We start from the raw sequence: 72,089 nt of genomic DNA on the forward strand, positions 1-72,089 counted from the left end.
GTTTTTAAAGCTGCCTTGTTACCTGCTTTTGTTGTATATTTTGCCCATAATTTTGCTATTCAGATGCTCTATTTCTTTTTATGTCAGGACTTCAAGGGATGAAGATACTAGATGGTTGCTGCTACCAATGCCTTCCCAAATCTCCCCCATAGCAGGGATCTGTGATGCATAACAAGTTAGCACAAAGGTAGTGGCTTCAAAGAACACCTGTGCATTATCCCACAGGTCTGTGGTTGAAAGACCAGATGTGCTCCCCTGGGTTCTTTGAACTGGGGTTTTATAAAATCGAAATCAAGCTGTGGCCTGGGCTGGGGTCTTACCTGGAGCCCTAGAGGAACAGTCCCCTTACGAGCCAGGTCAGGTTGTTGGCAAAACTGAGTTTCTTATGCTTGTAGGGTCATTGCAGTGCTTTCTTGCTGGCTGTCAGCCAGAGGTCTCTTTGAGTCCCAGGGTCATCTCTCTGGTCCTCGCTTTACTTCCTCCATCAGAGTATGGCTACAGTTGAATACTCCTCAGCCTTAAAAAGAAGAAAATCTTGTCCTTTGTAATATGGATGAACCTGGAAGCTATTATACTAAATTAAATAAGTCAGCCATGGGACAAATGCAGCGCAATTGCATTTCTCTAAGGTATTTAAGGAGTCAAACTGATGGAAGCAGAGGTTATAATGGAGGGTGACAGAGCCTGGGTGGTGGGAGAGTGACGAGTTGTTATTTATCAGATAGAAAGTTCCACAGCTACTGGATGAGGAGGTTCTGGAGATCTGCTGTCCAACACTGGGCCTGGAGTTCACAGCACAGTATTGTGCTCTTCAAAATTGGTTAAGGAGGTGGATCTCATGTTAAGTGTTCTTTCAAAAAGAAAAAAAGCTGATGGAGCCCAGGAAGCTCTAGGAGGTATTGGATATGTCTATTATTGACAATTGATTGTGGCGGTGGACTTGTGGGTGTTTGCTTGTGTCCAAATGTATCACATTGTACACATTAATTTGTATAGTTCTTTGTAAATCAATTATACCTCAGTGAATTTTTTTTTTCAAGTCCATAAGGGTGTTTTGAAACCTCCTTGTGATTTTCAACACTCAGACTTCCCATTCCGTTCTCAGTCATGGAAAACTCTCTGCATTTAAAGGGCCCATGTGATTAGGTGAGGCTCCCTTTTTATCTTAAGATTGACTGGTTATTAGTCTTATGGCGTCTGCAAAGTCCTTTTGTCACATAACTCGGTATTATCACAGGAGTCACACCAGGTGATAAGGTCATGGAGGCTTAAAATTCTACCTACTATCTCCTCACTTGCTTATTTTTAACCCTAATAGCTTATTGAGCTCCTACTATGTTCTAGCCTTTGGTATACAGAAATGAACAAGACAAGCATGACCCTGGCCCCATGAGGAGAAAATTAATACCTAGTGTGTAATGAATGGGTGGGTGGATAGATAGATGTGCAAAGGTCTAAATGCACATTCAGAGAAAAGCAACAGAAGACTGAGACTCAATATTATTGAGTACGTTTTAAAGGTCCATGTATCATCTTGAATGGAAATGTTGCTCAACTTCTGATGAGGAGACTAATACATCAATATCTCTGTTATCACTGACTGATGACCTCGCATAATAAAAGATCTTGACTTGCGTGTATGTTAACAATTAATGGGATGTGTAATGCTTCTCACGGAGTATATGGAAGGTAATAAAGAGGTGTAAATGAGAATTACACAGGTTAGTTGGTGTCATTAATGGTTCCTTTGTTCTGCTAGAGCAGCAGTATCTTATTCAGGAGACAGGGTTGCCGTTATGGTTGCCAAAATGACTTAAACATGCCAATTCAGCTATGATGGGCAGTCTAAGGGCTTACCGTTGCAAAGACCCCTCACTCAGGTGTGTTGACCACAGTTTCCACTTCTGACCTCCCCCTTTCCTTGACCCTTCCAGGGCTTTAGGCAAGTGTCCATTGTCAAAATATGGTTTCACTCCTATAATTTATGTGTATGCTTTTGTGATGGTTCTTTATTTCCCAGAAGGTTACTAATCCTGTATCCTGCCCCTAATGAAATAGAATCACTGTGATCAGTTTCACAATAGACGCTACTACACATGGGACCCTATTTATTTATTCCAAAATATCTGTCATAATGATTGAATGAGAAGCTAATGTTCCGAGCTGGGAAAAGCAATACTGTATATTAGGAAGAATCAGCATTTGTTAGCATAAGTAAGACTCTGAGTCTTGATTGTAAGTGTCAGTGTGTTAAAAAACATTGACTAAACCCAGTGTGAAATCGCACGTTGTAATGCAAATATATTTGGGGAGATGCAAACACATTTATCTATGCATTGATTCATTCACTCAAGGGCAATTTGTTGGGTGCCTGGCACCTGTCAAGAGCTTTTCTGGGTGCAGGGGATACCGGGGTGGGGTGGAGGAGAATATGTGGAAAAACACATTGCCCTCCAAGAGCTTATATTCTAGTAGAGGGAATTAGAAAATGTACAAAATAAATAAAGATGTCATTCCATTATCATTTACTGATAGACAGTAATGACTTTAATGTTAACAAAGAAGTTTGGCTGGAACAAACTTGGAGAGCTGGTAATAGAAATAGAAAGAAATTTGTAGTGTTGGCAGATATTTCTGTTTGTTCTTGTCGAGTTTGATACGAAGTGTTCTGTCTGGTTGGCTCGCACACTTTTCAAGTCCACTTAAGACACAGAGCCCTTAGGGGTACCTGGGTGGCTCAGTGGGTTAAGCCTCTGCCTTCGGCTCAGGTCATGATCTCAGGGTCTTGGGATTGAGCCCTGCATCAGGCTCTCTGCTCGGCAGGGAGCCTGCTCCCACACCCCGCACCTGCCCCCCTGCCCACTTGTGATCTCTGTCTGTCAAATAAATAAATAAATAATGTTAAAAAAAAAAAAGACACAGAGCCCTTAGTTGTCTAAATGTATTCACACTGGTGCTTAGTAAATGCTTAGTGAAAGCATAAATATCACTGAGTTTAATTTTAATTCCAAATAACAGAGTTGAGTTTTATAAGTATTTGGAAATTCTGTACTTATAATTCTACCCTGCATTTAGTGAATAATAGTGTCAGCAGTATTAATCATTACTGCTGCCATTTAATCTTTAGGTCTTGGCTTAATTTCACCTATTGGGAAAGGTTTCCTTGACCATTCATTCTATCACAAGTATATGAACTCTTACCTAATAGTATATCCTTTTGGTTGCCTTGATACTTATTTTCTCTGCATGCATACACTGAGATTTTTATGCATGATTGTTATTTTATTTCTTTTTCCTGTAAACTCTGGGTGTGGGCGAAGAGTTAAGGATACTCTATCAACATAGAACCTTCCATGATGACTAGCGCATAGCAGTCCTTCAAGAATGTTTATTGAATGAATGAAATCTCCTCCCTTCCTTTCCTCTCCTGCGCTCTCCCTCCTTTGTTCCCTCCCTTCCTTGCTTGTATTTTCTTCTAGCCCATTACTAAGTATTTTATTGAGATACAAAATTTCTAAAACTAACAGTAATGACACTTAGTTTATTTATTGAGAGTTTTTGGTGTACCAGACACCATAGAAGCCAAATAATGGTAGCAGTAAAACATGAAGAAAATTAATTTTTATTGAGTGCCTACTCCTATCAGACCCCTTGTCAGGTTCTTTCCAAACACGATTCTCCAATTCTTGCAACATCTTTGCACAATAAACATTTTTCTCTCCATTTAATGGGAAGACTCAGATTTTGACAGGGCAGATAGGGTACCCAAGATCATACAGGGGAAGACCGGTAAAGATAGAACTATGGTGGGGAAAAGCCTGTCCAAATCAGCCTGTGTTCTTCAACTGTGCTTTGCTGTCTCAAAGTAAACCAGCAAAGGACTGGGGTTGTGAGCGTTGGCTGACACTTGCATAGTCAGGAACGTTGAGGTATATATCGACATTGCTCCTGTGAGTAATGTCTTAAAAATAAGAACATCATTTAAAACCACAGGAATCCCCCAGTCTTCAGATTTAGAGAACCAAATGTGCCCAGGAGAGTTAGAGAACGGCACTTTGGGCTCCCACTATACACAAGAGTTAGGATAACTACCTCCCTCTTTAGGTCATTGGAGACTACATCTTTACTCTCTATGTCTCCTTCCCTTTTCTCTAGGCAACAGCTGGGTTTGCATTTGGGGAGACTCTCCTTTTTGGTGCAAACTATTCCCTCACTCCAGAGGCAGAGCATATGCACTGGGCCTAAGCTGACTGTGACACTGCATCCTACTAGCCATGAGGATGAGTTCAAGTTCAGGGTGAACTGAGCTGGCTCAATCACAGTAAATCCTGAGATCCTCGTGGGTACCACCAGGAAAGAGACTCTTTACCCTTCTATATTTTTCCATGAGGACCTAGGATCTGAAGGTGCTGCAGTCTTATTTGGTCCCTGGGGAGAACCTATGGCTTCCAAATGTCCCCAGGGCACCCCAACAGCAGGACCAAGAGCTGGAGAAAATGTGGTTTCTATTTTACATTGTCTAAGCTCTGGATCAGGTGTGCCTGATTTTGTTTTCTTGGCTCAAGCCATTTCGAGTTAGGCTTTCCATTGCCTGCATCTGGGACTCTAATCGATTAGCCAGAATGTGATGATAGGTACCTCAAGGTGTTGCTCACCAGCACTAAGGTGACAAATAACCTTGAAAATTCAATGGCTTAATAACAAAAAGTTGTCTTTCTCACGTTGCTGTCTGTTGGGAGGTTGAGTGAGTCACCTAAACAGCTCTTCCCTGAATATTGTCCCAAGGTTCGGGCTGCTTCTGTGTTTGAGCTATGCACCTAGAACATACATCCTCTGAGGGCACCATTGCAAAGAAGGAGCCGGAGAGGGTGGATCATTCGTTTTAGAGTGCCAGACCTCAGTGCAGGTCATGCCCTTTGCAAGAGGATCCACTGGCCTTAGCGCAATCCCACGGCCAAGTGCAGATGAGACTAGGGAATGTCAAGGATCACACCGGCATCTGGTGAGCAAGCTCTGCCTCCACTCCAGCCACTTTCTCAAGAACTTCAGTGGCTTCTGGGTTTCATCATCTCTAGTCAGAATAAAGGCTATGTCCAAAAAAACTCACAAACCCACCCAGAGATGCTCCTGTGAGGAAAATCTGGGGATCTCCTTTCTTCTCTGATGGTCAGGAGGCTCTATGACATCACCCAGAGGGTGTCCCTTCTGCTGCAGAAGGTCAGTCACCTGCTTATGACTCATTGCCCTGTCTCTGCCACACACAGAACTGCTATCCGGGTCTCCTACAGGAGGATGAATGTAGCCCTGCACACGATTACTTCTTCTTCTTTTTTTTTTTTTTTAATTTTTATTATTTTTTAAATTTTTTATTTTTTATAAACATATATTTTTATCCCCAGGGGTACAGGTCTGTGAATCATCAGGTTTACACACTTCACAGCACTCACCAAAGCACATACCCTACCCAATGTCCATAATCCCGCCCCCTTCTCCCAAACCCCCTCCCTCCAGCAACCCTCAGTTTGTTTTGTGAGATTAAGAGTCACTTATGGTTTGTCTCCCTCCCAATCCCATCTTGTTTCATTGATACTTCTCCTACCCACTTAAGCCCCCATGTTGCATCACCACTTCCTCATATCAGGGAGATCATATGATAGTTGTCTTTCTCTGCTTGGCTTATTTCACTAAGCATGATACACTCTAGTTCCATCCATGTTGTCGCAAATGGCAAGATTTCATTTCTTTTGATGGCTGCATAGTATTCCATTGTGTATATATACTACATCTTCTTGATCCATTCATCTGTTGATGGACATCTAGGTTCTTTCCATAGTTTGGCTATTGTGGACATTGCTGCTATAAACATTTGGGTGCACGTGCCCCTTTGGATCACTACATTTGTATCTTTACGGTAAATACCCAATAGTGCAATTGCCGGGTCATAGGGCAGTTCTATTTTCAACATTTTGAGGAACCTCCATGCTGTTTTCCAGAGTGGCTGCACCAGCTTGCATTCCCACCAACAGTGTAGGAGGGTTCCCCTTTCTCCACATCCTCGCCAGCATCTGTCATTTCCTGACTTGTTTATTTTAGCCATTCTGACTGGTGTGAGGTGATATCTCATTGTGGTTTTGATTTGTATTTCCCTAATGCCAAGTGATATGGAGCACTTTTTCATGTGTCTGTTGGCCATCTGGATGTCTTCTTTGCAGAAATGTCTGTTCATGTCCTCTGCCCATTTCTTGATTGGATTATTTGTTCTTTGGGTGTTGAGTTTGCTAAGTTCTTTATAGATTCTGGACACTAGTCCTTTATCTGATATGTCATTTGCAAATATCTTCTCCCATTCTGTCAGTTGTCTTTTGATTTTGTTAACTGTTTCCTTTGCTGTGCAAAAGCTTTTGATCTTGATGAAATCCCAATAGTTCATTTTTGCCCTTGCTTCCCTTGCCTTTGGCATTGTTCCTAGGAAGATGTTGCTGCGGCTGAGGTCGAAGAGGTTGCTGCCTGTGTTCTCCTCAAGGATTTTGATGGATTCCTTTCTCACATTGAGGTCCTTCATCCATTTTGAGTCTATTTTTGTGTGTGGTGTAAGGAAATGGTCCAATTTTATTTTTCTGCATGTGGCTGTCCAATTTTCCCAGCACCATTTATTGAAGAGGCTGTCTTTTTTCCATTGGACATTCTTTCCTGCTTTGTCGAAGATTAGTTGACTGTAGAGTTGAGGGTCTATTTCTGGGCTCTCTATTCTGTTCCATTGATCCATGTGTCTGTTTTTGTGCCAGTACCATGCTGTCTTGATGACAGCTTTGTAATAGAGCTTGAAGTCCGGAATTGTGATGCCACCAACTTTGGCTTTCTTTTTCAATATCCCTTTGGCTATTCGAGGCCTTTTCTGGTTCCATATAAATTTTAGAATTATTTGTTCCATTTCTTTGAAAAAGATGGATGGTACTTTGATAGGAATTGCATTAAATGTGTAGATTGCTTTAGGTAGCAGAGACATTTTCACTATATTTATTCTTCCAATCCAGGAGCATGGAACATTTTTCCATTTCTTTGTGTCTTCCTCAATTTCTTTCATGAGCACTTTATAGTTTTCTGAGTATAGATTCTGTGCCTCTTTGGTTAGGTTTATTCCTAGGTATCTTATGGTTTTGGGTGCAATTGTAAATGGGAATGACTCCTTAATTTCTCTTTCTTCTGTCTTGCTGTTGGTGTAGAGAAATGCAACTGATTTCTGTGCATTGATTTTATATCCTGACACTTTACTGAATTCCTGTATAAGTTCTAGCAGTTTTGGAGTGGAGTCTTTTGGGTTTTCCACGTATGGTATCATATCATCTGCGAAGAGTGATAATTTGACTTCTTCTTTGCCGATTTGGATGCCTTTAATTTCCTTTTGTTTGATTGCTGAGGCTAGGACCTCTAGTACTATGTTGAATAGCAGTGGTGATAGTGGACATCCCTGCCTTGTTCCTGACCTTAGCGGAAAAGCTTTCAGTTTTTCTCCATTGAGAATGATATTTGCGGTGGGTTTTTCATAGATGGCTTTGATGATATTGAGGTATGTGCCCTCTATCCCTACACTTTGCAGAGTTTTGATCAGGAAGGGATGCTGTACTTTGTCAAATGCTTTTTCAGCATCTATTGAGAGTATCATCTGGTTCTTGTTCTTTCTTTTATTGATGTGTTGTATCACATTGACTGATTTGCGGATGTTGAACCAAACTTGCAGCCCTGGACTAAATCCCACTTGGTCGTGATGAATAATCCTTTTAATGTACTGTTGAATCCTATTGGCTAGTATTTTGTTGAGTATTTTCGCATCTGTGTTCATCAAGGATATTGGTCTATAGCTCTCTTTTTTGATGGGATCCTTGTCTGGTTTTGGGATCAAGGTGATGCTGGCCTCATAAAATGAATTTGGAATTTTGCCCTCCATTTCTACTTTTTGGAACAGTTTCAGGAGAATAGGAATTAGTTCTTCTTTAAATGTTTGGTAGAATTCCCCCGGGAAGCCGTCTGGCCCTGGGCTTTTGTTTGTTTGGAGATTTTTAATGACTGTTTCAATCTCCTTACTGGTTATTGGTCTGTTCAGGCTTTCTATTTCTTCCTGGTTCAGATGTGGTAGTTTATATGTTTCTAGGAATGCATCCATTTCTTCCAGATTGTCAAATTTATTGGCGTAGAGTTGCTCATAGTATGTTCTTATAATAGTTTGTATTTCTTTGGTGTTAGTTGTGATCTCTCCTCTTTCATTCATGATTTTATTTATTTGGGTCCTTTCTCTTTTCTTTTTGATAAGTCTGGCCAGGGGTTTATCCATTTTATTAATTCTTTCAAAGAACCAGCTCCTAGTTTCGTTGATTTGTTCTATTGTTTTTTTGGTTTCTATTTCATTGATTTCTGCTCTGATCTTCATGATTTCTCTTCTCCTGCTGGGTTTAGGGTTTCTTTCTTGTTCTTCCTCCAGCTCCTTTAGGTGTAGGGTTAGGTTGTGTACCTGAAACCTTTCTTGTTTCTTGAGAAAGGCTTGTATCGCTATATATTTTCCTCTCAGGACTGCCTTTGTTGTGTCCCACAGATTTTGAACCGTTGTATTTTCATTATCATTTGTTTCCATGATTTTTTTCAATTCTTTTTTAATTTCCCGGTTGACCCATTCATTCTTTAGAAGGATGCTATTTAGTCTCCATGTATTTGGGTTCTTTTCAAACTTCCTTTTGTGGTTGAATTCTAGCTTTAGAGCATTGTGGTCTGAAAATATGCAGGAAATGATTCCAACATTTTGATACCGGTTGAGTCCTGATTTAGGACCGAGGATGTGATCTATTCTGGAGAATGTTCCATGTGCACTAGAGAATAATGTGTATTCTGTTGCTTTGGGATGAAATGTTCTGAATATATCTGTGATGTCCATCTGGTCAAGTGTGTCGTTTAAGGCCTTTATTTCCTTGCTGATCTTTTGCTTGGATGATCTGTCCATTTCAGTGAGGGGAGTGTTAAAGTCCCCTACTATTATTGTATTATTGTTGATGTGTTTCTTTGATTTTGTTATTAATTGGTTTATATAGTTGGCTGCTCCCACGATGGGGGCATAGATATTTAAAATTGTTAAATCTTCTTGTTGGACAGACCCTTTGAGTATGATATAGTGTCCTTCCTCATCTCTTATTATAGTCTTTGGCTTAAAATCTAATTGATCTGATATAAGGATTGCCACTCCTGCTTTCTTCTGATGTCCATTAGCATGGTAAATTCTTTTCCATCCCCTCACTTTAAATCTGGAGGTGTCTTCGGGCTTAAAATGAGTTTCTTGGAGGCAACATATAGATGGGTTTTGGTTTTTTATCCATTCTGATACCCTGTGTCTTTTGACAGGGGCATTTAGCCCATTAACATTCAGGGTAACTATTGAGAGATATGAATTTAGTGCCATTGTATTGCCTGTAAGGTGACTGTTACTGTATATGGTCTCTGTTCCTTTCTGATCTACCACTTGTAGGCTCTCTTTTTGCTTAGAGGACCCCTTTCAATATTTCCTGTAGAGCTGGTTTGGTGTTTGCAAATTCTTTCAGTTTGTCCTGGAAGCTTTTAATCTCTCCTTCTATTTTCAATGATAGCCTAGCTGGATATAGTATTCTTGGCTGCATGTTTTTCTCGTTTAGTGCTCTGAAAATATCATGCCAGCTCTTTCTGGCCTGCCAGGTCTCTGTGGATAAGTCAGCTGCCAATCTAATATTTTTACCATTGTATGTTACAGACTTCTTTTCCCAGGCTGCTTTCAGGATTTTCTCTTTGTCACTGAGACTTGTAAATTTTACTATTAGGTGATGGGGTGTGGACCTATTCTTATTGATTTTGAGGGGCGTTTTCTGATCTCCTGAATTTTGGTGCTCGTTCCCTTTGCCATATTGGGGAAATTCTCCCCAATAATTCTCTCCAGTATACCTTCTGCTCCCCTCTCTCTTTCTTCTTCTGGAATCCCAATTATTCTAATCTTGTTTCGTCTTATGGTGTCATTTATCTCTCGAATTCTCCCCTCATGGTCCAGTAGCTGTTTGTCCCTCTTTTGCTCAGCTTCTTTATTCTCTGTCATTTGGTCTTCTATATTGCTAATTCTTTCTTCTGCCTCATTTATCCTAGCAGTTAGAGCCTCCATTTTTGATTGCACCTCATTAATAGCTTTTTTGATTTCAACTTGGTTAGATTTTAGTTCTTTTATTTCTCCAGAAAGGGCTTTTATATCTCTCGAGAGGGTTTCTCTAATATCTTCCATGCCTTTTTCGAGCCCGGCTAGAACCTTGAGAATTGTCATTCTGAACTCTAGATCTGACATATTACCAATGTCTGTATTGATTAGGTCCCTAGCCTTCGGTACTGCCTCTTGTTCTTTTTTTGTGTTGAATCTTTCTGTCTTGTCATTTTATCCAGATAAGAGTATATGAAGGATCAAGTAAAATAGTAAAAGGGTGGCAACAACCCCAGGAAAATATGCTTTAACCAACTCAGAAGAGATCCCAAATCGTGAGGGGGGAGAAAGGGGATAAAAAGAGGTTCAAAAAGAAAGAATGGAAAAAAAAGAAAAAAGAAAAGAAAAGAATTAAAATAAAGAAAACAAATAAGAAAAAATATAAAAAAGAAAAAAAATATATATTGGATAAACTAGTTAAAAAACGTTAAAAAAGAAAAAGGTAAAAGTTAAAAAAAAAAATTTACCAGAAGGTGAAAAAAAAAAATGAAAAAGAAAAAAATTAAATTAACTGTAAGACTAAAAAAAATCACAGGGTAAAAGCCATGAGTTCCCTGCTTTGCTTTCTCCTCCTCTGGAATTCTGCTGCTCTCCTTGGTATTGAAACCTCACTCCTTGGTAGGTGAACTTGGTCTCGGCTGGATTTCTTGTTGATCTTCTGGGGGAGGGGCCTGGTGTAGTGATTCTCAAGTGTCTTTGCCCCAGGCGGAATCGCACTGCCCTTACCAGGGGCCGGGGTGAGTAATCCGCTCGGGTTTGCCTTCAGGAGCTTTTGTTCCCTGAGCGCTTTCCGTAGAGTTCTGGAGGTCGGGAATACAAATGGCGGCCTCCTGGTCTCCAACCGGGAGGAGCCGAGAGCCCAGGGCCGCACTCCTCAGTGCGCCCTCAGAGAACCGCGCTCAGTCACTCCCGTCTGCCTGACCTCCGGCCGCGCTCCGAGCTCACCGAGCCTGCGACCGGTTCAAGGTCACCCCGAGCTGCGAGCTTACTGTCGGCTCTGTCTCTGTAGCCGGCTTTCCTGTTCCAATACCCGCAAGCTCTGCAACACTCAGACACCCCCGATCCTTCTGTGACCCTGCGGGACCTGAGGCCACGCTGACCCCGCATGGGCTTCGCCCCGGTTTAGCCTCTGGAGCGATGTCCCTCAGCGGAACAGACTTTTAAAAGTCCTGATTTTGTGCTCCATTGCTCCGCTGCTTGCCGGGAGCCGGCCCCTCCCCCGCGGTCTATCTTCCCATTGCTTTGGATTCACTTCTCCGCCGGTCCTACCTTTCAGAAAGTGGTTGTTTTTCTGTTTCCAGAATTGCTGTTCTTCTTCTCTTCGATTTGCCGATGGATTTTCAGGTGTTTGCAATCTTTAGATAAGCTGTCTAGCTGATCTCCAGCTAGCTGAAGTAGTCTCAGCCTGCTACTTCTCCGCCTTCTTGACTCCTCCCCACACGATTATTTCTTCTCACATGCAGAGTCATGGAGAGTTCCCAGGATTCTTCCATATTAATTAGGTACAATTTTTCTCTATTATATGTTCTGATTTCGTGGTCTCTGCTTTCTTTCCTCCCTCCTTTCCTGGTTTCTTCTTTCCTTTCCTTTCCATCTCCTTCCTCCATCCCTTCCTTCCTTTCTTCCCTTTTCTTCCTCTTTCTTTTTTTTCCTTCCTTCCTTCCTTCCTTATTTCCTTCCTTCCTTTCCATGTGCTGTTTTATTTTTATTTTTCTTCCATGTGCTGTTTTAAACTGTCAACTCTTTCAATGTGTATAGTTAATTTCAAGACAATGACATTTTTTTTCCATTCTTGACCTCCTAGTCTCTTGACCTGTACCATAACTCTACATATATTGGGGCTATGAACTGAATTCCAAGCCTGGATCCCAGGGATAAATCGCAGATTCCCTCCTGGGCCCCAGCTCTTTGCCCACAACACCTTCTCAAAGTCCTTCCCTCTGACTTCCTGTTTGAGCTGGGTGCCTGCAACCCTATAATTCTCCTTGTCTCCTCCCTGCATTCTATTTAGAGATATCTAACAGCAATTGACTGGGGTTTTATTAGTTCTTTGGGTACATTTTCCATTTCTCAAGGATCTCTCATCAGGGGTTCTTTGCCAGTAATTACCGCCGTACTGAAGACTTGAAGGAGCTTCCTCTCAGCGTTGAGTGATGGGATTTCTTAATACGACTGCTTTTTATTTTTGGAGGGGAAAAATTAAATTAAATGTGCTGTTCCATACTAGACTTATTTAGTCTGCAAAGGCATTGGAATAATTCTGTTAAAATGAGCAGCCTTCTTGATCATTCTGTCCAGTCATATGAAAATGAAAAGGCTGCTATGTATTTATCATTTCCCTATGGGTATTTGCACAAAAAGGGTCACAAATGCACTGAAAGGACAGATAAAACAATAAAGACCAGTGATACTGAGGATAAGCCATTCACTGGAGTTTTACCTTGATGAGGAGTCCACAGAGTAAGGCCTTTGGGTCAAAGGCAGCCTGCTGTCCCTTTTTATAAATAAAGTCTTATTGGAACACAACCAAACTTACATATTTTAATATATGTTTTTGTATATAATTGTTTACATATTTTTTAATATCTGCTTTTGTGCTGCAACAGCAGAATTCTGCAGTTGCCACAGAGACTGTGAGCCCACAGCCTCTGAAGTCTTTATTCTCTGACCCATTACAGAACGAGTCTGCTAGTCTCAGTGAGCAACCTCGATGAAATGCCTATTTTTTTTGGTAAGCATAGTAGCATTTCCATATATCTAACAGTTTTCCATGGAAACACTGTTTACCTGAACCATTTTGACATCTATATTCCAGCTTAACTCCAAGGTTCACATACAAGAGAAAGATTTGTTCACAAGTTAGAGATCCATTCATGCTCTTTCATTCCCTTTTCCTCTCAGTTTAAAAAGAAAGAAAACCACAATCAGTCGTGAAGAACTAAAAAAAAAAAAAATGATTCTTTTCTGTACCCCATCTCATCCCCCATTTCTGATCCTCCATGAGACCACAAATTCTGACGTACAAGTGGGAGATTACCTAGGGCCGACATCAAGGACATGTTTTATTTTAATTTACTTAAAGTGATTTTTCCCTCAACCAAAAGACGCTAGCTAAAGTAATTCTTCAGGCTAAAACCTCTCTAGCCTCTGATATCTGGCACTCAGCAATCAGCCTAACAATCATGCTGAAAACTTACCACTTCACTACTATTTATGTCACAAACATGGGTGCTTTAAGCAAAGATCAGTTTCACAATTAGGTAATTGGTGTGCGTGACATTCATCTACTGTTTCATTTGGAAACTGACTTGAATGAGGAACAAAAAAAGAGGCCTTCCTTTCTTTTCTTCAACTCTCTCTTTCTTCCCTTCTTTTTTTCAAAGAAGGCAAACACTAGCAGGTTTCTTTGATAACAGAGTTACTTGTCCCGCAAGACGAAGACAATTCCGAGTCCTTGAGCAGACCCGCGAGAAACTTCATGGGGAGAGATACATGACTCCGCAATAGCCATCATGAGAAATAATCATGTGAGAAAAAAAATTCCCTTTTCTTTATATCACTGAAAAGAGTTAAAATGACTGTTTGGAGTGTGCAATTACCTGCCTAGACCATGGTCAATAAATAATAGCAACAAGAATAGTTATGGCTGATATTTGCTGAGCCTTTGCTATGGGCCAGACTGTTCTCATGGTTTACATCTCTCATTCATTCAACACTCCCCACAGCTCTTTTATAGTGGCTGGTATTTATTCCCATTTTACAGATGGAGAAATGGCAAATCTGAAACCGAAGTTCATGTCCAGTTGTTGTAGCTCAGGGATTCTTAACTGGAGGTGATTTGTGCCCCCTCCCCTCCAGGACACACCATAGCAACATCTGGAGACATTTTTGGTTGCAGCTGTTTGGGAACATGTTACCAGCATCTAGTGGGTGGAAGCCCCCAATGTCACTAGTGCCAAGACGGAGGGAACCTGCCCTAGAGTTTGCACAGTTAATGGGGTCTTCTAAGTCTCTAGATTTAGAAGGTGTTACGAGGAGTTCTAGCTTCTCCTTAATCCCAAGGAAGCAATTTATGATGCCCTCCATGCATCTTTGCTGAATCACTTCATTTTTTCTCTTAGAAAAAGTCTTGGCGAAGAAGTGGTATCTTCCCAGGAGCCACCAGTTCTGTGTTTTACTTCCAGGTGATTAGAGCTCTCTTCCTCTTCTCCCCTGTGAGTTTCCATTGTCCTGTCCTCGGACTTCCAGGAGGCTAAACACAGGAAACTACCAGGGAACAAAAATACCACTGCTGTGATTCAGTCAGCCTTGCTCCTTTGTCCTTCTGTTATTTCATGTTAAGTGTCTTAACTTCTCTTTAGAATTCTTGCTTCAGTAAGTGGAGACACATGGCAAGAAAGAGAAGCCCAGGGTCAGGTCTCCCCAAACCTAATTCATGGTTCTGGTAGGGTGGCTGGTCTGCCGGGCTGTGCACTCTGGTTCTGTGAATGTTGCTCTTGGACAAGGGCTTACCTTCCTCTGACCTCAGTCCTGTTATCCACAATCCACCCTCAAATCTCACATCGTGTGAGCAGCTAATTTATCCAGGGCCATGCCACGCGTGTAAGCCTTTCCTTAGTGGCCTTCTTTGAGCTGCTCCTTCCGAGGGGCTTAGTTCCAAATCTCTGATCTCAAGCCAGATTAGAATTTCAGAGCTAATGATCAACAGCGCATCAAGCTTCTTTCACGTTCTATATCCGATTCTACTCAAAGCATGGCGGGTTTTGTAGGAAAGAAGCTTCCAGGAAAGAAGCTATTAAAAAAAATAACAGAGCTCTTGTTGTTTTTCTCTCTCCAACTTTCAGCTCCTTTACTTACCTCGTCAGGAGGCAATTTGACGTTTCCCTCCTTTCTGACAAGTGCCTTTGCGCTGCCTCCATGGAGGATCAACACACAGAGCGCCATGCTGTGGAGATGGCACATTGCCAGCCACTGTTGGGGGCGGGGGGAGTCTGCAGAAACATAAGGAAAGTCTTTACCCATGGGGATTTCTCACTGTGATTGGGGAAATGGGACATATGCACACACAGGGAAGATAAAATAACTAAATAAGAGGTAAACGCTAACACGAAGCAATAATCCAAGAGGTGGCAAGAGGTATGTGTACTTTTTTTTAAAAAAAAAAAAAAAAGAGAGATGACCCATTGTTCAGGAAGAAGAAAGTTTGCCATGATCTGGAGTATTCTGAAGTCTTCAGGTAGAAGATGAGATTTGAGGGAGAAAACATATGCTCAGGCAACGGAGAAAAGGAAATGACGGTGTGTGTCAGAAGCTGGAGGGAGGATATGCAGGTGGGTTTGGGGCCCCTCGTGCTAACCCACCATAGTGCAGGGGGCATCAGGGAGTGTACAGACATAGGCTTAATGGGGTAGACAGGGACCAGGACTCAAGGAACTGAAAAGGTCACGTGATAGGAATCGAGCCTTATTCCATAGGCAATGGGGAGTCATGGCAGCTTGCCTCCAAATTAAGATAGCTTCCTAACTACCTTGACTTTTACTTGTGGCCCCCATCCAATCCATGTTCCGAAAGGCAAATGGACTTTTTCTTCTAAAACAAAAATCCGACCTGTTGTTCCTTCCCTTAAAGCCATCAGTTGGTTTCCCGTGACACCAAATAAAACCCACAGTTTATACTTCATCTTCTGTGATCTTGTGGGATCTTGGCCCTCATCTCATTTAAGGCTTCTGTTCTCCTAGGTCACCATGCCCTAGCCACCCTATCCTGCTTGATCCCACAAATCTTATTTCTACCAAGGAACCCTTGGCTTGCTGAGCCTCTGGCTGGGACCTTCCCTCCTCTGGATTTGTCAGGGGCCAGTTCCGTTTCCATATTCCACTTCCTTGAAATGTTGTAGTTTGTTTCTGGTATATTCTTTTCATAGCTAAATTGTCTCGGGGGCACCTGTGTGGCTCAGTCAGTTAAGAGTCCAGCTCTTCATTTCGGCTCAGGTCATGATCTTGGGGTTGTGAAATCGAGCCCCACATCGGGCTCCACATCACTGGGGAGTTGGCTTGAGATTCTGTCTCTCCCTCTGCCTCTACTCCTCCCCACACTGGTACTCTCTTTCTCAAAAGTAAATAAATAAAATCTTTTAAAAATTATCTTACTTATATATATATTTTTCCTTCTCCACTAGGAACTCTGTCTTGTTTGTTCCAAGTTTATCTTGAGTTCATCCTAGTACATAGGGTGGTGCATGGTATAAGTTACAATAAATATTTGTTGAGGGGACAGATGGATGGGGTAGAGATTGACATTCAAAAATGAGTTATGGAACTGTTACAATATTAATTAATTCATCCAATATTTCTTGAGGTCTTCTCTACTAGTGGCTGAGGATAGAGTGCTAAAGGAAATGGATATTCCCTGCCATCATGCTGCCTCCAGATAAGGGGGCCAGCATTTAGCAAATTCCTATTTGGGAGATATTTTCCTATTTGGGAGCCAAGGGGTCTTGCCTTTCTGCCTGGGTTTCCAGTTCCTAGGAAGCAGATGGATAGCTGGGGTCACTGGCAGGGATCTGCACATTCCTGGAAGGAAGGTGAGTTCAAGTTGGGGTATGTTAAATTTAGATGTCTTGAGATACTTGAGTTACCATTTATAGAGATGTCACACTGGACATAATAGTCAAGGAATGACATGATGGCAGTCAATTCCACAGGGTGGTAGCAAGAACAGCAAACAAAAGACACAAGGCTTGTTGACCTCCCCACTATACTTTTAAATAACCTTCTTCTTCCCCGCAAAGGCTTAGCTGCAACCCTAGATATTAAAAACGTGGATCAAATCCCAATCTTGAGTAGGCTACCAGAGGAAAGGACTTTCTGAAAAGAGCCTGATTCCGGGCTCATGTTTGCACCAAATTACTATATTTAAAGAGAGAAAATATGATTTTACAAATTATGAAAAACACCATTAAGTGTCCTTTTAAAACCGTAATAGATTCTCCCCTGCAAAGAACATTTTCACACTGCAGAAATTAGTATAAACGTTGCTCTATTTTATGGCATAGGGAGATGAGGAAATGTGGCTACCAGGTTTTTATTAAACTCTGGACAAATTGGGGAGGATGTTTCCTGCTATTTGGAAGAGATGACTGATCTTGTTTTGATTTGGAAATGGTGAGGGGGTGCGGAAGGAGAGCTGCAGAAATGGCTTAAAACAGCTCTGGGGTGTATTTGGCAGGAAGTGTAGTGTAGGTTTTCTTCATGGGGAAATTAGGGGGAAAGGTGACTTTTACGGCTGAAATTAATTTTACTGCCACACTAACTAACCCTCTTCCTCCTTCCTCCTTGCTATCACACAGAGATAAAAAGGTGACGAGAAATGCCTTTTCAGACACCGTGGCTTCTCCTAGTGCTTGCGGATTCTGGCAGCCAAATGTTAGGTTTGTAAATATAGCCCAGAAAACTGCAAAGCTCCAAACAGATACATAAAGAATGAAGAATCTGATTAAGAAACGAGCATTTATATTTTTACTGGGTTTTACTTTTAACATAAAACATCTTGAAAAAAGTTTTATGATTTAGCATTTATGAATGACTAGATTTTAAGAGAATTGTAATATTTTTTTAGGGTATTTCAGCTCTATGAGTTATTTCTTGTAGATTCAGATAATGACATTATAAATCTTTCTGTGGAGGCAATTACTAAGGCAGAAATAGCCTATTCCCCATTGGCTTTTAGGTTCAGCTTACTGACATATTACAAGCAGGCTTACCGTGGTCATTAAAAACTGATCTGGGATTTATTGTACCTCTTTAAACTCTCAGTACTTTGAAAAGTATTGAACAGAAAGGAATACAAAGTGAAGTTACAAAGAAGGCCAGCAAGGCAATCAGGAGAAAAGCAGATTTAATTCATCCATCCAAAACCACCACAAGTATCGTGAAAATATCTGAAATTGGAGCATGAGGTTTTTAGCAGAGGCAAGGACATGCTGGCTAAGTACGGATTTCTGTCTGAAATAGTTTCAAATGTAGTGTTAGGATTGAGAGTTAAAGAGATATTGGTGTGCCATCTTGCTCGAAGGATCAAGTGGGTTTTTTGACCTTATGGGGAAAGGGCCCACCGTCCAGCATGCAGGAGAAGAAGAATTGTTTCTGGCCAGCAAGGCGTCCCCTCCACTGCAACCAAGGCCACTTACATGTAGGTGGAAATGAATAAGAGCTTTCCCGTAGACCTCTGGATTCCCTCATTATCATATTCACTCGGAGTCATGGGTCTTGACCCTCTGCTTCTCCCCAGATGATATCGGGATACCCTTCCTGGGAAAAGATATGCCCAGCAATGATCTAAACAGATGTGTTCTATCAGCCCAAAGACATGGAAGTGAGAGAAATCACAGGTGGAGACAGGGCCAAGCAAGAAGAAAGACTGTGTGAAGAAATTTGTCGAGGCTCTCCCCTAGACACCCTAGAAAGCAAGGCAAGGCAGTTACTGGGAGTGCACGAAGGAGTTCCATCTTTCCAGAGTTGCTTATCAGACTATGTGGAATGCTCCCCTGCTTTTTAAAAAATTTTATTTATTTTTAAAATTTATTTTCAGTGTTCTGGAATTCATTGTTTATGCACCACACCCAGTGCTCCATGCAATACGCGCCTTCCATAATACCCACCACCCGGCTCACCCAACCTCCCACTGCCCTCCCTTCCAAAACCCTCAGTTTGTTTCTCAGAGTCCACAGTCTCATGGTTCGTCTCCTCCTCCGATTTCCCCCAACCCCCTTCTCCTCTCCATCTCCCCATGTCCTTCGTGTTACTCCTTATGCTCCACAAATAAGCGAAACCATATGATAATTGACTCTCTCTTCCTGACTTATTTCACTCAGTATAATCTCCTCCAGTCCCATCCATGTTGATACAGAAGTTGGGATTCATCCTTTCTGATGGGGGCATCGTACCCCATAGTATATGTGGACCACATCTTCCTTATCCATTTGTCCGTTGAAGGGCACCTTGGTTCTTTCCACTGTTTGGCGAATGCAAATCCAGAGACAACTTGAAAATGCTTTTATCCCCTTGCACAAGGTACAGGTGGGAAGTGTTGGGTTGGTTTATCTTACCATTTGAGGTTTCCTTAATGTTACAGACCAGTAACTTGTTCATCACCTTTAAGACAGTACATCATGAAAACCAAAACCAAACCCCCCACCAAGTCCCCATGCTGTTCTGTTTGTCTCAAACCCTGTCTCCTGTGGTCGGCTTCTTCCCATGATTCCCCTCTTGACTCAGATGCCACTGTCTCCATGAGTCGTTTCCAGAACTCACGTTCCACGCCAGGCACTTGGCATGACACGTTTTTTTGTTTCTTTACAGAGTCAACAAACTTTTCCCATAAAGGGTCACAGAGCAAATATTTTAGGCTTTGTGGAGCACCCAGTGTCCCAACTGCTCACACTCCACTATGGCACAGAAGCAGCCAGAGATGAGGTATACACAGTGTTCTAATAAAACTTTCTTTATAGGAACACTCTGTGAGCTTTTGTTTGGCAAACCCTGCTTTCAGAGAAAGTAATGTCTGAAGTTTTCCTGTGGGTTTATTTTTCCAGATTTTTATATATCCCTGTGTTCGAATTTGAGATTCATGAGGACAGTAATATAATCTGCTGAGATCACCACTACATCCTGAGCACAGAAAAGCTAGTACCTATTAGGTAGCCAATAAATACATGCAGAGTGAATGAGCCAAAAATCTCTTGAGTGGTGGTTGTGCTATTGTATTGTATGGTTTTGAATCACAGTGCAAATCCATAGTGTCTTTGGAAAACAGTATTTAGTAATTTTTTAAAAAATTGAGACCTTTGGTTTGCTTGTAAAACAAAATGTTGGCATTAAAATATCTTGAATTAATTTGGCATTTGCTTTATGGTTTAGTTCAAAGGCTTAATTCAGAGTTCATTCAGACTGGATTGAATCGGACTTAAAATCTTTAATCCATAACACATTGTTTGATAGAGTTCATGCAAATAGTATAGCTCATGGAACTGGGTTGTCACCTAGTATGTAATCTGTGATGCCATCAAAGAGCACTCAGCCCTATAGAATGGTATGAACTCTGGTTCACTCAATCATTTAATAGAGAGTTCTAGTTTACTGTGGTGTATGTGTCCCTGGCCAGCCATGTTCAACCGTGGAGCCTAACATAGCCATTCAGATGGAGTGGTTTTGTTTTCTGACAGTTTGGGATGTTAAAATTTTTCCCATAGTTTCAGGCATATTCTTTATTCCTAATCCTGGTACATCCAGAACTCTTATTGTGTGTTTTTTCCAGTTCGACTTCCCGTGTCTGTGTGGTGGTTATGGAAAACAGGTGGAGTTGTTTGAAGGGGGTATCATTCCAACAGAATTAATTTGCAGAGCTCCTTGGCTGGAAATCTTCATGTAAATGTAGCTATTTGTACTAATCGTGTTATTTCCATTTGTGAGCTGGTCTAGAAACCAACATTTGGCATTTATTTCAGAGCGGGTTTACCAGACTCCTCATCTAGGTGTCACTGAAGAGTTTTGGATTGGCTGTTAGCAGAAATCCCATGAGGTATTGCAAGACCCCTCCCTTTTCTTGGATTCAGTTCACCATTAAGAAGACTAAATTTGCTAGAATGGAAGAGAGAATGTTGCAGCCCTCCAAGACTCACTTATGGATCTGAGCTCTCCTAGACAGCCCTCTGAGCCAGCACCATGCTCACTGATTTGCATCTGACCAATAATAGGATTTTGCTATTGCTGCTCAGTATCATGTTCATTTATTTTTTTATTGACTTCAGACATTTGGAAAGTCACTGATAGGTCATAGAAGATGAAGAAGGAAGGGGTATCATGAGTGTGAGCTCAGTCTGGACATGATGGTAGAGGTCATGTGTTGATTTTTATCTTCCTATCATCCCATTGTAGGCTGGGAGTAGGGTTGACCTCTCTTTTCTCATGCCAGGTATTGTGCTAAGACTTTTAATTATGATTGTCTACTTATGAAATATGACCCAGAACAGGCCTCACATCATAGAACTCTATGTGGGTCACTCTGCTAGGTCCAGACATGCTCCTCACTAGCTCAGCTGTTTAGAGCCTTTTCTGTAATTGCCAAGTAGACATTGAAGACAAGAAGTCTTCTTTCCATGGGGATCTGTGAGCTTCAACAGAAGCTTCTGGGGGACCGGGGGTGTGGGGTCATTTTCTCTAACATGTTGAAGAATGCATCCACACAAAGGTAAGCAAGGCTAAGATGGAGGAAAAGAGGGAATCCAGATGCTATCAGTTGAATTCCGGACCTGCTGTCCCCAAATTTAACCCTGCCCCTGGACTTCCCTACGATATGCGTCAACCAGTCCTCCCCTTTTTAACTTAACCCTTTTAGGTTTTCTGCCATTTGCAACCAAAAGAATCCTGGCTTATAATATGGCTCTTTCTGACTGTTCTGAACTTTAAATTGCTCTGCACGCCAACAGCTCCGTGATATAAATTTTTACTCTAGAAAATACTTTTTAAGCTATTTAAGCTTGAATGAACATTCTGTAATTTTATTCTACATATTCATTTTTGGGGATCTGTACAAAATGTAAAAACCATTTACTTGCCCATGAGAATCTCGTATTTTCATAAAACAGCTTCTTAATTAGAGAGGTACATCAGTCTTCTTGAGATAGGGATTCATTTGATTTATTTGGAGTAGACCAAGTGTGTGCTTAAACAACAGAAATGTCCCAGGTATGCCTGGTTGAAAACCACAACTCTACAGGTTTCATGACTTTTTAAAAAATATTTTATTTATTTGACAGACACACAGCAATAGAGGAAACACAAGCAGGGGGTAGTGGGAGAGGGAGAAGCAGGCTCCCTGCTGAGCAGGGACCCCCCCCCTCCCACGTGGGGCTCTATCCCAGGACCCTGGGATCATGACCTGAGCTGAAGGCAGAGGGTTAACCCACTGAGCCACCCAGGTGCCCCATGACTTATTTTTTTAATAGTATTTATATTAAGTCCTGGATTCAGACCTTACAAATTATTTTGACTCAAGTCTCTTCCTGATAGTCTCAAGGAAAACTCAGCTTGGGTCATGTGCCCATTGAATAAATATTCACTGTGGCCAGAAGAGAAGAAAGCTCTATTTAGTGTGACCTGGGTCACCCATTTTGAACATAAGAAGCCTCACTATCTCCCCCCATCCCTCTGCCCCACCACCCACAAATGAATTGGATAGGATTTGTCTGTAGGATGGAAGAGAGCGGTGCCCAAAGAACAGGATGTTGGAGAAATGAAGTAATACAATTGAGGAGTAGCCAGATGGAAGTGATGGGAAGGGCCAGGTGAGGGAGAAGGGGGCAGTGACACCGGGCCTTCTCCAGGCACTACTCACCCACCCCCACCATCTGCATTTGTTCACCAACCTTCAGTTAGAGGTTTCATGGAGGCTTCATTATGTATGTGTGGTTAAGTCATTGGCCATTCATACTTGAACTCCACCTCAGGCCCCTCTCCTCTCCCCTGCAGATTGGGGTGAGGGGGAGAAAATTTCAACCCTTTAGACAAGGTTAACCTGGTTAACCTGGCAACCAGTGCCCCCATCCTTAAGGGTTTTCTGAAAGTCACCTCATTAACATAAAATCAGATGTCCTTGGAAGGGGTTGGTTATGAATAACAAAAAAGACACTCTTTGGACTTTATGACTACTCATTGCTTATGAAATTCCAAGGGTTTGGGAGCTGGGTGCCAAGAGCAGGGGCAAAGACCAAGTACATATGTCTTATTATAATTCCCAATATCATAGCTTATAATGTTGGCTCAAAACTTAGGCGTGACCAGTCACACTCAGCTCAGACCTTGGAACCCAAAGTGTTGTAAAGAGGAACAATGTAGGTTGCATTAGCCAGTAAGGAAGAGAATCTTATATGAGATAATTTTTGGACTCTCAGGTAAGGCAGACCTGTCTTCTGCTCCTTGAAATAATTCTGGTTTTGCTGTTAGCATAATCGCTGAAGAATTATCCTCCGGATAATTATCCTCCGGAGGCCAGGGGCTCATGGACTCTCTCTTTCAGGAATTATCTGTTGGACGTGAGAAGTCAGGCTACTCTGCTTCTCCGTGAAGTTCCTCCCTTTGATTTTTCCTTCTGGTTTGTCCCTGTGTGGAAATGACAGATACTTTCATGCAAGCTTTCGTTCGGTTTATTTTTTCTTAATTTGGTTTTTGTTTGGTGCTCTTGATTTTGCATATGTATGAATTAATATATATTCTTCCTGAATCATTTTATTTCACCACATGCTTTGGTATTTTGGAAAGAATAAGTCCCATCAAAGTTGCCTAAAATACACTTTTCTGTAAAATGCATCTAATTTCTCATTCATGTGTATTATAGATTTGGAGCATTAGGGGATGGAAGAATGCCACCCGCTCCTCACCCCCAGGGAGATGGCAGAGGTGCACCATCCCATGGGGCTCTGAGAAGCCACGAGAGTGGATGGGGGAAGGAAGCGGTGCATTTGCAGAACGTGTTCTGTTTTCTGTCTCACTTACATCGCCTTCTCTCTTCTCTCTAAGGTGGATATTTCTTCCTTGGACTCACCCTTTTAGCCTTTAGACTTCATCTGTCCTGAGATCCTCCCTTTCGTGCAGTCACAAGCGAGTGGAGAAATACCCCAGTAGGGCTTCTTCAGGACTCCCATCGGTCCCCATCCCCTTCCCTACAATGCGTTCCATTGTACGCATATAGCAGGGCTGCCTTACGACATGGGAAATTCTTCAGTGGAGCAGACACAGCAGTGAGAGTAAATAGATTTGCAACCCAGGTCATGGTCTTTGATTTTAATATGATGCTTGTTGATTGTTCATTGAAGAGGAAAACAAAATGAGAGACTTGGAAGCCACTACGCCAACACTTAGTATGTCAGCATCCTAAGTCCCGTTTTCTGAATTTATGTATTCTTCGTATATTTCACAAATATTCATTCGCAACCCCTTGCCCAGCACACTTCATCTGATGCCACTTTGTGTAAGAATGGCAGCATCCTTGCTCTGGTGACGCTGGTAACCTAGCCGGGGAGGCAGCCAAAACTGAGGAACACAGAGGATTGGTGGAAGGGTTGTAGGTTGTGCTTACTGCTGTGATGGAAGCAGACAGGATGCTGAGAGAACATTGGGGAGGGTAGAGGGTGCGCAGGGAAAGCCTGCCAGGGGATGTGACCTTCCATGGGGTAAGAAAGAGCAAAGGATTGCAGGCAACGGATGCACGTGTGAAAGGCAACCGGCCAAATGACAGCCGGAATAAAGCGAAAATTCCCCAAGCATATTATTCACCAGCAATTGGCATCGTATGCCGCTGATTGGCTCAAAAGAAAGTGGCAAGAGGTCTGGAAACTCAACCTGACAATGCCGTCTCGGTGCCAGGACGCTTGCGTGTGTGTTTGCTCGAGCGGTGCTGTTGTTCCTCTTCCTCGTTTTCCTAATGCCGTGGTGCAGCTGCCTCACCTGATGCCAGTAGCTAAAGGAGGCAGCAGCTCTGGATCCAGGGAAACAAAGGGGAAGGTTGCCATAGTAACAGAGGCCAAGGAGACCGGCTCCTCCTCCTGCTCACCAGAGTCCCTCTCTCCAGGGGAGCCTGTGGAGCTGCCCTGGGCCACCCAGGCCCTCCCAGCTGTGGGGCGGGCAGGCTCTGTTCCCAGCACTCAGTTCCTTTGCTAACCACACCCCTTCTGGCAGCTGGGGAGTGTTACCCAGACCTTAGTTGCTGAGCAGAGAGAAGAGAAACGAAAGCCCATTGGAGGTCTCTAAAGTGGGTCTATTCCTTTGGAATCATTGCACATTTTTTCACAATCGCTGCCCCTTTCTGTCTGCATCATCAGTGTCCGTGCATAGAAATTAGGCATCACCCTGTGTCTGAGACACCGACCGTACCCTGACTCCTTTGGCCGGGCAGAATCCTAGTGTTCCCTGCAGGCCTGGGGTATGAGTAGTTGCCCAAAGTTCTATGACACATGGCTGTTCCCACTGCTGAGAAGAGTGATTTTTTGAAATATTCATCATGTTCTGATCAATTTTAACAGATCATGGTATCTGTAAAAAGATAATACTTGACAGCAAATGAATTGAAGCTGTTTTAATTGGACTGAAGCTCCCTTGTGAGAATTCAATGTTTTTTTAATTGACATTTCCAGGAATCCATCCCAGAGAAGTTGGGATCTCCTGATGAAATGCCACCCTCGCCCATCTTTGCACGCTCAGAAATGACTCCTGTTTCCAAGTGAAATGAAAGTCTTCAAATGGTTTTTCCATTCTAGTCCTTGGTCGTCTTGATTGCTTCTCTTTTAGATACTACTTGGCCCGTCATTGCTTATGTTTTCCGTTGTCCTGGAGATGCAGTAAAGGGACATCCGTTAAGAGCACAGAATTTGGAATCTGGTGGAACTCTGTTCTGAGCGGAGCTCAAGCAGTTACTGTCTGGGGGTAGGTGTTGGCCAGGTTACTTACTTTTTGACAGTTGGACCTCTGTAGAATGGGTATAATAATGGCATTTATTGGGCACCTGGGTGGCTCAGTTGGTTAAGCATCTCCCTTCGGCTCCGGTCATGATCTCAGGGGCCTGGGATTGAGCCCACATTGGGCTCCCTGCACAGAGGACTGTGCTCCCCCCCACCCCCTGGAGGACAGCAGTTAGTCCCTCTTTCTTCAGATAGCTCATGGCAACAATAAAAAATGATTTGTATTTATTATAACAATGTTACTTATTATCTTTATTTATTATTTATTATAACAAATGTTAAAAATTTTTTTAATTAAATTAATTCCATTAGTTAAGGAGTTTATTTCGTCTTCATTCCAATTCACAGTAGGACCTTTTCCCCAGTTTCAACTTTGGTTATGATGGGAATTTTAAGAAAAACAAAATTAAAAAAAAAAAATTTAAGAAAAAAAATTTATTTTGTGGTAGTCCACATTCCAGTGTCCTCATATGCCTCAATTAGCAAAGTGCTTTTTTATTTCCTATTGCCCCCAATACCAGGGCTCCTATTGCTGGAAACGGATGAGAACTCTCCACATGGAGCTTTCTTTGTGAGACTTTCTAAGACTGTTTTGCTCAGCAGTTTAGAATTGCTGATTCCAAAGAGAATATTCTTCAGCATGAGTGAAAATGATGCTAATATATATGTAAGTAATGTATAGGAAATACTCTCGATAGCGTGTCTTATCCTTTGGAAATGCCTCAAATTATTACCTGGTAATCTTACCTGGAGTCTTAAGTACAAAGGAATTCTTCAGAGACATTCTCTTAGCATTGACATTGGTAAGGACTCTCACTGGGAAAGAAGCTGGTCTTGTGGAAGGAGGGCTAGTCCTCATGTAGACACCAGGTAAGACAGATGGTTCAATCCATTACCGTGTTTCCCTGACTGGGTTCAAGGACCCCCAGGGATCTGAGAATCTGTCCTTTGCATTGGCGTATTCCCAGGCTTAAGATACTGCCCTAATAAATCAAATGCTCCTTGTAGGAAGGGAATGGAAATGTGTGTGTAGGCAGTTGAGAGAGTCATCATGGATGCCTTAAATACATTGCTTGACCTTATCTTATAGAATGGAAGAATGATATTTTCTTTGTTATATAATTAAAAACAAAGAAGTATATCATTTATTGGGAAGCAAAGTAATATTAGCTAATGTTTCTCTGAGTATTGTTTCAACTTCTAGGCACTGTTCTGTATTTTACTGAGATACACAGTAGAAGGCCTGGGTCTTCAGTGTGCCGTGCATCGAGAGTGACCAATGTGTCCATTTGTCAACAAATACCCTGTACGGATCAGAATCTGGTAAACTACAATCCCCCGGCTAGATCTAGCTTGTGGAGTGGTTTTGTGTGGCCTATGACTTAAGAATGGATTTTTACATTTTTAAAGGGTTGTTTTTGAAAAGAAGAATGTACGGTAAAGACTGTATGTGGACCTCAAAGGCTAAAATATTTACTCTCTGGTCATTTACAGAAAATATTTTCCAACCCCTACCAAGAACTGCCACCACCTTAAAAAGTTCCCTCATGTTCTGCCCCGTAGAGGCAAAGACAACTCTGATTTCTATCCCCCCTAGGCTGGCTTGGCTGCTTGGGAAGTTCGCAGAAATGGAATCATACAGCATCTCCTCTTCAGGGACTGGATTCTTTCATTGAATATACTGGTTTTGAAATCCACCTGTGATGTTTGGTGTATCTGTCCTTCATTCCTTTTTATTGCTCAGTATTATTCCACTCTATGAACATATAATATGTTCATTCAGTCTTCTGCTGATGGACACTTGAGTTGTTGCCATTCATTTTTTTAAAACATATTCTTTTTTTTAAAAAAAAAAAGGATTTTATTTATTCATTTGAGAGAGAGAGAGCATGAGCAGGGGGAGGGGCAGAGGCGGAGGGAGAAGCATACTCCCCGATGAGCAAGGAGCCTGACTCAGGGCTTGATCCCAGGACCCTGAGATCATGACCTCAGCCAAGGGCAGACTCTTAACCAACTGAGCTACCCAGGTGCTCCGTCTTTTTTTCCTAGTATGAATAAACTGCAGTGAACATTCTTGTAAACATCTTTTTAGAAACCTTAGTTTTCATTTCTTGGGGGTAAAGACCTAGGAGTGGAATTGCTGAATCACAGAGTAGGTGGATTTATGTTATAAGAAAGTGCTAGATGGTTTTTCACAGCGGCGACATGGCATGTGTTGGGGCTCCCATGAGAAACCTCACCAGGCTTTGCTTAGTCCTGTCAGTTTGTCATGTCGGCCATTCTGATGAGTGCCACTGTTTTTGATGCTTTAAACTGAGCTCCCCCACCCCCAACTCCACCGGCTCTGGGAGGTTAGATGTTGTTATTACCCATTTTACAGCTCAGAAAACTGAGGTCACAGGGGTGCAGGAATCATCTCATGTCACACAGCTGATGAGGCACCCAATGAGTCTGACTCTTATGCGTGTATATGGACTCACTGTGTTGTACTCTTTGGGGAGCCCCTGAAGATTCATTTCTGCACCCAAGATTACTTTGGGTCCATTGTAGTTCAGTACCACACAGCCCATGGCATATTGGAGGCAGCAGGTGCTGGGAATTATGAGAGCAACAGCGGGGACTGCATGTGGCTGCCCCATCGGGTGGTGAGCAGGGCTCAGCTCAAGCAGCCCCGGAATGGGACACCTGTTTCTCATTTGCACAAAGCCTCTGAATAGCTACAGGGCACCCTTTAATAAGGGGCTCAGGTCGTGTTAGTTGAGTTAATGCCTTATCTGGAAATGTCTTTCAGTTAACAAGCTTTATGGAAAATGAGAATTTTGTTCTGTGTTCTTGTAGCTGGTCATAAATCCAAAATGGGTCCAAAGGCAGAATAGCAAATCCCATTTTCTTGTTAAGATCAATGATTTTTTTGGTCTGATTATTTATTTGCTTCTTTTCATCAAGGTGACCTTCACATCACATAAAATGAACCATTTTAAAGTGAACAATTTAGCGGCATTTAATACGCTGACAGTGCTGTCTAACCATACCTCTACTCGTGCTAAAACCTTTACATCACCCCGGAAGGAAGCCTGTATCTGTGAGCGGTGATTCCCCTTTCCTCCTGCCCATTCCACACCTCCTTCATGGCTCTTGGCAAAGACTGGTCTGCTGTGTATTTCTACAGGTTTACCTAGGCTGGATGTTTCATAGAAATTATACAATATGTGACCTTTTGAATCTGGCGTAACATCTAACATCGTGTTTCCAGTGCTCAGCCGTGTTATAACAGGCATCACCGCCTCATCTCTTTTAATGGCCAAATAATATTCATTTCTAAGTATAGACTGCAATCTGATTATCTGTTCATCAGTTGATGGCCCCTTTGATTGTTTCTTCCTTTTGTTTATTGTGAATGTGTTGTTGTGGACATAGGTATCCAGGCATCTGTTTGTACAGGTATCTGAATCCCAGTGTTTCGTTCTTCTGGCTATACCCAAGGTCAGTGTTTTTGGGACTGCAGGCTTTGGAGCCAAATGAAGCCACTGGGTACTGGTGGGGGACAGGTCCCAGGAACTCACAGGTGTGAGAACCGCTCTGTGTTTCCTTTATACCAAATGCAACAGTAGAAGGGTCTCCTTGAGGTTAATATGAAGGAAACATCATTTAAAACTTGCTTATCCATGTGGGAAAAAAGTGACCAATAGTTTATTTCAAAGCCCAGTGAAGCCTAGAGTAATCTGCTAGATAAAAATGCTCCACCGGGAAGCCCAGACATGGGAAGTCGGTTTTCCCAAGCTCTGTAAGGCATTTTCTCCTGCCATTTCAAAGAATGCCCTCACTGGGGCCAGCATACCTCCTTTCCACCTTCCTTTCGGTATAGAGGGCCAGATAAAATGCAGGATGCCCTATTCAATTTGAATTTCAGATAGGCAACAAATGACTTTTACTCTAAGTATGTCCAAAATAGTGCAATATCTGTTGTTTATCTAATCTTCAGGCTGAACCAAGCATCCTGTATTTCTCTTTGCTACATCCAGCAGCCCTAAATTTTTGTTGCACTAGAAGAGGGCGTCCGGACTGCAGTGAACTGTGGAAGCTAGTCTATCAGCAGCGATGCTTGGCTCACTCATTTTCCTCTGAGAGAACCATTTCCCTTTTTGTATAAATAATGTAAAAATTTGGAGATAAAGTATGTGGAGCATAAGGAAGGTGAAATGGAGCCTTTACGATGTAAAGTGCTTTCTCTCTGGCCCTAGTTCATTAGCAAAATCTAGTGATTTAAATTACCCAGCTAACCTCTTCCGCCACTGGAGAGTTGTAAATCAAGGAGGTGGCCACTACCTGAAGGAGTTACAGAGTCTTTGCAGGAGGTCCTCATCAAGCCAAGAGGGGCAGAAAATTTCCTATTACTGTGTCATGCGTAAATGATAATGCTTGCACTTCTACCTACAGCATATTATGTCTAGGCAATCCACTTGCTGAAATAAAAGGAACAAAATAGGAACACATCCCCTACTTGGCCTTATGGAGGAATAAAAAAAAAGATGGCGGCCACCTCTGTGTGCACATCTGATGCTGTACGCACTCCCCACGTTGCCAGATAGAGGCAGACTCAGTGGGAAACAGGGAAATATTAAAGGTATTTGTCTGTCTGTCTTTCTTCCTTTATTTCTGTCTGTCTCTGGGCCTTTATTTTGTGTGAAATTTGAGAGATGAATTCTATTTTCTATTAATTTAATGGCTGTCATATTGCATTATATCACGCGGCTTGGATCACAACAATGAGATGTTAAGTTTTAAATTAATAATATTGCAACACATCGCTTGATACAGCAGTGTGCTTAATCCTATCTAGGCTGCTCAGGTAGCCTGACTTTTGCCCAGTGCCTTGAATCTGGAGACTGCAGTGGAATTACCCAAGCTCAATTGCAAACAACCTATCATTGTGAGCTGAATGCTTGAGCTTCATGGTAGAAAACATTCATTTAATATGCTGGTGAGATTCAACAAGTATATGTATGTGTATATATAAAAAAAATTGGGGAGGGTTGAGAACAGGGACTCTGAGTTTTCTGAGTGGCATTTTCAGTTCTGGAAATACATCCAATAAATAACCATCTCATGTAGAGTTGCCTTGCAAGTGGTGTTAGCTAAAGCCACCGGGAAAATGGAAATGGTCGGGGGGGGGTGGATAAGAGAAGATCCTTGGAGAAAACTGGATCTGGTGAGCTGTTCAGAAGTTATATCCATGGATGGCGACCTGAGAATCCCTATGCTACTTCCCCTCCCCCTTCCCCCCTCCCCCCCAAAACAACCACCAAACCAACTGCAGCCTGAAGACAGGACCCAAACCATCCCAGGTTTGGAGGAGAATCAAATCCGGTGCCTAAAGAGGAAACCTCGAGTCTAAGGCACATCAAAAAATATTCCTTACCCCAAGCAGATTGTTCTCCCTGGGTTTTTTTTTTTTTTTTTTCATGTGCAGATGCTTTCACTGTGAAAACAAAACACAACAAAAAATACCTACTCATTCTAGGAACTGAGAGAGGCGTTTTGGAAATCCAAATAATTAGTCATTGGGCGTTAATAGAAAGGCAAGGCACAGGACAGGTTCTTCGGAATCCATAGGGTCTGCACTGAACCCCCCCCCCCACCCCCCGCCCACCCTCGCCTCCCCCAGGCTCCCTGGAGCCCCTGCCTCAGGCCGGATGCATTTCCAGGCATCCCCAGCACCGGGTAAACAAACAGACAGAGGAATCTTCTGTGGCCTTCATTAGGGTGGGTTGCCCGTTGTCAAATTAGTTTCTGCCCGACCTGCAGGGCGCGAATGCAAATCCGCCACCCCGGGCGCAGCTTCATTTGCAACTATCGATTCATGTTTGACTGCGAGTTCAAAAAAAGTTGTCTTTGAAGCTTCCCGCATCTACGCCTGGCTTCCTCGGTCCAGGTGGCTCTGGATCCCTGGCAGTCATTTTGATCTTTGCTTTCCCACCGCCAAGGAGGGTCATTCCAGGTAACTTAAAAGCAAGATACAATCAGGGAGGATTTGGGAATGAAGTCTTTGCCTTGTCACATTAATGCGGTCCCATCAAGTGGCAGTTTATCAAGAGCCACCTCACAAGGTTTTAATGAGCACGCTGCCTGTTCTTATACAATACTAATTAATCCCATTTTTTCACACTGCCATGATTGCTTCATGAAATCCACATTGCTTTATACTCAGTAGCAAAGCGGTTCTTACTGATTAAATCTCCTTGCCTGCGATGGAGCCTGACAACTGAATTATACCTTGCTCAAAATAATAATGGGTATCAGCTAATAAATACGGTTTAACACACACAAAACTATGCAGCCAAAATCACACCACAAAATAGGAGTTTGACTTATAGGCTCAGCAGTGTTTCATTAAACATCTGTATTATAATTCACTGGTTTTCCAACTGATGTAATAACTTAATTGATGAGAACAAAGACAAGCTTATTTATTCACCCAATTGCTTGCTTCTTGACTAACGTTTTTCCTGGGTGTTATTGTGGAAATAAATATGCAATATTCTTTTTATAGAAGTCTAATTTAGGTCCTTTTTTTTCCCCCTATTGAGAAGTCAGCATCGCCATGTACATCTGACGATTTCTTGCTGCTTTGCAAGGGAAGCTTTTGATAAAATGGGTTCCATGGTTGCCCTGGTGTCCACACTGGCTAGCAGTGGGGAGAGGGGAAAGGTTTTCCAGACTGTGGGCGGTGCTCTGTGTACTGTGTGCATTCCTGAGGGTGACTGCGAGCTCCCATTGAAAACACACACACACACACACACACGCACGCACGCACAGTAAAAAATTTCATTCAGGGCCTTACGTTAATTCCACCAAGGCTGGGATGATTCTGCACGGGTCATCCATGACACGGACACTCCTCCTCAGCTTGTGTTTCCACACCCCAATTTAAGTGGCACCAGGAACAAGTAAAGATAATGATAGAGTTGTGGGTGGCATGTGTGTATGTGTGTGTGTGTGTAAGGGGTGCGTTAGCTGGGGATAGAAGTTAAAAAAAAAAAAATGACCCTATTGTGTCCTTGTTTTAGCTCTGGGTTGTGTGTCTTTCAAGCCAGTCTCTGCCATAAATGGGCAGAGAGAGTAAGCTCTCTTGTTTCTCTTCCCATGAGGTAGGGATTATATAGTCGCTATACTTTGAGTTGATGAATCAAGGCCCCATGTCTGTGCTCTGCCATGTCCGCTGACCTTCTCATACTGTTCACACCACATTGTAACCTCCTTCTCAGCTTTCCATCCAACTCAGACCCTGTGAGGTCTGTGAGGATGGACGCTTTTTTTTTTTTTTCTCTGTCATTCGGCTTTATTTTAAGTGCTGGTTTTTGGTTCCCCAAGAGCTGCATGAGTGACTAATTGTTAAGAACTTACTATGTTTCAAGAATGATTCTAAGCATGGAGGACAGCCTGAAAAATGAGAGATGAAATCCTTGATTTCATGGCGTTTGTAGTCTCTGGGGGGGAAATAGGCAAGAATCAAGTAAGGAAGCACCTAGACAATGCATTATGTGAAATTTCCAAGTATTATGAGGAAGAATCAAGCCAATAGAGAGATACATTGCATGTGTTTTTCACTTAGTAGATACTCATCAAATAATGACTCACTCAGTGCAAACTTTGTTGTATTGATTCCATAGTCTTGTGCTAGATCTATTCTTTCTTTTTGATAAGGTTTAAGAAGAAATGGTACTTCCAAGAAATCTTCCCTGAGCACATTATCATTTCTTTGTTTTGGCTTCATCAGATGAACATTGGTTATGAACATCTAATGGCTTGTTATCTCTTTCCTCTGACTTCACTGTAAAAACTCATTGCTGGAGAGCCATCTCTTCGTCTATGTCTTCCAAGCAGTCAGTATAGGTCTAAACAATTATCCGTTATCTACATCCTCTGCCTCTTACTCAAATCCTATTTCCATATTTCTAAGATCTGCAAGATATCAGTGTGGATATCACATTGCTTAGTTTATTTTTTTTTCCTAAGATTTTATTGATTTGCTTAAGAGGGAAAGAGTGAGAAAGGGAGAAAAAGGGAGAGCCTACATGAGCTTGGGGAAGGGCAGAGGTAGAGGGAGAAGCAGACTCCTCGATGAACAGGGAGGCTGATGCAGGACTCGATCCCAGGACCTTGGATCATGACCTGAGCTGAAGGCAGACACTTAACACACCAAGCCACCCAGGTGCACCTACATTGTTTAGTTTAAATAATTTTCAAAAAAAAAAAAAATTCTATACTGATCTCTTGTGTCACCATCTCCCAATAGATGGCAACACAAAATCTAATGATCCCAGTGTGACAGAATTCCCTTCTGCAACCTCTAATTCTTTCAAGTCGTGGGGGTAAGATACCCTGACACCAATTATCACTTAGTATAAGTCACATATCTCTGCCTCTTAAGGCATTCTGTCTCCAAGTCTTGTTGCCACTTGCATTTATGGATATCTACCTCCTGCCTTGTTTCTATTCTCTCTACCTCTATGTTGGCCAGGACCTCATTATTTCCTACCACACCTAAAGAGTATTTCTGATTCTAGCATCTTCTCCCTGAAATGTCATCTCCATGCTACATCCTGAAATGTTACTTTCAGCAAATCTCTCCCCTGCTTCAAGACTTCTAATGACTATAAGGAAACATGAGCCCAGCAAACCTGATTTTTTTTTTTTAATTTTAAGCCCAGAAGTATAGATTTACATGTGAAATCTTATGAGTTTTCAAAGTTGGCAAGTCAGTCCAAGAAGTTAGAAACCTCATGCAGACCAAACTAAATCTGGCTGGACCAGTGCTTAGGAATCTTTGAGCTAGGCTTTTGGATATATTGTTTTCCTGTCTTGATCTGCTGTTCCCCTACTTCTCTGAACTTGGCCACCTTCTCCAAAGCTCATCTCAGATCTTCTAGGAAAATGTTCCCCCTCCATCTGTCTGTCTGTAGTCATCTAACTTGAGATCAGCTGTTTATAGTGCTTCTTATGAGAAGGGATCATAATTTATTCCTACTTTGAGTCACCCAGCCTACTAAACTCAGAAGGAAAGGTGTCAGATGGGAGAGGTTAGGTACTTAGGTTTTGAGATATGAGAGGTCTGGTGTGGACTTGGCTTTGTCGTGTGTGTGTGTGTGTTTAAGATTTTATTATTAGAGAGGGATAGAGTGAGAGAACACAAGCAGGGAGAGTGGCAGAGGCAGAGGGAGAAGCAGACTCCCTGCTGAGCAGGGAGCCCAATGCAGGGCTTGATCCTAGGATCCCAAGATTATGACCTGAGCTGAAGCCAGACGCGTAACCGACTGAGCCACACAGGCGCCCCTTGGCTCTGCTATTTGCTCTGCAATTAATGGGCTCAGGCATCTTTACACCACGGAGCTTCAAATTCTGTGCTGGTACTTGCATCATCGTGGTGTCTTATAATATGTGCCTCACCTCATAGATTGCAAGAGATCAGTGAGATAGCTCCATGTAAATTAACATCCAGAGTGACAAGGAAGTAAGCCTGCATTGAGGATTAGCTGTTGTTAATACAACAATTGAATTCATAACAATAACTCTTTGTTCTGTGGGTGACATAGTCACTGCTGAAAACATAAGCAACAAACAAAGGATTCACAAGTAAGAAAATCCAATCTAATAAATGATTGGATACTTACGCTGTGTAAAGAAATGCATCTGGTCTCATGGGTAGCCAAAACATGACCAGAGTTTACAATGTAAGTGAAACGGAGGAGACATAAAAACTCTTTTATTGCTCAGATAATTATTAACCTTTACGTTTATTTTTGTAAGAATTGCAAACACAGAGTAGGACGGTACTGTAAACCTCCATGCACCTCTCACTCAATCTCGACAAACTTCGCCTCTTTCCCCATCTTGTTATGTCTAAATCTCCACCCATCCAGGATTATTTTGAAAAAATCCCAGGTGTGTCTCTACCTCTTCTATACATACTTCAGTATAAATCTATAGAAGTGAAGGGGCCCTTTAAAAATAACCATTACTACACCTAAAGTGATTTGTAATAATTTCTTTAGATTATCAAATATCTGGTCAGTGTTCAGTTTGTTTTTAGAATTGATCTGAGGGGCACCTGGGTGCCTCAGTCAGTGAAGCGTCTGCCTTCAGCTCGCCGTCATGATCTTGAGGTCCTGAGATCGAGTCCCACATTGGGCTCCCTGCTCATCAGGGAATCTGCTTCTCCCTCTCCCCCCCCCCCCAAACATGTGCATGGACTCTCTCTTTCTCCCTCTCAAATAAATAAATAAATAAATTTTTATAAAAGAATTTATCTGGGGGCATCTGGGTTAAAGCCTCTGCTTTCAGCTCAGGTCATGATCTCAGGGTCCTGGGATCGAGCCCTGCATCGGGCTCTCTGCTCAGTGGGAAGCCTGTTTCTCCCTCTCTCTCTGCCTGCTGCTCTGCCTACTTGTGATCTCTCTCTGTCAAATAAATAAATAAAATCTTAAAAAAAAAAAGAATTTATCTGAATCTGGATTCAAAATATCCCACATTGCAATTGACTGACTTGTCTCTTAAATCTCTCTAACTGAGCAGCTTTCATCTTCTCTTTTTCCCCCCTAAAATGTATGTGGTCATTTACTTTGCTGTTTGCCCTGTAGAATCTTCACAGTCTGGATTTTACTAACTTCACCATCGTAGTATCATGCACCACACTCCTCTGTCCACAGCATTTCCCATAAATTAATTGACAATTAGAGGCTTGCTGTGACCTGGGCTTGTTTTCTTTGTGAAGGGCAGGGCAATTTTAGAGGTAAGATCTGTATGTCTATCAGGAGGCACTTACTGTAGAGTTTTTTTCTATTTTTTCCGATGTAGGAGCCATTGATGATCATTGAAGAAATTCAGTTTTTTTATTCTTGCCAAATGGAATATTTTCATCCAAATCAGCTTTTAAAAATGTTAAGCCTAAACAAAATGCTTTATTATTTTTGTATTTATATCTAGAACCAGTAGATTTGCCAAGAGAAAATTCATTCATCATTCAAATATGCAAGGAGATATGCTAGCACCGAGGGTGGGTACCAAGAAGACACTAGTGCTCCTTTGGAAAGACACCAGCCAAAGGGGGTGACAGAAGTCAGTGGGGGGAAAATGGGTGTGGGTAAAAATAATTACAATTAAAATTACTTGAGGACTCAAAGAAGAATGGAAGTGTAGAAGAAGAAATGAGTACCTTTGCCTATGGGGGTCAAAGACTTAAACAGCTGAATTGGGAAGGACAATTCAAAATTTGCTAAATGAAGAGATAATTGTAACAGCAGCCAATAGCACTAATATTTAATGCTTACCAAATATTTCTGTAAGCATTCTGCAAGGGTTCATCCACTGAATCCTTCCTATGGCTCCATAATTCACCAACTAAGTTAATTGAGGCTTAGAGTGGTTAAGGTTCGTGCTCACGGCCACATAGAAAATAGGAGACAAAGATTTAGGAAAATATTTTATATTTCACAGTTTACAGATATAGTCCTCTTGGAGGCAGTTGTATTATTTAGGGTCCACTTTTTCAGGAGTTTCCTGCTGAAGTCTGGTTCCATCATGCCCTAAGAGTTACTGTCCGTTTTTCCCTGATAACCACAAGCCATATGATAGGGCATCAGTGACAGCCCCATAGTAAAATGTGAGGCTGGCAAAGGGATCTGGTCTATCATCAGTAAATTAGACATGGCTACCCCAAATCACACACTAAACAAGAATTTGACTTCTATGTGTGGTAGGGTTTCAATAATCATGTGAACTAGAATTCCCCGATTTTCTAACTGATATCATAACTTCAATCAATGAAGCTAAAGGTGAACTTTGTTAAATTCGCCCATTTGCTTAATTCCTAATTTGAGTTTTCTCCATAGTTATGGGGGAAATTTAGATGCACCATTGTTGAGGATTTGGATTCTGAGAATGGGGATTTCAAGTTATTATATGCCACAGATGTACCTAAGAAAGACTGTGAAGTGAGTGCTAGAAAGATCAGCATTCACCGGGTCATGAAAAAAGGGAAATGCAAGGTCATTTTGTCCAGTCCTCTGCCTCTAGAAAGTGCCCTTTGCCTAAGAGCCCTCTGACTATAGAGCTGCACTCATTAATCAGAAAATACATATTATATTTCTGTTGCCATGAACCCTGGGAAAAAGAGTGTGTTCACCTAAATTTGCACTTAACCAAGTCAAAAATGTTAGAGAAATATGTGACAACATTTGATGAACTTCAGGGAGGCAGCAATAAGCTCCTTTTTCCCTACGGATATTCTTCTCATTTTTCAATTTAGGTATTAAAGTTATCTGTGCACTTAAAAAATCAGACTTCTAAGTCTTAAAGGCAAAAAGAGCTTTTTTTTTTCTCCTTAGGTAGTTGGACCTATTAAGAATATCTGCAAAATGTAAAAGAGCTACGCAGAAATCATCCAAAGCGCCCATTTAAATTATGATGTTTAATCATACAAAGTTGCACTTGTGTTAAGAAAAAAAAGTATCATTTCATTGTTCAGATTTTTTTTTCCCTTGAGTTTTGTGCATTGATGATAATGAGGATGTGTGAAGTAGTGAACCCAGATGCGATGGACAAGACAGAAAGATGATGTATCATTTGGGGGGTTTTATGCAGGAGAAATATACAGGGAACAGGGAATGAAGTCTCAGGATATGATTTATGAGACAAGAAAGGGATCTAGGTCTCTTGCCTTGGCAAGGTACAGTTGCCTCCTGCATGAGATGGGGTGATTTAGGTATTTTGAGGCTAAGAGGAATATATAAAAGGATGGATGTTAACTCCACTCACATAAGCTCCAAGGACAACTTTAGACTTCATGAATTAGAAAAGGCTGAATCAAGGTGTGCGGAGCTATAGGGATCAGGAGGAAGATGAGAGAGAAGCCCACATGTCTCAGTTTCATTGAGAAGTAGTGCACTGGCCATGATTACTGCGCTGTATTTGGTTGGGTCACCCAGTAAGTGTCCCTATAAACGGGAGAATGTGCTTTGTGTGTTGTTCCTTGTTTCTCTTCTCATTATTACATTTGACTACCTTTTACTTTACAGGGGAATGCCTACACTCCTGCCTACAGTCGGTGAATGTGGTTGAGAACAATGGATATAAAGTCTTCTCAGCAACCAAAGTAGACCGTTCCAACTCCCTTTCCCTCCCTTTCCACATCACTAAAGCATTTTGTCTTTTTCACCTACCAGATTCGCCTGTGTGAATGTGAAAATGATATAAAAGATTCTCTTCAGGCTTTTTGAGAACAATGAAGTAAAGACATTCAATTTTGTAATTCAGTAGATTCCCCTTTGTTGAGTGGCTGTGGCCCCAGTGGGTGAAGTTTGCTGACAGCCTCAACTTGTTTTGTAACATTGTATCTGCTTAAGATACCTCCCTTAAGAAATCCGTCATGAGGGGCACCTGGGTGGCTCAGTGGGTTAAGCCGCTGCCTTCGGCTCAGGTCATGATCTCAGGGTCCTGGGATCGAGTCCTGCATGGGGCTCTCTGCTCAGCGGGGAGCCTGCTTCCCTCTCTCTCTCTGCCTGCCTCTCCGCCTACTTGTGATCTCTGTCTGTCAAATAAATAAATAAAAAAAAATCCGTCATGAAGTCTTACAAACCCTCAAACCAAAGTGTATCATAGAAGCTCCTCTTCCTTCCCTGCTCTTGCCATGGTCAGCACTTAAAGTTCCCATCTTGCTGCTCTGTAATTTACACACCATATAGCAGCCAGAACTATGCATCTTCTTATGTGTTGCCTGGATCAGGTGTAAACTGGATCACATCAGTCCTTTGCTCATGACGTTCCACCTGTTCCCTATTTCAATCCAGTAAGATCTAAACTCCTTGTATGGCCTCCAACATGCCAGAAGCTCTATTTCCTTCTACTTGTCAAAACTCTTCCATTTGGTCCCCCTCTCCATCTTGCTGCTCTAGTCATGTTATTTCATATTTCATATTTCATTCATTCATTCATTCTGCCTTGGGAATGTTATATTTCCTGGGCCCTTTACTTAGAATACTCTCCTCATGGCTGCCTTCCTTTCTGCATTCTTGTTTCAGCCCTCCTAAGAGAGGCCTTTCCTGGCCCATCAATCTGAAGTTTCCCTTCTCCTTTGGTTACCCTCATCCCATTAATCTCATGTTATTGCATGTTCTTAGCTTTCTCAAGGCAGGCTTTCTGGTTGTCTTGTACACTGCTCTACCCCAGAGCTGAAAATAATGCCTGTTACATGGTCAGAACGCTAATATGTGTTAGAGGAAGGAAAATATAAATCTAAGTTATCCTGGGAAATCATTCTTGGGCTGTTCCAAGACATGGTGGTATATTAGAAGGAATATGGGGCATTCAGACCTGAATTTGATTCTAAGCTCTACTACTTGATTGCCACATGATCTCTTGTTTGAACTCTGTGACAGATTATAAATGGCCATGGATTCTTGGTCACACCTCTCATTAACAGACAGAATAAATAGACCACATCTTCTTTATCCATTCGTCTGTTGAGGGGCATCTCAGGTCTTTCCACAGTTTTGCTATTGTGGACATTGCTACTGTGAACATTGGTGTACATATGGCCCTTCTTTTCACTACATCTGTTGTCTTTGGGGGTGGGAGGAGGGGTGAGCCTGGTGGTGGATATTCAGGAGGGCATGGATTGCATGGAGCACTGGATGCTATATGTAAACAATGAATCTTGGAACACTACATCAAAAACTAATGATGTATGGTGACTATCATAAGACAATAAAAATTTTTAAAAAAGAACTTAAAAAAAGTCAGCACTAGAGTTTATGAAAAAGAGAGAAAGAAAGAGAGAATAAAATCCGTGTCCCAATTAAGTCTGGCCTTGGCCATGTGACTTGCTTTGGTTAGTGGAACATCATTGTTCACTGTGATGGGTTGGGCAAGCAAAGACTTGATCAGTATGAGCCCACTGGGACTTGTTCTGTTGGAGCCCTGTCCTGACACCACCAGAGAGCAAGAAAGCCAGTTTGGTTTATTTAAGCAAACACATGGAGGTGAACCAAGGTGCTCTAGCTGATAGCCAGAAGCACCTGCTGGACAGGTGAGCAAGGCCATTTTGTTTTGTTTTTGTTTTAAAGATTCATGTATTTATTTGAGAGAGAGAGAGAAAGAGAAAGAGGGAGAGCATGAACAGGAGAGGCAGAGGGAAAGGGAGAGAGAATCTTAAGCAGACTCCACCCTGAGCAGGGAGCCTGACACACGGCTTGATCTCACTGCCCTGAGATCATGACCCGAGCTGAAATCAAGAGATGAGGCCTCCCAGATTCCCCGAGGCCATGTTGACCATTACAGTACACCTTCCCATCTAGTTGATTGCCTTTGTAGGAATACTAAATCAAATGACCAGAGAAACTGCCGCCAACCTACCAAATTGTAAAAATATTGCAGTGCTGTTGTTTTAAGCCAGTACTTATTGGGGGCCGTTTGTTTTCCAAGATTATTGGGAGACCAAATGAAATATCGCAATTAATGGCCGGTTCATTTTCAGTTCATAACAGGAACTCAGTCCTCCTTAGTCCCCTCTCCTTTTCCTTCCTCTGAATTTGACTGCTGCCTCTTTTTTTAAAGTTAAGAGTCTGAGTGTGCCTTCTGTGCTAATATGACCATGGGAACTAATGGTATTTACAAAATATATCTAAGGGTTGATCTCATCATGCATAATAGAGGTGGGAATTAGATCATTTGGACTCATTCCATGACTTTTTCTTGGCATGATTAAGGTGGGGTATTGAAGCATTGAAGCAGGCTAGGAATGCATGTAGTATAATACAATGGCTGCCATTTCTTAAGCACCCACTGTCTGCCTGGAATCATACTAAAGTCCTGTGTATATATATTGCCTTGTGTGTGTTTGACATCCACTGTATTTTGCGGAGGAGAAAACTAAGGTTCATCTAAGTTAAATAATACATCCATGATCTCATGGCTAGTAAATGTGGAAGCTGAGACTTCAACCCTGGTCTGATTCTAGAGTCACTAAAAGTCAACCTTCAGTAGAGGGTTAAAATTCCAGTTTGAGAATGGGGACCACCTCTGGCACAGGGGTTACTGTTGAGAGGACATAATCAATGCAGACAGTGTTTGCCTTAAGACTAATATCTGGTATATCAATTGTGAATATGATGGGAGTTCAGATAAGGACAGTGTTGACCAAGTTGTTCAGAAAAATAAGGTTTTCTAGAGGAAGGACGACTAAGGAGGGGACCCTTCCATGACCTATCCCCTCTACTAGCTAGCACATACTGTGAGTTTAGACCCTGTGCTAAGAGTGTTACATGCATCTGTTATTTAATTCTTGCAGTAACTCTATGAGATAGGAATGAGTGTGATTTCATTTTCAGAGAGGATATCAAGGCTTACAAAAGAAAAGTTACTTAACTGAGATTACACAACCCATTTTTGGCAGCCTTGGACCCTAGATGCTGGTGATATTGGGTGTAGCATAGAAGTATTATATGGGCCCTGGAGAGTGCTGCTGGCTCCAGAAAATAAGTGGTATTTAAGGGAATTGGAGCAGCATTGGGCAGAAGAGTGGTGTGTGTGTGTGCACATGTGTGTGTATTGTTTGTGTATACATATTTGTATATACGTTTATAAGATGAATCAGTAAAGGGTACTGTGGAGAAATAACAATAGTTTAGGCCAATGTTGGAGGGCATAATAAACATAAATTTAGATTCCTAAATTTAAATAGGGCAGTTTCAAGTATATAAAAGATTTGCAATAAGTTTTGTTGTCCTTGTCTACTTAAGACCCATTTTCCATTCTTTTGGGACAACACTCTTTTGGCCTCTTGAGAATCGTGCTTTCTCTCTTCTTAGTGTCTGTGGCCTGGGTGGGATTTAGGGGGAGATCCCTGCCTGGCCATTTGGAGCCCTGAGCCCTCTAGGACAGACTATTTGTTGATAGGCCCATCAAATCAATCAAGCCAAGTTGTGCAGGGCTCTTTCCATTGGCATTAAACAGGATGGGACATGGGATGAGACAGGATGTGGAACCTGGTAGAAAAGACTGCTTGGAGAAGAGCTATGTTGAGAGATGGCAAGAACCATGATTTGAGAGCTCCACTCCAGCCCTGGGTCCAGCCAGAGCTAAGCCAGTACTGTGGGATGACTTCCCAGTTATGTAAACCAAGAAGGCCCTGGGAATAATTGAGCCAGTTCAAGTTAAGAGTTTCTATGACTGGCCACAGGGGAAGAAAAAAAAAAGTCTTGATGTAAGATTTTTAAAACTTTAATTAACAAATTAATTAATTATTTTTTACAAATACACTGAAACTTTTATTCACAAATCTAATTTAAGGAAACCTTATAGAAGACACAATTGGGGAGCAAAGAGAATTTAAAATCACTGGCTTTGATGTCAGCAGATCTAGTTCTAGCCCTGGTTCTACCGCTTTACTTAAGGAGGGTCTCACTGATCCAGTCACTTAACAAACTGCATAGGTGCTTTTTGTATGCTAAGACCTCATTCCATTTGCACATGGGATGTGTAAACAAGGAAATTATTTGCTATGCGATTTGGGGGAAGTTACTTCCATTGTCTGTGGTATAGTTTTTTCCTTTGCAAAATGAAAATAGTAATTGTAATCACCTCATCATGAATGAATGAATGAATGAATGAATGGAAGAATGCTAATATTTTGAGTCATATTTTGCCTTTCAGAGAGGTAAGATCATCTGGGGAAAAGTATCTACTTTGAAGGTGTTGATGAGGAAACAAAGGTATACGCACCCAGGGTTACAAACTCTTTCCTGCCTACGTGGGCCTAGCTCTGATGAATTCTGAAGGTCATTCCTAAGTGTGCAGTATTGGTTAGAATACAGAAGAGGCTGCTCTTACAACAGATCCAAAATTACAATGGCTGAATGAAAGAGTAACGTGCTTGTCTCTCATGGAACTTTCCAGAAGACCATGCAAGGCCAGTATGTCAGCTCAAAGGTATCAGAGACATGGCTCTCTTGACCTTGTTCCTTCACTACATCTAAGATGCAGCTCTCTTCTATGTATATTGACTTCAGCCTCCTGGTCAAAGGTGGCTTATGACCTTGCCTATGCACCTGCCCTCCAGAAGACAGGAAGGGAGAAGAGAGTGAACACCCCTTTCCTATTGAGGGCATGACACGGAAGTTGGAAACTTTAATTCCCCTCATGTCTCATTGACTGGAACCTAGTTACATGGTTACATCGAGGTGCAAGGGAGCCTGGGGGATGTAGTCTTTAACTGGGTGGTCTTGTCAATCAACAAAAACTACTCTCACTACTGAAGAAGAATGTAAGTGCTGGGGACATTCAGCTAACCCCGCCACCTCTATTATCTTGTACCAGAAGGAAGTAACCACACGTTCATTAGCTCCAACTCTGTTCTCGGTCCTGGGTTTCAGCCATTCCTGGGGCAGCCAAGTAGGCACATATCCATTTGGCCTGCGGTGTAAATCCTCTTCCTTTGCAAAGAGCATGTGAAACACACAGAACCAGGAACACTGGCCTCTCTTGAGTGTACCCGTGTGCGTGTGCGTGTATCCAAAGTCATTCTTCAGCAGAAGGCTACCTCTTTGGGAATAACAGACCCACTTATACTATATATTAGCTTCTGCTTTATTTCATAATTTTTTAAAGGAAACTCTCCTCTCATGCAGGAAAATCTAATTATGCAGTGACAGCAGTTGGCTGACTCGGGCACAACACAACATGTCAATTTTCAGTTGCTTACACGGTCTCACAGAAACTGTTAGAAATTGTTTTGAAATCTGGCATACATTTCAGTCATGTTAATTCCTACAACTGTGCCAAATTTGATGAAATTTGGCTCCTCCATACTCCAGGGAAGGTGGGGGATTGGGAAAGGCGAGTTTTCTTTTCCTTTCTTTTTTTTTTCCTGGCAGTGACATCATCTCCTCATCCTCCCCTTATGATGAACAGTGTCCTCAAAAAAGCCAAGAAGTAATATAACTTTATATTTACAAGACTCAGTGACAAAATTACTGCGAGAGACTGGAGTTGTATGAAACGATTAAAGAAATACAGATGGCATAATGTTTTTCCCCCCCTCTTCCAACAGATTTGTGCCAGATGTGTGAATATTGATAATTTCTCTGGGGCTCAACTCAAGGCACAATATAGGTTTCTGTTTGATGGGGGAATGAGAGAGTGAAAATCCATCCCAGCGATGGTATTTACAGGAAATGTTTTGCCTCTTCTTCCAAATCTGTCAAAACAGAACCAGAAATCCCAAATTTCCAAATGAGCCTCTGAGTCACCCTTTGTTCTGGACCCAATTTTTATCTCCCTAGTAATTGACAGACTGGAAAATTCATTTGTGAAAACATGTGGTAGAATTCTAAAAGTAGAGTCTCTCCACTAGCTAAGCCTGTCTTTGTGCATCAATTTAGAGCATGAGTGATACCAAAATTTCAGAAAGCATCTTGGGAAGGTAGCTACTTTATCATATCTTCTCTTTATTAACTTAGTAATAAAAATACTTTAATGGAATAATAATTTTCAGCCCTTACAATGGGAAAACTTGAAAAAATTTTTCTAAAGCTTTTCTATTGTTCTTTTTATTATTTTGTGATGAGTGGAACCATTTTAAAACATTCTGGGAGCTAGAAAGTTTCAATAAAGTTTAATTTCTTCATCCAACTTTGATTTTTTTTTTATCAGAGAGAGATCTTGAAAAGATTTAAAAAAAAAAAAAAAGGAATATTGATCATTCCTAGAAAGAATCAGCTTTGCAAGTTGAATTCGAAATTAGTATAAAATATTTTTTTAATACCTTGGATCTCCTGTGAAGCATTTCCAGTAACTTCAAATTGAGGAAGACATACTCAATGGGAAAAAAAATAAGTTGGGAAATAAAGAAGTCAGGGGAGAAGACAGAGTAGTATCAAGAGTTAAAAAATGAGGAATGGAAATTGTTTGGGGCTTTGGGAATTCCTATTTGCTATGGTTGAAACTTAAATTTGTCTCTGAGCTTCTTGGCAGCCATAGCAAAAATGGAGGCATGATGTCTCACATTATTTTCTTCATCAGGAAGAAGAGACTGCGTCACTTCCTTAAGGGACAAAAATATATTTCCAACATTAGGCTATGCTACTAGGTCTCAAGTGAGAGTGATGCTGTTTCCCAAGGACGTTGGGCAGTGTGTGGTTGTCACAACTAGGAGGAGAGCTTCTGGCCTCTATGGGGTGGAGACCAGGGATGCTGGTAACTGTTCTGTAATGTACAAGGTGACCCCCTACAACAAAGGATTAGTTGGCCCCAATGCTCAGTAAGCCTAGGCTGAGAACCCTAGGGTTATAAAATCAGTTTTTTATGTGGATGTTCATAATGTTCCCTGTGAGATTCCCACAGCACGTGGATTTGGAACCAGACAAGTCTGGGTTGAAATCCGTGTTCCCACCACTTAGCAGCTGTGTAATTTTTGGCAAGTTAGTTAACCTCTCAAAGTCTCAGTGTCCTGGAGGTAATTATATAAATCCTACAGGGTTGTTATAAGGATTAGCAGGAACAATGTTTATAGAACATCTAACACAGTGCTTGGCATATTGTAAAAGCTTGGTGAGGTTTCACTTTTAACATGGCCCCATGGGCAGAGAGCATAGTGTGAAATTGTTATTCCCTAAAATGCTGATGGTTTGGGAGGGGTTGTGGGATAAAGCTCTGTTGGGAGCTGTTTTAGATTAAACATTAAACTGTGATAGATTCAGGAAAGCCTAGACATGTAGATGAGATGCATATCATGACCAACCTTAAACACCAACAGTGTGATGGTGTGTTCAACTCTTCAAAGGGCCGTGATCGGGAGCCGTTGATTGAGACTTGCACTGAATTTTCTAGAAATCAGACACATGGGTAGTAGAACGGCATATTAAATACCTACCTGCTTGGTGCCTTTGCCAGGTGCCAGGTGATTCACCCTGGCTTGGTAGACTCCTCATCTACTATAGACAACACAGAGCCAACCTGCATTCCACCCTTTGGAAAAATATCCAGGGGTCACTACTTCAAAATTTAGGAGATTTCTTTTGAAAATAGCAACTACAAAGAAATCCAGAATTCTGAAGTACCAAAAAAAAAAAAAAAGAATAGTTTTGTGACTATTTTAATTTACAATAGGTCACTTTATTCCTTGGCATATTACTAGCTATTAAAACCAATTTCAAAATTTCTGTGGCTTCATGCAGTAGAAGTGCATTTTTATGGAGGCAGCAGAGGAATGTTGGTGATCCTGGTTAGCATGGGGATTACTTTATTCCAGGAAGTCATTTGGGATCTGTGGTTCCTTCTGGCTTATGGCTCTATCATTTTCCGCTTCAGGGTCCTCAGTTTTTAGCAAGAAAAAAGACAATGGACAAGGCCAGTGGGCTCTAAAACACCCTCCTCTCTAGATATGACTCATGTCAGATCTGCTCACATTTCATTGACTAGAACTTATCATCGGGCCATTCTTGGATGCAACCCTAGGAAACAGAGCCCTGGCTGGCCAGATACCTGCCCAGAAAGAAGGCAGATTTTCGTGGGCAACCCACCCTCTGCCACCATTACCAGATACTAGTGTGCTTCTGTTAATTATCTTCTGCTTGGCAAAGCATTTCTCTTTTGAAAGCAAGGACAAAAACGCCCGTGTCCAGAAGCCATCCATAAGATTTGGTTCAGCCCTTTTCTTTTCAGCAATAGGAAAAATGTAAAAAGTGGACATGTGACAAGTTTGATAGACTGGTAAAACTCTGAAAAGGCCATTATTCAAATATTTATGGATCCTTTTAGCTAATGGATTCAAATTTATAATGCTGCACTTGTCAACAAGATAATTTTGCAAAAACATTAAAGGCTGAGCAGTTTGGTCCCTTCTAACCCTGAGGCCTCTCCTCGCCACAGCAAATGAGCAGCTAGCTGTTCCCCATGAAAATGGAACACCATGCTTGCCATCCTCTACCGCGTGTAGTGTAGACCCACGGTGTGTCTTTGGGGCAGCCTCTAAGCTGTGCTTCAGGGAGGAAGCTGGCATGTTATGAGATGTCCGGGATTAGGCTAAGTATCATTTTATCAAAACAAGAAAGAAAGAGAACACAGTGTTGCTCCAAATACCTTGGACAAGAGGTAGATCATTAAAATTGAAACAGAGCAATAAACCACTATTCATGACACGAGGCACTGCCACCCATCTTATCAACCAGGGCATCCAGGTCAAGAGGAAAGAGTGTGGGACCCAATTTTTAGTTATTGATATATTAACAAAATATACTTTATTCTAGGTAGAAACCATCATAAGTGACAAATAAGGTAGTTAAGTAGTATGCGGGTGGGAAACAGACCTTGTAGTGGTTCTTCTGTAAGTTGGCACGCATGTTTGGGAATGCTTTATATTAGATTCAATAGGATGTATTAAGTCAGTAGAATTAAATAAAGTCATCTCCGTGAGTGTGATATTTTGAGATGTAAGACTTAAAGGGGAAGAGACTATTGCTGTGGGACTCTGATAGAAGGAGGAATTGAAGTGGTTTGAGAAGAGTTTGTCCAGAGAACAGAGAAAATAACTGTGACGTGTATGTGTGACTGGAGGGGCAGAATGCCTCCTGGTGGTTCTAGGAAAGACTCCAATGCGTGGATTTTCATGCCTGTGTGGGATTGGAAGGTGCGACCTCATGATCTTATGGTGGGCAGGAGTGTAACATAACCCTCCTGCATTAAATTGAAAGCCACCCATCAGTTACAAGAGAACTCAAGAAACTACTCTATCTTCCAAGGTCACTTTAAGGAAACTTTTTCTTTACCCACTGTCATGGGTAGATGGAGTCAACCATGAGAAGCCTGAATCCCATGTCTGCACTGTGCGTGGATATGGGGTTCATGGTCACACTGTCTAGAAATTAACACAAAATCATCAGAACAGATCAAAGTCATTAGGTCCCAGTAGACACACATGGAAATCCACCCTCAGGGAGATATCCAGGACCTACAGAACTTCCTGCCCTTACTTCCAAGTGGGTTCAGAGTCAGAAGCTACAGACCAACACAAAGAGGAGAACTACTATGAGATCCACACACAAAAAGTGACAGAATTTGTTCCTGGTAACTCTAGAGAATAGAACAATCTAAGAGACTTTAAAATGATATGTTAAAATATTCAATACGCTAAAGCTACATATAGAATGTATCATGAGAGTTTATGAAAGAAGAATGAGCCTGGTTGGAAAGACAAGAACTAACAGAAATTCTAGAGATAATTCATGATCATATATAGTCCTTGTGTAAGTGACCTGTGTAATGAATTGCTCCCAAACTTTGTGGCTTAAAAAAATAAACATTTCTTATCTCCTGGTCTTCTGGAGCAGGAGCTCCCAGGCGGCTTAGCTGAGAGATTTGAGCCCAGAGCCTGTCATGAGCTTATAGTCAAGGCATCTCAGGAGCCGTGTGGTGGAAGGAGGCTCACTCACATGGCGGGCGGTTTGGCCCTGGTTGCTGGTGACAGGCTTTCATTCCTCCTTACATGGACCTCATCACACGCTGCTAGAGCGTCCTCAAGATACGGGGACCTGTTTCCCCCAGGGTGACAGTGCAAGTGAACAATGTCAAAGGCTGCAATTCCTTTTATGACTCAGTCTCCTTTGGAAGTCACACAACATTGCTTCCTCCATTTTGTACTGATGAGAAGAGAATCTCTACGTCTGGCTCTCATTCACACTGAGGCAATCCTGCTCCATCTTTTAAAGCAAGAAATGTTGAAGGATTTGTAAACACTTTAGAACTAGCACTTCTTTTGAAATAAAAAGGTGTTTTCTCTGTAGTCAAGAGTCTGTTTCTTAGTTTGCCTCTCACCTCCCCGCTCTCCTCATTTGTTTTGTTTCTTAAATTCTACATATGGGTGATGTATGGAAGTGTTGAATCACTAAATTGTACACTTGAAACTAATATAATACTGTATGTTAACTAACTGGAATTAAAAACTTTTTAAAAAATAAAAAAAATAAAAAAAATAAAAAAATAAAGGTGTTTGTAATGGCAGTGGTTATCTCTCGGTGAAGGGTTAAGTTTGATTTTTCTTCTTTTCTTTTCTTTTCTTTTTTTTTTTTTTTTACTCCCCAGTGTTTTTCCCAAAATTTCTATACTAAAGATATTTTCACTTTCGTAATGAGAGATAAGTGTATATATAAGGAAAGAAACTGTCTATCAGGGGCTTAATAGTTTGGGGCACTTACTCTGTGCCAAGCAATGTTCTTAGTGCTTTAAGATACGAATTTATTTACCCACTACCACAATAACTCTATGAGTAGGTACTATTTTTATGCCTATTTTTAGAGGGGAAAATAAAGTACGCTTGGTAAATACATCTGGGAAAGAACCATGTTTCTTCCCACATCTGGAGTCTTGTGCATAAAACCTTTGTCACACACTGAGATTTATTAAGTGTCTCACAGAGTTCAAAAGAGTGTCCAGCATTTCATGATGTCACCTAATTCTGCTTTCTGTTTTCATAAGGCTGCTTCCTGTCTTCTTTGTAGGATAATAAAACGTTCAGGTGTATGACTGGGATGGTCTTAATTACCATCGACCCAACTTGAAGAAGTCTTAGAATTGCCCAGGAGATCATTGAGGAAGCCTATGGGGTTTATGAGGGCTCCTTGCCTGGGTCCAATATTCCAGAGATTAAATACATAGAAATTCATAAAATGATTGGGACTTGTTTCTCTAAATAGGCAGAATAATTTAAAAATGACAAAGCTGTATTAGACAGGACTTCCTTTTTCCTCTTGCAATGCTGATCACCAAATGGAACGTCCCTGTTCTCCTATTCTCTGAGTTTAACACCAATGCCACTTAGTTGGCATTTCATTCTACCTACCATGCTCTCAGCACCATGCTAGGCACAGGATATATGGGGAACGTAAGAAAAACGTGATCCTTCCCTCATGGAACTTCTAGTCAGGCAACAGAATGACAGAGGTGATTACCCAGAGATGCTACATGTGGATTCCAGGGACAACACTCAGCTAGACAGACAATCCAGAACATACCAGATGTTTGTATCTGAGTAGCAAGACGGTTATCAGACCAGTGATCAAGCTGGGGTACACAAGATTAAGCTTCTGGCGGAGAATTCCAGCTTTTTCTTAGGTTATTTTGTTTGCGTTTTACTAAGTACATCTTTGTGTTCCTTCCTTCATGATGTGTAGGAAACCTTTTGAATGGCATGTGAAAATCTTATATTTTATTGCTCGGAGGGGGAATTCACAATATTACATACAGTATAATCTAAATGGTGCTCCCAAAATGCCTAGACAAAGGTCATTTAGGAACACACCCAAATATTTAAAATTGTCATTTTGGGGTGAGTGTCTATCATGATTGCTAAATTTTCTTCCTCACCATTCTCTGTGTTTAAAAAAAAAAAAATTGTTTTACACGAGCCCGATGTACTGGACATGTAGACGCCAGGTAACGCACTTGTGGTTCTGTCTATTCGGATCAAAGCATGTGGGTCAGAGAACATGTGGTTGTTCCACGGATGATTTCCTGTGTCCGTCTGTGATTCCTGGGCAGGCGAGAGCCCCCGAATCGAGGACAAATTGCCTCCTGCAGCAGATTACAATCTGAAGCAGAAGGTGGGGAAACACAGAGGTGATGGTTATGGGGCGAGAGAGAGCGGTCAGACCTGCAGGAGGATGGCTCCGTGTTTGACATATTGAAAGACCGTCGTGTGAGTTCAGAGAGTGGTCATGCTATGGAGCGAAGTTTGGATCGGAAGCTTGATAAATAAGTAATGGCCACCGAGGGTTTAGACAGTTTCATATTTAAAGAGATATTTATGAACCATTGCAGGGCTTGGAACAGATCTCTGCTTCTCTCTTCCCTTCTCATTACAGCCAAAGGGAAGAAATGAGGTCTCAAGAAAGATGCAGACACCCTTAGAACCGCGTACGACCTGTTCATGAAAAGTGAATGTGAGAGTGAGCCCAAGTTGATCTGGAAAAGTTCATTTTTATCTCTGCCACCAATAACCGCTTCAGATAAGTTTCCTGAACAGGTGCAGCTAAATGTAATGCACCCTGTCACCGAGAGCCTTTGATAGGGACCCTGTGTTAGGCATTTCGATGAGGATCGCACACGCCCAAGCACCAGACCCGTCTCTGTTTCAAGATTCCAAATTTCTGAAAGAGATGAAGGGTAAATTCTGCTATTACCGTATTTGCATGTTTTGTTTCGCTTTGTTTGTTTTTAAATTAAGGCTTGTTGACAGCCACCCTGAGGATTATCGCGGCGCACAATTATTCAGTCCCACATTTCTGCAACCGTGCCTTATCTGGGACCTCCCAGAGAGCGTCTGCAAACATACACGAGAGGCTGGGAGCATGTGAGTACAGCTGTGCATACAGGTGTAAGCACATTCACGAGTGTGCAAAATGAGATTATACAGCATGAATTTAAGAGTGTAAACCTATTGAGAGTATGAAGTCAGAGAGAACTGATCTCAGTTTCCCTATCTATAAAATGCAAATAGCCCGCCCTTCCACGTTGGATGGTTGTCGGGACTACATAAGACAGGATGTGTAAATAATTTAGAATGTTACCTGGCATGCGGTAGCCATTCAATACATAGTATGGTTTTACAGTTGACTTTCTATAGATCTATGTCACTACAAACAATTGTTCACGACCATGAAACGCAGTAAGATCTGCACTTTACGTTTATTCTGTGACGTCTGCGTTCCAAAGCCAGCCTGTTGCCCACGATGTCTATATGGATATCTCTAAAACAAGCATTTTGCCTATCAATATTTGTATCGATTTCTCTCCTCACATTGTCTCGAACCCATTTGATAGAATGAGAATTACCTTTCTTGTCTCCCTGACAGAGGATTCAGATTCCATTTTGGGGGAACAAGGAGAGTCCAGAAGGAAGAGGACTTCTACCCCCTTCCCCCCCCCCCTTTTTTTTCTGATAACCTTTCTTTATTCCTTGAAGAAGAGGGAATTTGCCTAACACAGGTGTGCAAACATCCTTCTCTGCCCCAGCCTATCATGGTGAAGGCATCGTAATCCCTCTTCCCGGGCATTCGAGACACTTGTATTTCATGACCAGTTATCTTCAGACAGGTGTCTCAGAAAAGTGCCTTGGCTTGAAATTGTCTGTTTCATCATCCTGTCCATGGAATAGTACACAAAAAGATTGTTGAAGGGGCACACACACTTTTCTCTAAGTAAATTAGGTTTCCTTTGAAAGGTGTTCTCAGTCTTCCCCATGACAGGTGTGACTCCCAAAAGACACAAAGTCCTCAGAGATAAGTGAGTTCATTCAATGATAAATATGGGTCGCTGTCGGCGCATCTGCTGGGCCACCTGTGCGTGGGATTCCGCTGAGTTCCGGTGTGGCAGGTGAGAAGAGCCATACCCTCGCCCACCCTCCTGTGTTGGTACTCCAGGCCTGCTAAGGAATAGGTCCCATAAAGGGAAAATCGGGATATCTTTCTCTGATAGTTTCCAAAGCAAATGATTTTATCTATGGAATCTAATAAGGATAAAATAGGACTCGAGCCCCAGGAGAGACTTCCGGGCCAAATCAACTTCCAGGGACGGTTCACTGCAAGCTTTCAATCTATTTACAAAATTGGTTCAGTGTATGCAGTTGTGCAGAAAGGCTCGATTCCAACACGAGAAGGTCTTATTAGGGGCACAGATGCTGTTATGGGTCCCAGGCATCCAATTTAGAGAGGAACTCCAACATTTATGTTAGCATCGTGCGAAAAAATATATTTGCTGTCTGCATGCAAATGGGTAAGAGAACATGGGCTCGAGGAACGATTTCCTAAAAGGAAGGAAAAAGAAGTTCTTAGAAGGAAGGCTTGGACCTAGGACAGAAGCATGTGGAATTAGGCCAGGGCAAAATCAGTGAACAAAGAGATCTCACTGTAAAGTAGGAGAAGGGCGTGAAAAGGAAGTGATTACTTACGAGTACGATATTAGTGTCTATGAAGAAAAAGTGATAGCATCTAGTGATCACTCCCTGTGTGCAATAGATTTGGCTAAGGACTAATATATGTGATCTTGTTTGATGATCCCCAAAGCCCAAGACAGAAGCAGCACAGGACAGGAGGGGGAACATGAGATCTAAGGAAGCCTGAATCCACACCCTGATGTCACCACTTACTAGCAAATTGTATCATCCTGAATAATTTGTTAGCACTCTCCCTCTTTGCTCATCAAAATAATTACTGTTCCTCAAAGGTAGTATGAGATAACATGCGATGATGATTTGTAAAGCCCACGTCTTGGTTTAGGAGATGTTCTCAGGGAAGACTTGCTGGGATGAGGTCACGATCACAGTTTCACAAGTGAGGACCCTGAAGTTTAGGTGATGGACAGCCTTTTGGTTCAAAACCCCATAACGCGTCTGTGGCAGAGCGGGGACTTGAACTCAGATCTGGGTCGTGTCTGAAGCCTGTGTGTGCAGCCGTGCATCACTGGGGTCTGATGGGAGAGAAGCGAGGTGTGGTCAGTTTCTCACTTCTGTAACTTAGGACTGGCCAGGCTGAATGCAAAGATGCCCCATCCATCAGGAGGTTCACGTGCAGAGAAGGGACCAAAAATAGGACCGTGTATTCACCCAAGTCTGGTCCTGAACTTTACAATCTAAGTTACCCTTACCGGTGGTCATAGAACAGATTCCTTTGACAGCGGAGCTGGATAAATGGCAGACTCTGCCAGGCACAGCTGGTATCTTGAGATTCCACAACATGAGGAATAAAAACAACCACACCTCTTGTATTCATTCTGGTGGATTACTCAGGCTCATACATAACTCCTATGTAGAAATTTTTACTGTATCCCTCATGCAGTCTTCCCTGACAGCATGCCCTGCCTCTTATGCCCACATGACGTTTCTGAGTCCCAAGAGCTGTATTCATCTCAGGGTCATCTTTGTGTCAAATGCCAGTTGGGATTGGGAAGTGGGTTGGGAAGTCTGGAAAATGACCTCAGGTCCCGGCCACTGCTATTTCTGGTACCTCCACATGGTGTCACTGTTGAGCACTGGTCCGCTGCAGCCTATGTGGTTTTGCCCATCTCTTAAGGAGGTCTTTTTGCTACTTAAGATCTTAGCTTCAACCAGAGTGATATCCTAACCTTAGAATGCCATGGTTTAGCCCCTTTGGGTTTCAACTGCGTGCCCAGTTATTTCTGTAAAGTATGCCCACTGTGTCTGAATGACAGGCTCTGAGGTCTCTCCAGCCTTAATCCCATGATGTGCCCTAGATGGGTTTCTCCAACAGACTTTAGGGACTGATGTTGATTCTGCGTCATCAGCCAAGATGACCTTCTGGCTCAGTGAGCTCCACTTTGGGGCCAATCAAGGAATCATAAGCAAGAATATCCCAGGGGAATTTACCACCCCCCCCCACAACCCTAACTTGGAAAGATACATACACCCCTATGTTTGTTGTAGCATTATTTACAGTAGTTGAGATATGGAAGCAAACTAAGTGCCTATTGATAGACAGATGGCTAAGGAAGATGTGATGGGTATGTACAGTGGAATATTATATAGTCATAAAAAGAACGAGATCTTGCCATCTATGGCAACCTGGGTAGACCCAGAGGTTATGATGGGAAGTGAAACAAATCACTCCGAGAAAGACAAACATCCTAGGATTTCACGCATATGTGGAATCTCAAAAACAAGACAGAGGAGTAAACAAACAAAAAGCAGAATGAGACCTGTAAATGCAGAGAACAAACTGCTGGTTGCCAGAGGGAAGGGAGGTAGGAAGGAGGGTGGGAGGTACAGGTTTCTGGTCATGGGATGAATAAGTCACGGGAATAAAAGGCACAGCATCGGGAGCATAGTCAGTGACACTGTGATAGCGCTGTCTGGTGACAGATGGGAGCTATACTTGTCAGGAGTGTAGCCCAACATATGGAGCCGTTGAATCACTGTGTATATCTGAAACTGATGTGACATGTGTAACAACTGTATTTAGAAATTTTTAAGGGGCACCTGTGTGGTTGATTGCGCGTCTGACTCTTGGTTTCAGTTTAGTCCCCATCTCGGGGGTTCATGAGATCGAGCCTCGCATCAGGCACTGAGTCTGCTTAAATTCTTGCTCCCCTTTCTTCTGTCCCTCCTGCTTATGATCTCTCTCTTTAAAATAAATAAGTAAATCTTTAAAAAAAATTTTTTTTAAGAAATGTCAGTGAATCAGAGGCTCTAAAAAAGTAAGTCACCAAAAGAAAGGGGTCAGGAAAATTTTCTTTGTATCAGACACCTCTTTCTTTGTGTAAATTCACCATGTCTTCTCGGGTAACTGGCTCTGATGGCAGAGGAGATGGGGCAGCCCCACAAAGTCCTAGCGCATCTTTTCCTTTAGGCAGGGGATTATCTGCTGGGCTCTCTCTGCATGGCTGAATGGTGAGCTCTTCCCAGAGTAAAGAAAATCTACAAATGTCCCTCTAAGTCTTCATAGAGACTTACCAGTAGCTTCTTAGGCAGGAAAAATTAAGGCATCCATATGCTGTCATTCTTTGACATGACTGTTCACCTTTTCCAAATGGGAAATCAAGGTCCAGAAGGTAGTAAATGGAACTTAATTGTTGACTCTCAGAGTACTGAGAACAGACGTGCGTAGCCCTACGGAAAAATGCTTGTGACCTTTGTGGCCTGCTCACTGAGAGCTTCCCCGGGGAGGGAGAAGCCCTTTTCTCCCAAAGCCCTCCAGGAGGGTGGACTATCAGCTCATTGCTGAGGAAGCAAAACTAACCTGCCAGTGAATTGGGAAATGCCAAATCAGTTATTCAAGTAACATTGATAGTGGTCTTTATTCTCATGCTGCTTTTAATCTAGTCTACTGTAGATTAGAATAAAAATAAAAACAAAAAAAAAAACAATAAAAATAAAAAGTCTACTGTATGTGGTGTGTGAGATGCAGAGGGAGTTCTAGCAGAGACTACGGGGAGGATGGGCTAGAGTTAATCAGGGCAGGCTTCACAGAGAAAGCTGACCTTGAAGCTGAAGATAGAGAAGGGACCAGTTAGGCCAGTGATTCTCAGCTGGGGGCGACTTTGTCCCCTGGGGAACATGAGCAACGTCTAGAGACATTTTTGGTTGTCACGTTGGGAGATAGGAGAGGTTGCTAGTGGCATCTCATGGGAAGAACCCAGGGATGCTGCTAAGCTTCCTCCAGTGTATAGCACAGACCCCACGGTAAAGAATTATCTGGCTCCAGATGTCAATAGTCCTGTGATGGTGACATTGGCTAGGAACTGGGAGGTGTAGTCCAGCCACATGACAAGAGTACAGTGTCAGCCAAGAAAGAACCAGCAGAATACATCCTCAGAATCAGGGTCATTTGTTCAAATGGAGTATTGTGTGGTTGATCAGAGACGGTGACGTCTAGGAAGGTTGGGGACGTGTTGGGAGAGAGACTGAAGCTGTGCTGGGTCAAGTGAGAGAGCCCATGGCTTGTGTTGTGGGGGGTCGGGCAGGAAGGAGAGGAATGAAGCCCACAGATGGAAGTCTGGGGGGCATGGTGGTGGCGACCCTGGAGAGGGCCCCCTGTTCGCAAGTTCAAGGTCATGGTCATGAGGAGAAGTAGACAAGTTCACTCAATAGCCTACGATTTGAAGAAACGCCAGCATCCTGAAATTTTGTATCTTGCCAAATACTTTATTTTAATCATGGTTAACACTGCGCAGTGTAAGAGAAATTACCTGCGGGAGACATTTTGGTCTGCAGAGCTTCTGTTCATGACACGTGGGTCCAAGATACATGGGACTGAGGTGTCTGGATGATGATTTGCTTTCTCAAGTCCTCTGCCAAGTCCGGGGCTGCATTCATGACTGTTAAGAGCCCATTTCCCAGCTCCTCCTTGGCTATAGGTCTTTGATATGCCACAGTTTTAAGTCAGGAAGGTTCTCGCTTTCCACTTCCACACCCTTCACTCCATCTTTCTCTGCACCTTCTAAACCCAACAGTCAAGAACCAAGGCACCGTTGCCCAGACTCGCTTAAACAAGATGGAAGGAAAAGACAAAAATTCCCCTTAATCCCGGTTGATATGTGACTTTGCTTAGCACTTTGAATACTATTAAGTGTTTGAATTTCTTCCTGTGTCTTTTTCACTGAGATGACTGTCTTTCTGTTTCGCTGACAGCCTCTGCAGGACCAAATTGACAGCTCTTTAAAGGAGGCTGACGAAAAGCAGCATTAATTAAGTCATTGCCGGACTGTAATTGTGTTAAGAAGTAAAAATCTAATATGAGAAAAGGTTAGTGAGTCCTCTCTTGTGTCAGATTTTCTACTCCCTATGAATATTAATGTCCTTAATGAAGACAATCTTTGCCTCATCAAGTCGTTGTTCCGCATTCAGGTGCCAAATCCCCGTACCATTGATTTGTTTTTAAAGAACAAATATGTCAGGAGAGAGTGACTGTCCTGTTTCTTATCAACATCATAGAGGATGCTTTTGTATTCCTGGAAAGAGTTTATAGATTTTTGTGTGCGTGTACAAGCTCTTGCCAAGGGGAGGGGGAAATCGTGATGCGCGGGAAAGGTAAATGAGTTACCGTAATTTAATATTAGTGTTGCGTTTGATCACATTAGCTCCTTTTCTGTGTGTGTGAGCAATATTCATGTACTAGCGGGGTTACAATCAGCAGTTTTAATGATAAAATAGGAATTCACCCCAGAAAAAGAAAGGCCTGGGGTTTAAGCATTGAAATGAGCTCCATGAGAGAATTTGAGCCTTCTTCGCTGAGGACCTCCCTTCTCTGATGGGGCAAATAATGAGAATGCTGATGAAGGGCGGGTTTTAAGTAGGTTGGGGACCCTCAGGAATGCAGCCCTATAGAGGAATGTCATGTGTCTTTCTCCTCTCCCTCTTCCATTATTTAGTCCTATCTCCTTTAATCAAAGATGGGATCTCTTTTCTCCAGAATTCTTGGCCGATAAATGGAATAACCATCCCCCTCCCCTCTTCCTTTGGGATCACTTGGATTCCTCTGGTCTAGAAAGTCCAGGTTATCCTGTTCCTGCCAATAAAGTCAACACCATCAATATTGTTCCCAGTGAGAGTCTTATTGAGTCAATAAATTGAGTCATGTAAGTCACTGATTAGAATTGGTTTGGCCTGAGAGTAATAAGGAAACTCCAGAAGAACAATGGAATTTTGAGAGGCGGTTGCTTCTGTACTGGTCTTGGTCAGCGTGACTGTTCTGTGAGGGGCAGAGATTCTAGGCTCCCTTCAACTTCTGCACATCATCTCTAGTGCGGTTCGTGTCCTCATGGGCCAAGATGGCTGCTGGAACTCCAGCCATCACACTCACTCTCAGAGCAGGAAGCAGGCAGCTTCATATTTCCCAGGGAGGAATCGGCCCCAAATTTACCATGATCACATGTGTACTAGGCAATTCCCCTATTATTTTATTGAATGTTTCTATCACTATATGATGTATCACTATATTTGTTTTCTTTTGCTATATAAAAAAATTAACACAAACTCTGTAGTTTAAAAGAACACAAATTTACTGTCTCATGGTTCCATGGGTCAGGAGTCAGAGTTTGGATTTGCTAGGTCTTTTGCCCAGGGTCTTATCAGGCTGAAGGCACATGTTATTGGGGGCTGTGATTTTTCTCGGAGTCTCTGTGTCATCCAGGCTCACTGGTGGTTGATGGAGTTGATTTCCTTATGGTTGTATGACTGACACTCCCCTTTTCTTGCTAGCTTTCATCCAGAGATGACATTGACCTCCTGGAGGTCAACTGTAGCTCCTTGCCACATGGCTCCAAGAGGCAGTTCACAACATGATAATTGCTAGCAGGATCTCATCCCTCTGAAGCTTCATCATCTTATAATGGCACCTTTGCTTAGGTCAGGCCTGCCCGGGCTAATCTCCATCTGGTTAACTCCAAGTCAGCTGATTAGTGACCCAATTACAGGAGTGAAATCCAGTCATTTCCCATCATATTCATAGATGTCATCTGTACTTCAGGACAGGGGTCATATAGGGCATGCAACACCAGTGGGTGGGTGGTGGGAATCTTGGGGGTCATCTTAAGAATCCTACTTACCCTACGTCATGTCTTCTACAAATATGGAAAGTAGGGCTCAGACAGACTAAAAAATCTGTCCTAGTTTGTAAAGTGAAGTGGTTTAGGATTGTATCTATGTCTTCATGACTCCAAATATAGTGATTATTTTCCAGATAAGGTAATACCGTTTATTGTCAATATACCTAGAAGGGTTGACCATGCTCTTGGTTTTGCACATTACACTTTAAACAAGCATCTGTCGGGTGTAACATAGTCATTAATTCATTGGTGAAATGTTTATTGAGAATCTTCTATCTGCCAAGGACGAAGACAGAGGGACTTTGACATGAGGTGGTATGGAAATGTGGTTAAAAAGGGTCTGAGTCCCTCTGGAGCTAGAAGGCCAGAGTTTGAATTGTAACTCAGTCACATGGTATGTTTATAACCCCTTGAAATAATTCACTTCACCTCAGTTTACTAATCTGTAAAATGAGTATGAGAATGGTGGGATTTAGTTCATCGAGTTCTCGATGTAGATAGCATTCAATCAATATTTGCCATTATTGTGAAGTGTTTGTGTCCATATTGTCCTGTTTTAGTTGCAAACTTTTGGAAATATAGGGTGGAGTCTGGAAGCTATTTTGTTGTATTATCAATGTTCCATCAAACACCAAGACACATCAAAAATTAATTCTTCTTGTGCAACTGAGAGCACATATCTGCCATGAGGCAGATTTTCCCCATCTTACCAAACACACTTGGGCATTCAGAATAGAGGGGAAAAAACACTGCACATTTTACTAGTTCTCTCCAAACACAGTGCAGACTGCTCAGCTGTTTCTTCAGAGGGGGAGAATCGAATTGGCTCCAGATCCCTTCTCGGCTGCCAGACCGTGGGAAGTGAGAGAGAATGTCAAAGCTGGCAGTTGACAAACAATAAGATTGTTCCAAAATGAGGAGGATTGGCCTAAGCAATATCCTTCACAAATGTTTTTCTCAGCTTTTAATGAAGAAGGTGAAGGGGGAACAATGCCACAAATCCTACCAAGATATTCTGGAACACTGGGGTCACAATTTGCAAAGGTTTCAGGCCCAGGAATGTACCAACTTCGAGTACATAGGAGGGAGAATGTTTACATAGGCGAGTAATACATGTAATTAAAGAACTGTCCTAATTAGAAAAGAACAATAAGAAGAATATCAGTCCCCTTGGGCCCTAGTCCCTTTTACTTCTGCTTCTCCCCTCCGAAGAAACCGCGATTAGGAGTTAGAAATATGGCCTCTGACCATTTTTGTTTTTAAATCAGTTTATCTATGTTATATTCCCTGAGAAAATACATGTAGTAGTTTTGTTATTGTTACAAAAAAAAAAAAAAACCCACAATTCCTTTTACTTTTACAAAAAGTATCATAAGGTACAAACCATTCTTCAACTTGCTTGTTTCTTTCAACTCTCTTTCCGAGGCTCTCCCCCCTACTCACCCAGTGTCAATACATATTGATCTAGCGCATTCCTTGTAAACGGCTAAATATCCTACATTTAATTTATCCCCCAGTCGACGGAAGAGTTTCCAACTTTCCAGTATCATAAACCGTGCTCCCATAAGCATTTATTTGGAAGGAAACATAGTCACCTTGGCAAGCCTGTCAGTCTTCTCTTGGGTCATATGATTTCAGGGGATGATCTCTTAAAGGTTTTCTGGGCTTTTGTTTTCTTTCTTTCTTTCTTTCCTTTCCTTTCCTTTTTTTTTTTTTTTAACCCCAAATAAGCTAGTGGATAGAAGATTCATTTGTTCTTTCCAATATTATACACTAACAATAGGTCAGGCATTGTGTTAGGTATTAAGGATATCATGTTAAGTATGACAGACACAGCAGGTCAAATAATGAATTCTACGAGAAACATGTACAAGGGAGTCTGTGACACACAGTAGGACAGCGGAGGAGGAGAACTAGAGAGAGTTCTCTAGAAAAGCATTGTCAGTTGGATTCAGCTCTTAGGAATCATCCTTCAAAAAGAACAGGCCCTTTCTTTGAACCTTGGCGAAGACAGTCTGTAGCAAGGGACACAAGCTTGTGCAATGATTTTTGACTCTCCTGTAGGTATCACTAAAGGTATCTCCACTGGATGATTATTTAAGACTATGAATGGAGAGACAAGAAGGGGAACAACAGGGAGATGATTGAGTTGTGAATTATGTTGACCGAGGCTAGGATATGTCTTAGAAATTAAAAAAAAAATGATATGAATAAGATATATATGTGTGCATGTTTTATAGGGAAAAATCTGCTGTTTCTAGTTAGTCGAGTGACTCTAAGAGTTAGGTTTCTAGTCATTGAGGGTTTAACTGTAATTTGTATGATTATGATTAGTTGGGGATTTTCAGCCCCCAATTTCCTGTCATAACCCTGGGGCTTCACTTTTTGTCTACTGTGTTCTAAGACTGCTTTGTACGTTTCTCTGCATTAGTGATTTCTAGTTCTCAGATTGCAAGCTCTGTATTTTTCCCTAAGACAGTCTGTAGACTCTGTCCTCTTGACGGCAGAAGGAATGGTCGAGTCCAGGCCCTGGCTGGGAGTGGGGAAGACCAAAGCACTCTTGGTATAAGGCTTCCTTCACAGTCCCTGTTGCTCTCACTATTTACCCTGAAGCCTGGCAAATCCAAACATCACGTGTGCTAGAAACCTGTGTGCTAAAATAAAATTACTTCCTAAATGAGAGAACATCAATATGGATCTGTTTTGAAAATCTCTTCCTGGGCGCCTGGGTGGCTCAGTGGGTTAAGCTGCTACCTTGGCTCAGGTCATGATCTCAGGGTCCTGGGATCGAGTCCCACATCAGGCTGTCTGCTCAGCAGGGAGACTGCTTCCTCCTCTCTCTCTCTGCCTGCCTCTCTGCCTACTTGTAATCTCTCTGTCAAATAAATAAATAAAAATTTTTAGAAAAAAAGAAAAAGAAAAAGAAAATCTCTTCCTGATTTTCGAAAAGGATTCAGTGATTTCTCATGCTTATGAACTCCCTTGAAGAAAGAAAAAGAAACGACAAATAAAAAGCATGCTTCATAGGAGAAATTAGAGAAAACACACTCTATGGGGATTTTGTTTTGTTAACTAGAGCTAAATACAGTGGAAGTAAAATCCAGACAAATATCTGTGAATATGGGTTTTCAGACCTTTCTCTTTTTTTTTATGTTCTGAAAAGTTATTTCAAAGTAAATTATTGTCTCTAAGAAGGGGCACTAGGTATTGGAAAAATAATACATCAAAATGTAAGTATGCACATTTTATGTGCACAAGGAAGAAAGTCAGGATGAGTGGACATTTGTTTTTGAAATTGAGGTTCTATTATACATGAAATTGACTGTGTCATCCCCATGACTCACCAGTCCAATTTTGATTGGAACTTCTTATAGATGGATGAATCCTAAAATAATACTTGAATAAGTGCCCATTTACATAAAAACACACACACTCTTTAAGAATAACATTGTAATGTATTATAAGACAGGGGATTTTTTAAAAATTTCCCTTTTTAAATGCAAAGTGAAGGCTTCCATTTCCAGGAGAGACTGTATGTACTTTTCCCTATTCCTCCTGTTAAGTACAAATGAAAACCCAGGATATTGTATATATCACTAAATTAAGACAACGATGAAGATTGAAGAGAAGAAGGCAGAGCATGTAGGGGCCTTTAGACTCAAGGATGATGTGGTGTTGAGTTTCCCGGGTTTTCTTTTCATATCCTACAACCCAGACTAGGAGCTGAAGAAGCCAGAAAACCAGCATCACCAACAGGTGCACAAAAAAGAGCCCCAACAAAAACCTGCTTTCTCCAGCCAAAGGACCCAAAAAGGGGCAGCCTGATAAGCTAGAAAGCTTTTAAATAACCAGAGAAAGAAATGTGGCTCTAACCCCACCTGCCCCAATGAAGGCTAATGGGCAGCTGAACCATTCCCCTCATGAGGTGTCCCAACGCTCCCCCCTGGTTGGTATCAGAGCCTTTCCATGGGGAGAGGCAAGATGGCCACCATGGCCCACCAGTACCAGTTCCATCTCCTCTCCCTGAGGTGTCTTCAGAGGCCACTGGGGAGCTGGAACACCCACTTCTACCCAGAAGCAGCAAGAAGGCCCAGCAGCACCCCCTTTCTGGTCTCAACAGAGGCAGAGTAAGGAAACTGGACTTCGACCTGGAGGCAGGAAGGAAGTGGCTCCATGAACATCCTTGGAATGCTGGGAATGTGGGAACGTTCTCTGTGTGACCGCATCGATGTCAATGCCAGGCTTGTGATTCTGTGCTACAGTTTGGCATAATGTGACCATTAGGGGGAATCGGGTGAAGGTGGCGTGAGAGCTCTCTGTGTTATTTCTTACAACTGCGTGGGAGTCCGCAATTCTCTAAAAATAAAAGTGTAAAATGAAAAAAATATATATATGTTGTCTTCTGGTCTTCATTATTACCTATTTTCACATAAATCTGTTTTTCTCAAAGACATTTAGTGAGGACTCAGTAGGCATAGGGCCGTGAGGATCCTCCAATGCGTCGTTTCCAATGCCTGCCCTCGAGGATTTATTAATCTCTTAAGGAGAAACCAATTTATAATACAATAAAAAGGAAGAAAAAATCCTTAAAAGTGGGTTATTTGGAGGCTCCGTGTTTTATCATCCTAATCAGCTGGCTAAGAGTTAAATGGTTAAAAAAAAAAAAAAGTGACTTTATAAAATATATCAGGACCTGCCTGAAGTTCCTGCTTAGAACAACTCAAGAATGTGCTCCAGCAAGAAAACACAACCCACCAGTTGTAGGGTAAAACCTATCCGTATGATGGATAACTGGGACGTATTTGTATCTTGCATTACGATTCCTTAAAATCACCGTAAGCATCCTCATCTTTTTTCAGCGTGAAATGGTTTAAATACCATATTTTCAAGGTCTTAGACTACACTGGCTCATCACATGAAGTACCACTTCTGTTTCTCTTTGTTCTGACCCCAGCTGTGAAGGTCATTCACTTGACATCCTGATCGTTGCCCTGTTCCCATCAATGCCAGGCCGCCAAGGGCAGGCCCCCGCAGCCGAGGCAAGATTGCAAAACCTCCCCAGTGAGGTTCCAGTGTAACATCGGGTCAGCGAAAGGAATCTGCAAAAGCCACTCAAAGGGCAAGTGCACTTTGATCTCCTTCTTTTCTCTCCCCACTGCTTCACTGTGTCTCTACATCCTCCCAGAAAACCCTGCCTTGGAAACTTACTGTCTCTTCTCTCATGTGTGAACTCTTTTCACAGTGGTTTTTGAGTTTGTGTTGTTGCCAGATTTAATGTAATGTAGACCAATGTTTCCCAAATTCAGTTTTGCACATTGGTGACAGTCTGTGACAAAGTTTTTACAGATCTTCAATGAAGTAAAGGAAATAAGAAAAACACAGCACACATTTTTCAAGCCAAATGTATTCGTTTAAAGGGTGGTCCTTTATGGAGATACTGTTTTCTCTGCTTTGTGTGTGTGTGTGTGGTGGGGGGGTGTTTAAAATGACTTCTCTTCTGTGCAAAGGTGTTAGTGGTGCTGATGGTTACGTTTTACTTTTCAGTGATCTTAGTTTGCAAGAGAAAAAGTCCCCCTCTCCCCTCATGATAGTCTAGATCTCCATTCTCTGCAACATAGCCCTGGTTGAAAACAATTAGCAAAAATATTAGAGACTACGAATACACATTTTTTTTCTAAAAGACAAGCAAATATGATAGTAGAGCACAGCTTTACAAAGTTCCATGGAAAAGTAGGACTTGCTCACATACTTGTCCCTCCTTGGAAACTCACAGAGCACGTTTGAATTTTATAGACTCTGAAATGGACGGCTGCAAAGACTGTGAACATGGTACACCACTGCATTTGCTTACTTTGTTCAACCATAGTATTCTTACATTTTTTCTACATAATATATATATTTGTTTTATCTCATAGTGTACATTTTGGGAAATGCAGCCATAAAGGAAAGCCATAAAGGAAGCATGATATAGTCAATGGAGAAAATGGCAGGAGTAGGAAATTTGGGTAAGATTAGTTGGGCAGACATTTACAAAAGCAATGCATTTGGGGAAAACTTAGTTGAAAGTAGGAAGGTAATTGGTCTGGCTGTGGGAAAAGGCAAAAAAAAAAAAAAAAGATAAAATTAATCTGTACATACAGCTACAAGCAGAACTGCCAACAGGTTCCAGGCAGCTAACCTTGTGTGTGAAATAGGCAGGATCATATTAGGGAGCGGTGGAGAGTGCGGTAAACTGTGGAACTCAAGGCGTGCTGCTTACCTCCCCTGGATTGTCACTATTCCAAGAGGTGGGTGTGGTGGTGGTGGTGGACCATTTGGATTTTGAGAAGTTAGAGATCCAAATCTTTTCCTGAGACATTTCTCTTTTTTAAAAAGTTGACAATTCACAGCTAAAACCAACAAGAGAGCCATATACATGCACGTGTATATGCATTTCCGTATATATATATATGCAGTGCACATATACACAATACATATTTATAAGTTGCTCGTTTACAAGTTATGACCTATTCTTCATCAGAAAATTATTGCTGAAGTTATGTGACACACAATTATAAAATGTACCATATCAAAAGTTACACTGATGTTGGGAATATACAACATCCTAAGCAACCATGAATGTTTAGGCTTTTTATCCAATTAGACCAAGACGGTCGTTAGTCTGAATTGTCCTTCCCCAGGAGGTCATCTTTAATGCCATTTCCTTTTTTGTTGTTGTTGTTGTTGTTGAAAAAAGAAATTAAAACAACATAAGCCACCTAGGTACCACCCTCTCGCTTCCCTGTTCCTTTCTTTCCTTCTGGGCTCACCTATGGGTCTTCCATGTGTGGATCTGGTCTCAGGGCTGTAGCTTGTGGAGCATTAGCTATGGGCAGGCAGGCAAATGTACTTCTGGTTTTGCGAGCAGCAGAGAGAAAGAGCTCGCTCCCGCTGTAGGAGCTGTGTAGGGATCATGGCGCTCTAATGGCATTTATTCATGCCACCACTTAGGCTCCAAAGAGGACCCATGACTCTCAACCTCGGATTACATGTAATAAGTAAAATACATGTATGTCCCTAACAGAGAAACATTTTCTCCATAATGTTATTGGGAATGACCGCCGTGGTCATTTTTAACTGGTAACCACACGCCATCTGGACGAATGTGAGAGTACACCCAGCTGTCTTGAAGTGAAAGGTTGAATGTTGAATCTTACAGCCTCTCTGAGCTTCCATTTTTGAGAACATTTGCTATCAGAGTCTAAAAGTTCCCCTAGAAAAGGGGGAATGTTTTTGGTATATGCCAGACCTTCTCAAATGGGGGTGATTTTACTCTCCCTCTCTCTTTTCTCCCTTCCCCAGAGCCATTTGGTAATGTCAGGAGACACCATCAATTGCCTTATCTAGGAGGAAGTGTGCTCCCCTCTTCCAGGGATGCCACCGAACGTTCTAGAAGGCACAGAATAGCCCCGCAACCAAGACTACTCTGACCCAAAATGTTGATGGTGCTCAGATGGAGAAAGCCCAGCACAGGCCAAGCAGAAGGGATGCTGCTTGGAGTTAGTTAGCATCATGCATGTGGTGGGTTACCTGCGAAGCTGGCAAAGAGGGTGATTCCCCATGCACTTCCTTCCTCTCCAGATCAGCCAGCCTCCTGCAGAAGCGCAGCCCCATTTCAGCCTGGAACTAATCTCGGTCTCAGCCCCTTGCAGGAAATTCTCAGGGGGAGATGAAATGAACAGCTGTTGTCTGGGTCACCCGTTCTTGTCGCTGTTCCTCTGGACATGTGGGAATCAGTGAGGTTCGGAAGGAAAACTATGTTCTCTGAGGCTATTATTTCAAGAGATTTCATTTGAAATGGAGTTCTTAAAAAAAAAAAAAAATCACTCAGATACAGAATGTCCTGTATTTATTTCCCCTCCAGCTGTCTCTTGGGATCTGCTAGTCAGACACAACGAGGGTCGGAGGAAGTGGTGGTGCAGGCAGAATGGGCTCCTTACTCTCAGGGGTCTTACTCTCAGGGGTCTCGTGATCTCGATCTGGGGACGGTCCCCTTGACTGGAAAGGGCCTTCGACTGGTGGGCCATATGCTTTTTGTCACAATGACTCAACCATGCAGTGAGAGCCTGAACGCAGCCTAGATGACACATAAACACTCGGGTGTGTCTGCATCCCAATAAACCTTTATTTACAGACACTCACTGCTGTCCTGATCTCTGGTCTGCATCAGTGACAGACATTATTCCGATAAATACTTGATGACTCCTATTTTTTTCCATCTGTCTTGCATTCTCGTCTCCTGGCTTTTTGTGTGAGAATTCCTTTGTTATATTCAGATCTCAGTGTAAATGTCACCTTCTCAAAGAACCCTCCTTAACCGTGATCAAAAATTGTCCCTCTGTTGGTTTTCCATCACTCCCTCCTGCAGTACGAGCTTTATGGTGCATATAAATCAGATCATCTTGTTAATGTTTGTTATGTGTTTTTTTTCTTTCCTTGAAGAAAAACAGGGATCAGATCTGTCCCTACCTCATGGAATGGCACCAGGCACATAGCAGGTCACACATGTGAACACACACACACACACACACGCGCACACAAATACACACACACATGCAGAGCCATTAAAGGAAACTTACAAGAATATACTTAATGGTGAGATGGAAACTAGTTCTAGGAGGTGGGACATCTAGTTTGAGGCTTGGTTACTCTATCATGGAAATAATGAGCTATACTAGTGGCTAACATTAATGGATAAACATTATGTGCCAGGCAATATTCTAACCATTTAGGTATCTTAACAGCTTTATGAAGGATTAATATTATCACCCACTTTATAGATGTGAAAATAATTAGGAGTTGAGAAACCTGTGTAAGGATACATATGAGCACAGTCTGAGGCGGCCTCCCAGGGAATGTCATTCTTGCTTTTCAGCACAGTAACAGGCTGCTTCCACTCTATCCCTCCCTCACCAAAAATAGGAAAAATTTAAAAATGTTAAGAATAAAGCAAAAAGCAAAAACCTGACCATACGAAGAAGGTTGATCTCTTTGGTTGCCTTACTCTAGTACGTCAGAGAAAAGCATCTAGCAAAACAAGTACATTTCTCTATGTAAATTTCCCTGCCCCCTTGGATGGATTTTGGGAAGTTAGGACCCTGAGCCTGTATGTGCCTAGAGGAAATTGGGCACGGTGGGCTTCAAGCTGTGGGGGAGGGGTGCTGACACTGTTCCGCCGGGTGGGGCTGGGTTCGCAACAGTGGGAACCGCTCCCCACCCGGCAGGGCAGCTGGGGCTCCTTCAAGTGAGGATTGGATCCAGTGAGAACATGGCTTTACCGGGCAGCCCCTCAAAGGCATCATCTGTTTATTGCCAAGAAATCGTCATTGCCAATTACACATACGTGAAACAAGACCTCATCCCTGACTTGAAGAGCTCTCAGGCCAGGAAGGTGGTGGAAACAGGCTGCCTCAAGGTGCGACAAGGAGAATGCAAGATGGGGAGGGTGTTCAGAGCAAACAGGACAGGGGTTTCATCAGCAAATGTGCCTGACCATGACTTTATAAGAAGCATGTGGCATCAGGAGAAGATGCTTTGCAGGACCTGAATTCCCTCCCAAGGTGCCTTCTGGGGGAGTCCTGTGTGTGTATGTGGGGGGGGGGATTTTCTCATCTGGTCTTGGTACCCATAGTAATCACTGAGAGCTTACTTGGTCCCAAGTGTTTTCCATGCATAGTCTCATTGTGTCCTCACAACCCATATATTATTATTATCCCCATTTTCTAGATGAGCAAGCTGAGGTTTATAAGGGTTCAATGGTTTTTCCAACATTATGTGTGAGAGCCACGAATGGAACTCCAGCAAATCCACCTCCAGGCCCCAGGCTCACCATTGCTGTTCCTAGGAAAGCCCTGAGCTGGCTTCATGCCCATTTTGTAGTTGGAGAAAACAAGGCTTGGAGAAGGACAGTGACTTCTCTGGGATTTGAACTTGGTGGAGAAGCCCGTGGCCTGGTCATTGTCCTATAACAGTACCTATGGCCCCTGGTCTGCTTGATAAAATAGCTCTCTCTGGGTTATCTCTCTCTAAATAACCTCTCTGGGAAGAGTTGGTACGGGTCTGGGTTGGTTGGGCTTGAGAAGGAGGGGAGCATAGATGCTGGATAGATCAGCAAGATGGAAGGTCTACCTGGATATGGACCAAGAGGCATCTTGTATCTTGGAAATGATATTTTGCAGAGGTGAAGAAGATGAGTGGAATGGTTTGGAGAATTAAGGCGATTTTATTAGTTTTGTTATTCATCATAAATAATTTCAAACAGTCACTTGCCTCCCCAGAAACAGCTTGTAACTTCTGGGTGACTGTCCCTCTTCTGGTGACAGGTCATACACAGTATTTCAAGTCTGAGGGCGTAATATTTGATCACAAACCCTGACCTCTAGTCTTGAAGACATATGCTCTGAATTTTAAAAGACTTCTTCCGGAAATATTTAAAGCTAACTATTTCATTAAATGAGTCCCAGATATCCAGACAATGTGGCTGGGATAATATGGAATTATTTATGAAGACGACTTGTTCTGAGAAGATTATTGTGCTGAAGAGATAGAAATCCCACCTTTTCTCCCCATTCACTCACTGTGACCATAGAGCTGATACATTTCAGCTGTAGTGGAGAGGGATAAAAGGTAGAGTGGATTTGGGGCCATAGCTACCCTATGGTCCACACAAATTGGGTGATGGAGCTTGTGGTTGCTTTTACATGGAATCCAGCCTTTGCTCAGACAGCAGAACATTCTCATCTCATGATGCACTTTTGGATTTAAACTGACTCGGTTCATTTTGCATAACTCAGGTCTCTTATTTGGGGCTGCTTAATTTAAAAAAATAATAATAATCTCTCCACCTACCGTGGAGCTCTAATTCATGACCCTGAGACCAAGAGTCTCATGCTCTAACAACTGAGCCAGGTGGGCACCCGTGGGCTGCTTAATTCTTATTTATTTGGATGGAATTTTTAAGCATGTAAACTTCAGTAATAGCCATGTGGATCAGGGTAGAATCCATTTTGTTTTCCAAACCAAGAACTCGCTTTAATCTTACCTTGAAACTCAAAGGTTTGATCCATAGAGCTTCACACTGTTGCTGGAATTAAAATATTCATATTTATACTCACTGGCTTTCTAGGCCTTAGAAGATCTGTCCCCCATCTACCGCTCTAGCTTCCTCTCATCTTTGTCTCTTGTGGTCTCCGGGTTCCAGCCACATGACCATCTTCCCATTTCTTTAAAAAGTGAGAAATTCTTCCCGTACATTCTACATTGGGGGGCTGCAATCCTTTTTCTTCCTGTCTCAACCGGATCTTTCCCAAATCATCCTTTTAGGGGCAGCTTAATGTGACTTCCTCCAGGAAGCCCTCCCTGATATCTTCCTTTTCTCCAAAGCTGGATCATTTTCTCCTGTTATATATCATTGCACTGGTTTCTTCTCCTCTATAGAACTTACATCAATTAAAAATAAGTATGGTATTTGTGTTACTACTTATGAATATTTATTTTCTTAATAGGCTACAAACTCTCTAATGAGCAAGTTATTCACTGTATCACAGGACCCATAAGAGTGCTTGGCACATTATAGTTGCTCAATTATGACTTGGGAATGTTACAGAAAGGCAACTCAAGGTCTTCCGAACCCAAACTCTGAATTCTGAGACTTAATTCTGAAGCTTACATAAAATTTCCACATTATTTTATGCAAGCATATCTTCTATCATTTTTCTCAATCTTAAAAAATGAGTTTAATCAAATGATCTGAAACCTATTGAGATTCTCCTCTATTGCATAAAATCTGTTCATTAAAGGCATAATATGCCATTAAAAATCAGAAAAAATTAATTATGGCAACAGTACCCAAAGTGCGCTTTGTGGAGCACTAGTTTTGTTGGATGTTAGTGGAAAGAAAGTCACATGATCAAGGGCAATTGGGAAATTAACAACAACAACAAAAAGTTAAATTTGTTTTAGTGAAGGACTTCTAGTGCCTTAAATATGCTAATATGCATTGTTAGAGCCAAAGAGGAGGGTTTAAAAGGAAGTGTTTTCTCAACATGTTTGACCACAGAGAATCACCTGGTCATAGGCCATCTTTCATAAATGGTAATGTGCATATGGAAAGGCAGGTCAGTATTTCATGTTTCTACCTACTTCAGGAGAAGGAACTGCATTGATCTTTTGGAGAAACTGTGC

Source organism: Mustela nigripes, chromosome 7, assembly GCF_022355385.1.
Source record: "Mustela nigripes isolate SB6536 chromosome 7, MUSNIG.SB6536, whole genome shotgun sequence".
NCBI classification, from domain to species: domain Eukaryota; kingdom Metazoa; phylum Chordata; class Mammalia; order Carnivora; family Mustelidae; genus Mustela; species Mustela nigripes.